At 31.2% G+C, this 72,089-nt stretch overlaps 2 protein-coding genes and 2 pseudogenes across 2 annotated transcripts; 3 read left to right on the top strand and 1 right to left on the bottom strand.

Annotated features, from left to right (window-relative positions):
• The first annotated feature begins 15,255 nt into the window (after positions 1 to 15,255).
• On the top strand, positions 15,256 to 16,278 carry LOC149886607 (uncharacterized; annotated as a pseudogene).
• Positions 16,279 to 33,140: 16,862 nt separating this feature from the next.
• On the bottom strand, positions 33,141 to 35,209 carry LOC145194754 (uncharacterized; annotated as a pseudogene).
• A 3,459-nt stretch (positions 35,210 to 38,668) lies between these two features.
• On the top strand, positions 38,669 to 64,926 carry LOC145190654 (sacsin-like). The gene is given in 12 exon segments (XM_090090825.1): positions 38,669 to 38,753; positions 39,180 to 39,240; positions 39,576 to 39,655; positions 42,412 to 42,525; positions 43,094 to 43,241; positions 46,772 to 48,274; positions 48,781 to 56,954; positions 56,996 to 57,142; positions 57,144 to 59,414; positions 59,483 to 59,753; positions 61,200 to 61,780; positions 64,832 to 64,926. Coding segments are annotated over 10 exon segments (12,741 nt in total). The 5' UTR covers positions 38,669 to 38,753; positions 39,180 to 39,227; the 3' UTR covers positions 61,220 to 61,780; positions 64,832 to 64,926.
• Positions 61,675 to 65,931, top strand: LOC149886606 (uncharacterized). The gene is made up of 4 exons (XM_090091391.1): positions 61,675 to 61,776; positions 64,710 to 64,763; positions 64,832 to 64,991; positions 65,665 to 65,931. Exons 1-4 carry the CDS (start codon positions 61,675 to 61,677, stop codon positions 65,835 to 65,837), a joined length of 489 nt encoding a protein of 162 aa, XP_089947517.1. The 3' UTR covers positions 65,838 to 65,931.
• Positions 65,932 to 72,089: the final 6,158 nt, after the last annotated feature.

Below are 72,089 nucleotides of genomic sequence, written 5' to 3'. Positions count from 1 at the left end.
GGGATCAATGTCTGCACATAAGTGTATTGAGATATTAGAACAAAAGCTTGCACCACATGGACTTGATTTGAGAAAAGATTTTGTTGGTATTATGATTGACGGAGCAAGTGTAATGAAAAAAGTTGAGAGAATATTACCTGTAAATCAACAGTTATGTTTTGCCCATCGTGTGCAACTGGCCGTTATTGAAGTACTATATTAAAAGCAGGATATTGAAGAGAAATAGATCAGCAATTCGATAAAGACGAACAATCAGATATAGAAGACGATTATTCAGAGAGTAACTCTTTCGAGGATGATGATTTTTCTGACAACGATAAATTGGTTGATCTCGATGCTTGTCGTAATAGGCATCGAGGAAACCAATGTGATGTTACTGAGGTAAATTGTGGTCTAGTGATCAAAAAGGTACGAAAATTAATAGTAATTTTCAGACGATCACCAAAAAAAACCGATATCTTGCAGAAGTATGTTGCGGTTGAATTTGGAAAACAAATAACTCTAATGAAAGACTGGAAGACAAGATTGAACAGTCTTTTGTCAATGCTTAAACGCGTCTATTTATTAAAAAATTGTTTACAAAAGGCATTAATAGACATAAGTCTACCGGAAGGTGTATCTTTGGCTTTATCTTATATTGAGATTAAAACTGTAACTGCTATCAGTAATGCGCTAGTCCCAGTAAAAGCAACAGTTGAGGCCGTTTGCCGTCAGGATGCTAGTTTGTTTACAGCCGATGTTGCCATAACTTTTATGCTAAAAAAACTTAAATATGCTAACAACGTTATAAGTCAAAAGTTGCACTCATCTCTCGTTCTTCTAATGCAACAAAGGCGTTCCGATGTAAGTGGGATCCTTCAGTATCTGCACAGCAGTAGAACTAACTAATTCAGTCCGAATCTAAAATAGAGCTAGTAACAGTTCCGACTTCAATAAAATGTCGCAAATTAATAGTTGAGTTCCTTGAAAGACTAGACGCTACAAATCCAGCTACATCATTAACAGCTTATGAGTCTGAATCAGAAGTTGAACTTTCTGTTTCAAATGAGGCACTACTCGAAATTGTTTCTTATTCTTCTGACTCTTCATCTGAATCTATTTCTTTTGCTCTTAAAAAGAGCAAAAGAAAAACAGACGAACTTAATAAAGCTATAAAAAAAGCACATTTGCCCAGTATACCAACTCGATGTGAGACGTTATCGATGAAAATTCAAAAGGAAATGGTGTTGTTTGAAAATGGAGGAACACGTGGTAATTTTTTGCAAAGAGCGTATAATTTTTTCATGGCTACTAAGCCTACCAATGTGGAATCTGATCGTGCTTTTTCTGCAGCCAGACTTTTCGCAACAAAAATAAGAAGTCGCCTGGGCGATGAAACTTTGGATGTGCTCTGCTTCCTCAAAACGTATTTTAAAAATAATCAAAAATAATGACATATATATTATATCTACAAAAACAACGAACTCTTTATAATTTAATAATTAAGTATGCATAATATTAACAAACCAAAGAATTTCCTTGTAATTTGATAATTAGTTTTTTCTAAACATACTTTAAATGTGTTATTATTTTCCTTAAAATCTTTCTAAAATAATATGTTAAAATCTTTCAAGAACAGGTATTTTAAAATCCCGGGATTGATCCCGGGAATAGGTAAATGTAATCCCGAAATCCCGGGATTTTAAATATAGCATGGGATTACAAACCCTAAATTGAAGCAATCCGCAAATCGAATTAATTCGCAAAGTAATTCCATCCCCAAAAAAAAAAAAAATCCGCGAAAATTCAGTTCGAAATATTTTTAACTTTTAAATCAAAATAATATAATAATAGCTTACCGTAAAAGATGTAAGTGAAGAATAGTAGACTTGCTGATTTGTTGAAAGAATTATTCTAGGTTAAAATTTGCAAATAGGACTGATTGAAAATAAAAAATAAATCCCCTATTTATATGACGCGCACATAATAAAAATGTAACTTTTTTGGATCGCACCATTTAATGGTGTGGCGAACGGAACGCGATTCATATAATTCGCCAAGCAAATTAAACTTAAATTGATTTGTAAAAATTTTTCGGATTGATAATCCGAATATCAAGAAGAATCCGTAAAATAAAAATCCGCTTGTGGTTCGTAAAAATTTTTTGGATTAATAATCCGAACAGCAAAGAGAAACCGCAAAAAAAAATATTCGCTAGTAGTTCGTAAATTAATTTTCGGATTATGGTTTGTAAAATATTTAACGATCGGACAGTTATAATACGCAAAAAAAGTCGGATTGACTTTTTGCGGATTTTACGAGCCGAATCGCCAGTGCCTAATTTAGAGAGTTAAGCGAGCAAGCGGAAAATTGGACATCTATGGATTTATTTTACTATATAGTCTATACATAACAACCCTGGTGTGGGAAATATTTTATTGCTACACTTACATATGGAGTAGATAAGAAAAGTACTGGTACTCTGGGCTGCATAATAATCTAATACCAATTGTATTGGAAGGTACTATTCTGATCCTAGATTAGCTTTCCCAGGCTGCTGATGCTAAAAGTTTTGATTCTTTAAAATCTCTGGCTGACCGTATATATACATCATGCTGGGAACAGCCTATCATGATATGGGCAAGTTTTCCTGAATCCAACCACACTTTTGAAGCGTCCGATTCTCTTTCTTAAAGTCTAAATTTCTAACACATGCGACGTTTCCTTTTGCATCCGCTACCGTTAAAAAACGCCAAACCATTCCGTTGATATTCGTTATATCACCAAAACCGACCAAATAACTGACGTTTAACAGCTCAAGGTTATTAAAAAGCTTTGTAAGGTTTTTTATATACTCCACATTTTTAGTGTGCTTATCGTGATGAACTTGAACAGTCCAATTATGATACAGTTTATTCGCTAACGCCTCTTTCGCCATTTCTTCGACAGCTTTACCATATCTTTCCCAGTTATTAGCAAAACGAGAAAAAAGACAAAAAATGTGATTTAGAAAAAGCGTCTTTTACTTCAACTGCATTTAAAGTTTTAACTGAGCGGAGCGGTTTTCTTGTTTGTAATCGTATTTGAAAAATGTTTATAATTTATTTTATGGTATTTCAATGACTTAATTATAGTGTTAGAAAAAAGACATAACAAGATTATAATTGCAAAAACGTTTAAACAAAGAAGCAAAATTTTATTAACATATACTTGCATTGCTAACTATCATAAACCCTACATTAAGGAACCAACTCATAGCAATGTAATAATAGCTTATTGTGAATTCAACCACAAAGTAAACCACAAAGCACAAAGTAAATATATGCCTGTTAAAGTATATCTCTTAAATGATACCTGTAAATAAAAATGTTTAGTAAAACAGAAGTTGATGCAGAAATGAGAAATAAACATTAACAAAGCTTTATTTAATTGTACAGAGTCATTATTAAAACTAATTTTTAACATGTTCAATTTTTAAAATAACTACAAGATAAATTTTAAACTTTATGTAGCAATTTTTTGTTATTAACTTTTCATCGGAAATATAAAAATGTTTGTTATAAAAATTTTTGCGACTGTCCATAGAAAGACCATAATTTGCGTGCATAGAAATTGTTCGACACTGTTATGTTTATTGTTTGCAATAAAAAAGAATGTTTTTGATATTTCAAACTTATCATGTTTCCATTTCATTGCTTAAATTTCAACGATAATTTTTTTAAAAACCAACTGCATTTTTCGGTAAAGTTAAGTAAAAAAAACCTGAAAAAAATTAAGTTGAAACTCATTAAACGAGGACGAAATCAGAAGAAACTCCAAGAATTGATAGAAATATACTGCAAAGAGTAGAAGTAAATCAACATAAGTGCATGAAAAAATTCAAATAATCAACTCAAGTGCATAAAAAAATTCAAATAATCAAAAAAATTTCGACGAATCCGACAGACTTTAATATAATTTAACTTCTATTGTTTAAAACAAAAGATTTGTAACAATGCGCAAATCTAATGATGATTATCTCCAATTACTTATCATGAGAGCTTGTGACTCAGTTGTAAACTTGATTTTCTGAAAGATAATAACTCTTTTATTTGCTCATAGAGATGAAGATTAGAAGAATGGAAAATAATAGTTACCGGACAATTTTTTAATTAGAATATTAGGTCCTTTTACTGGTTTTGATCTTCAATTTATTAAAAAGAAATTAGCTCTAAACAGTTGGTAAAATGCTTTCTCTAAAGGTCTAAAATTAAATAACAAAAATTTGTTATTAAGTAAAAACTTTATTAAAGATAAAACTATTGTACGAAATACTATGGCTGTAACTCTCCACTTTTTAAAAAAAAACACAGCATTTAGCTGAATAGTTAAACGTTAAGCTAAAAATGAGCCAAAACTTCATGAATAATTTATGTTTAATTGCAAGGTAGATCAATCAAAGTAGAGTCAAAATTAACTATCGGACTACCTTTTCTTATTTTCGTTTATAAGAAACTAAGTATTGTTGAACTTATTATTAAAATTGAATTTACTTCTAAAGTAAAAATTAAAATTATTATAAACAATAGATTTTAAAATTCAAAATTTTCAACATCTTTGTAAGACTTTATACATAAAGAAATGTGACTAAAAAGAAATGTGATTAAAAAGAAATGTGACTAAAAAGAAATGTGACTAAAAAGAAATGTGACTAAAAAGAAATGTGACTAAAACGAAATGTGACTAAAAAATATTCTGTTATACGCATTTAAAGAGCATATAAGAGTGACAAATATTCCAATAGAAACAAAAACTGTTACAAAAATGGAATATTAAATTGGTGATACAATTAAAATTAAATCAGTAGTAGCAAACAGTTAATTGGAATGATATGTTTGCTTAAATTTTAACAAAAGAGATGATAATTAATAACGACAGGGTTATTGTAAGCCCTTTAATATATATTATTACTTTAAAATGAAATCTTTATTAAATAATAGATAAAATAATAGAACTAAATAAACCATGAGCTATCATCATTACTAATGCCTATATCATTCCATTAATACAATTGGAAAGATACTTATAGTTGCTAAACTCCTATGAGAAATAGAAGAGTAAGCAATTAAGCATTAAAATCTGTTTGACGATAAGTAGTAAAAGATCCATGCAGAATAATTAATATCCTTATTAAAGGGGTTGTAAAAGTTAGAAGCTATAAGTACTAAACAATAACATAGCCTAAGAAAGCCTTACTCTCAAATTTAAAAATATCCCTGCAAATATTAAAAGCCCTATTGTAGGTGCTTCAACTCTGGCTTTGGGTAATCAATTATAAAAATGTCTTTTAGTGCTGATCCAAATAATAAATCTAGAAACAATCAAGTTTAAATTTTATTAGAAAATTTAATTAATGATAAGATTTCGTAATTATTTGACCTTGTAATGAAAGTTATTTTAATAATGCTTAAAAGCATATATTAATATATCAAATTCTTTTGTAATATTTTTTACTAATTTTGACAAGGAACCTAATAAAGAACAAAAGAAGGAACAAAAAGTTGCTTTTACTTTTTAATTATAAGTATACTATAAGGTAAAAGTATACTATAAGGTCTATACTATAGTATAAACCTTAATTCCCTTTAAAATAAATGTTGGAATTAATCTTGCCTCAATCAATATTTAAAAACTTTGTAAACTCAATACAGCTATGCACAAAAATTTAATAGAGATGGTAGTTTGAATCAAACTTATCAGGGTTTTTTTTTTCAACTAAAAAAAATCTGGAAAACGAATTTAAATAACTTTTTTTATTTTTAAAAGAACAACCAATCAGCTAAACAATTAACATTAAAAAGCTTTGGCTCGATAGCAAAGAAGAACTCGTCTCTGCATTGATTCGACTAATTTCATGCATATCTCATGTGGCACTTTTAACCAATACTCATTCAGAAGTTGCTTCAAATTCTCAGTTGATTAAATTTGATGGTTTTCAAATTGAGTATCAATATCGTAGACCAAATATTTTCTATTGGGTTGATATCTGGTGATCTAGGGCATCAAGGCAACAACTTGCTCTTTTTTTTGTTAAACCAGTGTGTTATACTATACTGTGTGTGCTGGAGCCCCGTCTGGCTGGAAGATATATTGGCTGCTTCTGCCATGCAATTGCCTTATCGATGGATCAAACATGTTTCAAGTGTGTTTTTGTAGGTATATTGGTTGATACAGCCATTATACAGCTCACAAATACCAAGGACTTTGTGGGAAAAACATCCCAATATGCCTATTGAGTCTCTACCACCTTGTTGTATTGCTTGTAAATAGCGCTCGCAATATTTCTCAGTTGCAAGTTTTTTAATATATGTTCTTCCATTACGGTTCACAACCTGAAAATATAACTCATCGCTCCAAATAACTTTTGCCCAATATAGTAATAATATAAAAACTTATTGTATTCAAGATTAAGGAGGTAAGCTTCAAAAGGCTCATAAAATATAATTGATAGCAAAAACTAATGATCGATTTAAAGGTAAGACTTTCATTGTAAATGCATTACTTAACTATATTTTAATCTTAGAAAAGAACTTCGAGTTCATATAAACTAATAGATCAAAAAGATTAACGCAAATGACATAGAAGAATATTCTACATTATAGTCTGATACTAATTCTGATTCTCCCTTGGTTGAAATAAATTGGAGCTCTGAAAGTCTTTGCTAAAAATGATATAAAAACATCAGAGGTATAGACCTTAAAAAAATGATACAAGAAATACCTTGATTTTGTGAACGCATTACAGACGAAAGATTTAGTAAGCCAATACACTATGGATAGCTGTATTCAAAAACAAGAATTTTCAGTTTGCTTATTTCATTTTCTGACAAACTATATATAATTATCAGTTTTAACATAATTTTCTTATAAGTTAACAAAATTACTTTTTGTTTATATTTTTTAATGTTTTAACTGGCAAATAAGATTCTGAAATGCTTTATTGAAAAACAAAAAACAAAAAAAAAAGGGAAAAAAAAAAAAAAAAAATTACTTAAAACTTTTCAATGGTTCAACCATATAAGAGATATTAAAATATTTGTTATTAAATATTTACTTTTTTTAGCCATCAAAAAAAAAAAAAAAATTTCTTTTATTGTTAAACCAATAAAATAAATTTGCAGGAAAAAACACATTATTTTAGCTAAGAACAATAGAAGAGAAATAACTAAAACCTAAAAAATTTAAAATCATTTCTTCAAGGATTAGGCCATTTTATTCATAGCAATTCTGTCCGTATGTCCATATTTTGAAGTTATCATAGTTTTGATATTGGTAGGGCATTAACTTTTTGGTATGCACCATTAGGCTGCATGAAGACCAAGAATTACGAGGCTAGCAGGGTATTACATGCAACAGCTATGGATTCCTGCGAAAGTGTTTGGTTCTTAAATACCTTAAAAGCTTCAACCTGTATTTGAAATTGATGGAATGAACCAAGAAAAATCTTTTCATGAATTTAATTTAACAGTGAAACTGTTAAGAATAAACTTCTACATGAAATTCAATTTTTTTGATGCTAATGCAGTGTTCTTATGACATTTTTTCAACTAAAATGAAAGTTTTAATGAGTGCTATTTAAACCATAGAATTATGTATGAGCTATGAAAAAGAGTGGAGTCCCTTTCACGAAAACTTCTAATAGTTATATTACTTATGCCTTTCTTTTTCATTAACAATATATCAAACATTTTTATATCAAATAAGATAAAGATGACAATTGCTCCGAAATGAATCTTTTTTTGTTAATAAAGATATAAAAATCTTTATTAATAATAAAGATATAAATTCTAGGTTAAAATGAGTTAATAATCCAAAAGAAAAAGTATATTTGTTCACAATCAAAATGCAAACAAATGGGTTTTAAACAAAAAATGCATATCAAACATGAAAAATAAAAATTGAAAAAATTTGAAATAACTCATTTATTTTAAGATAAAATTTTACTGAAAAATTTTCCCTTTCTTCCACTATATTACGGCTTATTCTTTCTAATGTGATTATGAAGACGGACTATTTGTATTTATGTTTCTACTTATTCGTTAAAAAATTATATCTTTAATTACTAAAAAAAATCTCTTTTAAATAAGTATTTAACAAATCTTTCATAAACAGAATTTAAAGTATTGAAGTAAATTTTTCCATTTTATTAAAAGGCCATAACACTTAAATACTTCTTAAAAAGATTGTGCTTTAATGATGAATTAAAAATGAAAAGTTCTGATTTTTTCATCTAATTGCAAATTAAATATAAAATTATTGTATATTCTACTAAATCCCAAAGGATTACTTTACTACATAGCCTTTACAACTTTTATTTATTTTTAAAAAAACTTTATTACTTAGGTATCACCGCGTCTACTGGAAATTAAACGGAATTTATTTCTTGATCTCTATGTCTCTCAGCCAAAAAATAATTCAAAGCAATAGCATTTTCTACTGTTGTGAGTTTTTATTTGTCTCATTAAAAGCAATGCGTCGTAGAGATTTAAAGTAATTAAATCTTAATACCAAACACAATGTAGGATATTTTATCTTAGCTTACTCATTTATACGATTCCATTAAAAGACATAAAAATAGTTTTCATAGTTTTACTTCTCCATTTTCGAAAGAAATACTAACTATGACAAACCAAAACAAAAAAACAAACAAACAAAAAAAAAACTCACTAAATTGAAGTTTACGAATAAATAGTGCTAACCTAAAGCTTACTTTTTACATTATTGCATAAAAAGCTGACATTGTTGTATAATAATTGTATGGACCTTTAAACTTTAAATGGTCCTTTAAACTTTAAAACTTGATTGTTATGAACCTATTGGTTATAAAATAGCATAAAGAAGAAATTGTTTAATCATAATTATTAACTAAAATAGCAAAATATGAACTTTTCAATAAAAATAGATATTAGGATCAAATATAATTTTTAAAATAAAGCTTTTATCAATAACATAACATATTTTAAAAGCAAAATATAGTTGAAAATATTATTTTTTAATAAAAAGTTATTAAAAATAGGCATTTGAAAAAAAAAAACCCTGAAATAGTTAATAATATTTGTGATGCACCGTTTATATTTATAAGTCCAATTAACTCTATTTAAAAATTCAATATTTATAAAAGAAGAAAAAGGAATAGAACATTTATACTTTAATCATGAACCAAGTGACTTTCAATTAGCTTTTCCTTTTGTCTTTTAGAATTAAAATAACCTATGTTATCGACTATTTCCTCCCGCTTTAATTTTACTTTTTAACTCTTCTTCAATAGAATAAAGAGCTGGTATCAGATGAACTGATATAGAGTTTATTTACACACAGCAAAATTTTTAACTATGGTTTTGTGAGGAAAGAAACTCAGTTTGAGGTTGCAATTATCGTGGGCGGCACCACTGTATTTTATATTAATGATGTAACAGTGGTGGCGAACATTATACGCAAAGTGCCCCTGACAACATATATGACTGGTTAGTTATCAAATGCCTCTTAATCAGCATAGTAGCCAAAATCATAATTACTTGATTCTCTAAGGCTCGAATGACTTTCAAGAAGTGCTCCACAGCGTCTTTTTTTAACCCTTTTTTGTCTAAACTTTAGTGATTTTATCAATAACTGCTCTCAGTTTGTGGCTAACATTATAATACATAAGTTATTTATACTTGTAATATTACATATTTCTTTATTAGTTCATATATAGATATTTTCCCAGTTTGGCTGATTCAATTACAAAGTGATGAACGTTCACGGTATATTAATATAAGATGCTGTACAAAAGTCATACTGCGTCTTAAAGAACTTGCATCACTAATAGGTCTATTAGAAGTCTTTTTCATTTCACAGAACAATTTTATAAAAAGAGAAATAAATGTTTTATATGATTGTTATTTTTTCAATTGCCCATTGATCTGACTGTCGGAAAAAAGCAGGTTTAAAAGTTAGTTAAGGTGGCAAGTCATCATTTCCTGGAATATGGCTTTAATGCAATAGTTTAAGCCACAAATGCACCAGGAAATATCACTAATAATTGCGCAAAAAGAAGAATGATGATTGGGAATAAAGAAAGTTTCAAGTTTGTGAGTGTGATTCTAATTGAAATCTGGTTTAATGTCTCAATCAACCAATTTCCTGTCTATATATTGTCCATAAATTTCCTGTCTATATATAGTCTAAGATAAATCAGAAATCATCTCTAATTCGTTTGAAACCAGAAATAGCAGCTGATATGCAGATCGTGTAGAAACACGTAATTTCTTCAAATCACCTAGTACAGTAGTTGGAGATACTGTAAACGACCAACATAATCCTGCTTCAAAGCTTTACCCAACCATTTTCTACAACGAGTAATCTATTTCTCATAATCTCCTTAAAGAAAACTTGAAGCTATAAATCCATCGGACTATAAAAATTACATCCTTTTTATACAAATATATCATGGAAAGTTAAAAATTTATGGCACTTTTAGACAGGTTTGCAAAAATTGCACAACATTTTCAAAGAAAAAGCCAAAAATGGTCGAATAATGTGTAATGGACGACTTCTTAACTGTCGCCACTTTCTAAATAGGTTGGATTTAAAGAGAAAAATAAACTTTTTTTGTTATGTTTTGATGGATTTTACAGTCTTAAAAGTATTTTGTAAAAAAAAAAAAAAAAAAAAAGCAAAAAGAAAAAAGTTGAAAATTTATTGGCTGTAACTTTTTTTTTATCACTATTCTTAAGTTTTCAAAAGTACTTTTAAAAAATGCTTTTGGTTAATGCAAGCATTACTAGTTGCACTCTATTACTAATGTTAAGTAAATTATTTCTAACTAAATATTCAATGTGAAAACATTAAGTATTCAAACTGTCTTCTGTAGCTTTCCATTTTATCTATTGCTGAGTTATCAAATATCTGCTTTATTAGCTCATTTGTTTTCCCCCATTGAACCTTTTCCCAAACATCCCTGTGTAATAGATGAGTATCTTCCATACATCTTGCAAAAGCGATATCTCGAAACCAATGGGCACGGTCAATACGTGCACAAGGCCTGTCGGTATTGAATTCAATTAAGTGATTTCCACTATTAAGTTGGTACAAGTAAAGAGTGTAGCTCATATATATCTGGTCCACATACCAAAGTTCATCACTGTGAGAAGCTTTTTTGTAAAATCCAGCACCAAAGTTGCTAATCTGCATATTGTAAAACTCTTGAATATCAGCTTGTCGAAAATAGTTTCTGTCGAAGCCTGTTCTTTTTTCATTTGGAAAGGAAATTCTGACTTTTGAATAAGCGGTAGTAGTTGATTTAGATATTTTTAGCGGAAACATTTTTCTCCAAAATGAAACTGGCATTCCAACATGACACATTAGATACATAGGAAACGTGATGTTTTTGAAGCTTGTTGTCCCACATCAGTTTGCATTTGTTATTAATATTTTTTTATGATTTGGGAGAACGACTCGTTCTTTACGTATTACCCACAAATCTGCATCAGAAGTTATTAAATAATCGTGAGGATGAAGTTGTTGAATAAAAGATGCGGCGTAAATGCGTATCAATTGTGAAGAGCGAATTTTTCAGCCTGATGAAATGTCTAAATAAACAACCTTGGCTTTCCATTCCAAAGCAGTTGTGATAATGTGTCTCATTAAACGTGTTGCTTTAGGCTGAATTTTATCGTAATCTATCACAAACAAAAGTACGGTCTGAAATCCTATTCTTTCCCAAGCAAGAACAGAAGTCACTGCATAAAACACATAGACCCCTTCAAAATTTACTCCTTTCACTTTGTTCGGTACGGAGACAGATATAAGAGCAATGCTCTTCGTTGGTTTTGCAATAACTGCTGCTGAATGGCTTGTGTGCCGATAATAATACTTAGATATAAATAATATTCCAAAACATGTCAAAAGTAAACCAAAAAGTTTTGAAGAAAACATTTCTTAACCATTGAAAACAGAGTTCTATTAAACTTACTTGATTTTAGTTCAAAAACTTGATTTGATTTAAAAGAAATTTTGAACCGATTAGGCCGTGATTAGAATTTAAATTATTTAAAAATATTTCTTTTTCAATGGCTTCTGCGAATCTTTTGATTATTGGGTTAGGAAGCATATTACGCATTCCTTTTTACTCTTTAATAAGATTTAATTGCACGTTTAGCTTTACAGCTTAATAAAGCAGTTACAGATTCCAGAATGCAAAAAAACAATCATATACGTAAATTAAACCCATAGCTTTAAAAATAGTGCAAAAAACGAGTAGTCAATAAATTACTTGTCAAACCTACTTAGACAATTGCCCAAAAGATGCAAAAAATCAACTGCAAAAATATACTCATACATTAATAAAATAGGTCATAGTTTTGTATAAATCAAGCGATTGAAACCATCCATCTGATAAGTTAAATTGAAAACATTTTCGTCGTAGAAATAATATGAAATGCAGTTTTTCAGTAAAATGTCATCAAGAGAGCCACATTTGTCATTCCATTAACGAAGCCTCGTCGTTAATTTGAAAAATCAAGGAAAGTAGTACCCCGTTTTTCGTTTCATAAAATTTTTTTTTGAAATTTGCAACTCCATTGACTTTATATTAAGCAGTATGACACCAAAGTACTAAATCCAAATTAAAATTGAAATCAAACAATATCTAGACCATGCTTCTTAAGTGTAAAGTTTTTACTATAGCGCAGAGACAGCAAATATTGTTACGTACAACCTACACGTAACAATAATCAATTGAATTGTTTTAAAATATGCTTAAACTCTTTAATACAACTTATTTGGGATGAATCAGAACTTTAAGTAACTATATTAATTCTTTTTTTTTAGGAACTACCTCTGATTACCCTGATAATTGATCTGGATGTTGGAAAAAAGAAATTATCCCGGAACCTTCCACCTTTTAAGAACAACAGTCAGGAACAATCTTTCAGATCGAGCTGCTTCAGCAATTTTAAATGCAACACCTTGAAGTTACTACATTCCCAAAATCATCAACAAATCCATGGTTCGGAGTGCTGTAACTAAGAAATTTGAAGAAGTAGATAAAGCACTAACAGTATTTGATGGTGGTCTCTGCTATGATAGTAGATGCCACTTGCGTTCAAAATCAAGTGGATGGGAAGTTTTATCAGTCAAGCAAAGAAAAACATGTTTCACTAGTTTCCCTACCTGATGGATATTGTTTAAGTCAAGTCACTCCTGAGAATGAAAAAGCACAAACAATATCCACCTGCATCATGAGTTTTTTTGAAAAGTAAATAATGCCCTGGACTATTGATGCTCTAGCTTGTGATGGAAAAATGCTACCGTAGGTGCTGAGGGAGGTATAAACTACCACATTGAAAGTGATCGTGCTTTACAGTGGCAAATCTGCCTTTAGCATGCAAACAAATTGCCCCTCAGACATCTCATAATTGAACTTGATGGTCCAACATCAGGTGCAGACACTTTTACAGAGATATCCATTGTACATTTTAATTTACAATGAGCATCTCTGTAAAAGTATCCGCCCCTGATGCGAATTGGTCTGAACCTTAGCAATGCCAGAGAATGTTTAGAAGGACCTGCCAAATGATCAGAGATAAATGTGGAAAGCAGTACAGCACTAATCACTAGAGAATTTCCCGAGGACAAAAAACTACTTAGACTCAGACCATGTAGTCATAAAAGTTGGCTGACCATTGCATGTCGCGTATATTGGCTGTACACTTCTACAACAGGACCTTCTGAAGTACTGACCACTTTAACTTCTTACATTGTCATTGTCTATGCTACAATCCGATTCCGAGTAAAATATCATGAACTCACCGTCAACGGTCCAAAAAATTTCTTCATTTTGATGAAAGAAAGCGAAATTATTAAGAAAGTTAGGGCAAAGATTGTTCAAAATTGCATTCAGCGAAATGCACTTTTTGCACATTCTGAGAACATTCTACATGAAGCTACAATCAAGAAAACAGTCTAAAATCAAGCAAAGTTCCCTAAACAAAAAACGAAGAAAGAGTTTCAAATAAAATAATGAGTGATTTTTAACACTAATCAACATTTCAAACAATAAATATTTTACATTAAAATTGCACTATGAGCTTTTCTTACATATTTTAATAAAGCAATTGTCTTTAACAATTGAATTAACCACTTTTAAGACCAATTTAATTGATGATTATATTTGAGTATAAGTCGTATGTAACAGCATACTATTGGTGATAAAAATAACTTTAGAAAAAAATTAGCCTGATCGGACTACTCTTGTGCCTCCCCCAGAGCTTATTTAATTAAAAAAAAAATGGTCAAAAAAACGCCAAAAACGACTATGCTCGATAGGCTAGGGGGAGGTGATAATATAAAAATTTTTAACTGATTTTTTTTTATAATACAGGTATTGATTTATATTTTTAAATAAAAAGGGTAGTTAAGGCAGAATATGAATACTTTTGCTGTTTTATTGTGTTAAATAGTGTTAAAAATCGCAAACAAAAATGAATTATTTTGCCGCGAATTATAAGAATGATGAAATACTTTGTTTTACACTTTAATTTTGTTTTTCATTAGTTATTTTCTTTTCTCTATTATATTTGCGAGACCATAACAATTTTACTCGTGTAAATTATAATAATTAAAAAAAATACTTATTACCCTATCAAGTTTTATTCGTATTATTATTGCCGAAATTTATGAATTTGCAGTTTTCTTGAATTTACTGGTACGTTAACTAATTGTCTTTCTTTCTTTTTCTTTTTTTGAACATACAGTAAAATTTATTTTTGAAAGTACTATTTATTTATACATTTATCCATGTTTTATGACTTATGGTATTTTAGGTTTTATGATGAACATTAAAGAAACTGAAAACAGAGATGAAGAAAGAGAGCTTAGGTCAAGAAAAAAGTTTTTTTCCTTATTGGAGAAGCTTATCCAGCTATATTAGGTGCTATATTATAATTATTTTGATTTATAGTTATATACTTTTTATTTTGCATTAAAATGATACATTGTATGCGTAATTTAATGCATACACGAGTACTTTATATAAAAAATGATAATGCTGTTGTTTGTATTAATATGTTTTCCAAAAAAAAAAGCTTTTAGTTTAAGTAATAAAATATTGAAGTATGCATATTATTCACATCAATAAATACATTTTTTACATTGTTAAGGTATGCAACTTTCAACAGGAATGGAAATATTGAAAATCTTTTACTACATCAAATCTACACTGGAAAAAAATGTGAAAAAGCCATTAATACTATATTGCATGCCTAATACGATGAAAAAGAATCAATGCAAAAATGACAAATGCAAGTGCATATTATCTTTGATTAAAGCTCCTTGGAATAAAGCTGGATTTCCAATAGTTTCTGACAAAATCCTTAGAAAACATCTAAGTAGCTTAGAAAAAGAATACTACAGTTTAAAAAAGCATGAAAAAAGTGGATCAACTTCAGATTTAAAAAAACAAAATTATTTTATACAAAAGACAAAGAAAGTGTTTTGGATTGGTACACCAAATCTTAGACGTACCATAATGAACGACAAGAAAAGATTTGATAAAGACAAAGCCGAAGATTTGAAGTTTTTAGATGATCAAGAAAGCGATAGAAAGTTTATTCTCGGAACCGAGGATAAGAAATATAGTGAAATGTCTAGAGAGAATATTAGAAAGAAAAAATGCAAAAGAAAGCACAACACTCTAGGAGTTATAGAAAATTTAGATCAAGAACCAATTTTAGATGAAAGCGATATAGAAATGTTGAATGATATAGACTTTGAACCTGGAGATTGGACAAGGAGAAAAGAAAAAGAAAAACTAATTACGTGCACAATTCCTAAAGATATTTACAGTAGTAGTGTTGTTCTTGCAGCATCAATTAATGATATAACTTCAGAAAGTTGTCACTTCTGTTGTTTATAAATCTTGTGTGGATGTATGCAAACTTGATTGCAGCATTTCAGCAGCCTCATCACATATGAAAAAGGTAAACTTAATAATAAGTAAACAAGCCAGAAATGACATTAAAGCTGCTTTAAAAGCCTCCAAATATCCACCTATCATTCATTTTGATGGTAAAACCTTATTTGAATTAAAAAACGCAAGCGATTCAAAAATGATAGATTAGCAGTTCTTTTAAATGTTAATGGAGAGGTTTATCTTCTCGCAGTACCTTCCCTTGCATCATCTTCAGGGGAAGATCAGTGTAAATGTATGATGAATCTCCTTAAAGAATATGAAACCGAAAGAAACATTGGAGGGTTATGTTTTGATACAAACTTCCAGTAATACTGGAACTAAAAAAGGTTCCCTGTTTAGAATTGCAAACAACCTAGATATCTATCCATTATATCTTGCTTGTAGACACCACATATCAGAGCTAATGATTGTTCACTTTTGTAATGTTGTGACACAAAGAAAGACATCTGGACCAGAGATTGTTTTATTTAAAAAACTGAAAGACATATTTGAAAGTGCTGATTTTCATTATGATACGAATGATGCTACACGATTTCATTCGGGTAAGCCAAAAGGAACTGTTATTGAATGTGCTGCAGTTGAGTCACTTAATTTTTGCAAAAAGTATATTAAAAGTAAAAAAATATTTAGAGGCAATAGAAAAGATCTAGCCGAGCTGGTTGTTGCTTACTTGTCTTTGGAACGTGTAAATATTAGGAAACCAGGAGCAGTCCACCATGCAAGGTTCCTTGGAAAAGCCATATATTATCTAAAATTGCAATTGCTTTTTAATCAGATTAAATTTGTTCAAGAAGATAAATTACTTTTAGAAGAAAATAAATACCATGGCGGAATTCATAGCATGTTTTTATGCAAAATGGTATTTGCAATCTGACAAAGCTATCAAAGCACCATATCTTGATATTTTATCAATACATAAAATGCATCTATACAAAGATGTTTGTGCCAAACCAAAGGCGATTGAAGCAGTATTGAAATCATTTTACAAACATTCTTGGTATCTTGATTCTAAAATTTTTCCTCTTCCTTTGTTGGATAAAGATGTTTCTAATGAAGAATAAAGTAAGATTGCTTTTGCTATGCTTTAATATGACATGCCAAACTCTGATTATTTTAAAATGAACAACAATTGCTCATTAAAGTGGAAAACAAGATTAGGATTGAAAAGAGAATTTATAATGATCCCCCAAGTTTATCATTACTAGTTAATCATTTCTCCTACTTGATTTTTGATAAAATTGGATTGGATAAACAAAGGATTAGAGACTGGCTCACCCTCCCACCTCAGTATTGGTGCACACAATCAAGTTTTAGAATCTTCAAAGATTTTGCTAAATCTCTAGTTGTCGTAAATGATCCTGCTGAAAGAGCAGTAGGAATGATGTGCACGTTCATCAAGGAATGATGAACAGTTTGTGCACAGATACAATAAAGAAGAGGAAATTTAGAACAGACTACTAACTGTTGATAAAGCTAGATTTGCTACAAAAAGGCCAGGAAAAAAGTTTTTAAGTTTGTCTTAAAAGAGGTTGATTGACTTACTTTCTAGAATGGCAAAAATGATTGAAAAATGAAAATAATTTATACAACAAACTTTAACATTATTTTAAATAACTATTATTTAATTAAAGATAAATCGTCATTCTTAAAATTTTTTTAATTGTAATATTTAATTATACTTATAATTCGCAGCAAAATAATTCATTTTTTTGCGATTTTTTTGCGAACATAGTCGTTTTTGGCGTATTTTGACCATTTTTTTTTTAATTAAATGGGCTCTGGGGGAGGCATAAAAGTTGTCCGATCAGGCTAATTTTTTTCAAAAGTTGTTTTTATCACCAATGTCCCATATTTCACGGGGTAGTTTATTGAAACTCAAAAATTTCCTTAAAAGCAAGTACCCTAATACATACATACATACATACATACATACATACATACATACATACATACATACATACATACATACATACATACATACATACATACATACATACATACATACATACATACATACATACATACATACATACATACATACATACATACATACATACATACATACATACATACATACATACATACATACATACATACATACATACATACATACATACATACATACATACATACATACATACATACATACATACATACATACATACATACATACATACATACATACATACATACATACATACATACATACATACATACATACATACATACATACATACATACATACATACATACATACATACATACATACATACATACATACATACATACATACATATATACATACATACATACATAAATGACGGATTAACAAATCGCGAACTTGGTAGAAGATTTGGAGTCCCATAAAACAGTCGATAGGGTTCAACAAAGGTTTGTAAAGACCAATAATCACGCTAGAGGACTTTGCCAAGGCAGCTCACAATTGTTCGATGTCTTCAAATACATCTTGCTGAGGTTCATGGAACTGCTGTTAGTCAAGATACCTTAAGAAAAAGACTTCGTGCTTAAATGTATGGCCTCAGGCAGCAGCTACTGGTCCCAGATTGTCTCTAGACCACCAAAGAAACAAACTGACTTTTGCAAGGAGGTATATGAATTGGGAAATACATGATTGAGGACAGGTTTTATATACAGATAACTCAAGGTTTTTGTCTTGCAAGTTCTGATGGCCGCCCAAGAGTGTACAGAAGACCAAATAAAAGATATTTTGCTTGTAACATTCGAGAAGCCACTTTATATGGAGGCGGCTATGTGAAGGTATGGGGCGGAGTACCTTTAACAGCTCGTACAAAACTTTTTATTGTTGATGGTGAACGTCTGACTTCTCAACAATACATAGCAGGCATTTTAGATCCTTTTATGGTACCTTTTGCACTGTACATTGGAGATGGATTTCTTTTTATGCAGTTTAATGCTAGACCACACACGGCACGGGCTATTACTAAAAACTTAACGTTAATATTCAAGTTTTGGAATCGCCAGCTTGCAGTCCAGATATGAACCCAAAAGAGCATCTTCGGGACATAATTGGACGCCGTTTTAGAAGCCGACATCCACTACCTAACAGCCTGAACGAGCTGCGACAAAGTCTTATTCACGTGTGGGAAGATATCCCACAAGAAACGATAAGATCTCTAATTGAAAGTATGCCACGGCACAGTCTGGCTGTAATAACATAAAGAGGTGGTAACACTAGTTTTTGATAAGTCAAGAATTTTTCAATTTAAGCAGTATTTGTGTGCAAAATAATAATAATCATTTTACTTTATTTTGTTTAAAGAACCAGTTTTTGGTTTTAGTATTTTTTTTTACCATCCTCAAAGTAAATTTTATTATTATGAAATAATTGTGCTCCCGTGTTCTATTCTTAACATATTTATTAAAATTTATGATAATGTTGACGACAATTAAAATTAATCGAAATATATAAGTGGTGCCACACGTGTCAAAAATTGGAAATAATTACTCCGAAGCTTCCCAAAAAAACCCTTTGGGATTAATCTACATATATTCCTCTTAAGAAAAGTCAAAAAATTGAAAAAATGAGCAAAGGGCAAAAAAAACTCCGCTTTGTCTAACTTAATAAAACTGCTTTTGGATGTATTAAACTATGAATTTTATCTTTAGAAATAATCAATAATGAATGGTAAAGCCAGTACAATGTTTTAAAAGGATCAAATTAAAGGGAATAAATAATGATTTAAAAAGATAAAGCAAGAACTTTTCTTGAATACTAAAAATATACACACTTTTCTGTGGATTGGTATATTTCTATTTATTCTTTGAACACGTAACAAATATAGTATCATAAAACAAAACAATTTCTTTAAATTTTCAGTAATGAAAGATTTCTTTATTTGGCTTGTATTACATGCGCTTGCTGTTGAAATCTACAATGCAACTAAGCAGCTGTTTTGAATAGTCTGGATGACACCACAATCGCTTTGTGCGATTCTTGAAGAAATGACTCCTGAAGCAATCTGTTCACTGACTTTGGAATCTTTTGAAGCTAGTGTCTTAATATTTGTCTGAATGTAAACTAATTGCATTGATGAGATAACCCCTTCCAATTAAGGAGAGGCAACTTTAGCATCTTCTTTGCTCCTGGGATGGCAAAGGCTGTTTTGGAAAATCAAGTGGATGCTTATGCAATACTTTCAGGTCTCCAATTAAAAAGATGAGGTAGTCACAGTGCTGCCCTCTTGCCTCTGCCCAAGGCCTGACGGTTGAGAAATCAAAAAGTGAAGGGACAGAGTCTTTATTGCCATTTTTCTATTTTCTCAGTAGTAGTCTAGATTAATCCCTCCAAAGGGCTTTTTCAGGAAGCTTCGGAGTAATTATTTCCTATGTTTGACTTGTGTGGTGCATGGTCTTCCTAACTCTGTTAAAAAGCGACAGATTATAATGAAAAAGCGCAGTTGGATTATGAAAATATTAGAACTTTTAAAATGGCTACGGACCTTCGTTACAAAATGAATTTTTACTTAACGACCAATTTCTCATTACTTATCGCGTTTTTTAACATTGTCTACGTTGATAACCTGTTTTTAGGCTATTAGCAGTGTTTTGGTAACTTAATTTAATTAGGAAGTCAATATTAGTAAGTAAAATGAAAGGGGAATATTATTTTATGATTCAAGAGAATCTACTTAAAAAAAACTTTTTCTTTGATTTGTCTACAGATTTGTCTTTTTACTTTTTTTTGAGCGGTAAAACTTAAAACTTTTTTTACTTTTATATGAATCTTTTAACTTTTTATTACTTAAAAACAATCTTAGAACTCAATTTTTTTTCTTGTTCGAAATTTACATCAGTTCGAAATTTACATGCGAGTATCAGCACGTCTGAAACGTTGTACAGCTCGTGATAGCCTTTAAACGTTATACATTCAAATTTGTTCCAAACGTTTTGAGCATGAGCATAGTCTTCAACTTCTATACCTTTGTCATTGAGTTTGGAGAAAAACTCTTCTATTGGAGGTAATTTTGTTTCTGAAAACTTTTCAATCGAGTTCACCCGATCGTAGGGGTAAACACCTTTTCCTAGTAACAAATCTCGTTTTGTTCCACTATACATTTAATTTAGATTCTTACACATTTCATCTCCTTATTTAGATTTTCTATAAGCGCAATCTTTACAATTTGTTTTACATTTACATTTATTCCCTTTTTTATCTTGACAGTTTTACTTGCATGTCTCTGCATCTAACCTAGCACATTCAGCGCACAAATCTTTAACAAGGTTGTCAGCCAAATCTTTTAATGAACTTCCCATGAATCTGAAGCTGTCAATAAATCGCAATTCTCGCTATACCTCACGTGGTTTACCATCTTTGTCAATAAATTCTCTTACTTTGATTTCTTTTGAGAAGCTGATGTATTTTTCTTCGTTGTTGGGGTTGCATTTTAATTTTCGACCAGTCAATTTCTTGATGAACAAGTGGCAGTCGTAACCGGACAAATTGTGGAAAATGATGAGTATGAATTTTGGAATTTGATAATTCAAGTTGCATTTTTTGTGAGCAGCTCTTCGGTATTTTCCGTTGATGAGACAGTGATCACGTACTTTATCGTTTTGGAGATCTTCACCGCAAATGTGACATTGTGTTGCAGCTTCAAAATTCTTTTTATCCTCATCCGTCAAAACCATCTTATTTTTAAAATCAATCTTGTTGAAAATCTCTGTAAGGTCTTTTTCGAGACTGTTAATAAATTTTTGTGCAACGTCATCATCATCGCTTTCTGCTGTGTGTGACAGGTTTTCCTTTATAACCTTTTGGACCTTTGATGGAATAGCAGAACGAGCTTGGAACGTGCTTTTGATACTGTTTGGTGTAAGATTGATTTGAGCTTGCAAGTGTTAACAGGTTGGATGAAACTTTCAAAGTCTGCATACACCACAAACGGAACCCTTATTGACCTGTTGTAGTTTTGGAACTGAACGGTTGTTCCTTCTTTAGGAAGTTCGATTCGGACAGAGCTGTGCTTATAACAGTCGACTTGATGATTTTGAAGCTTTTCTTCCTGGTCATAAGATTGTAAGCAATTTCTACAAAAATATTGTTTTCTTTTACCTTTCGATACTGAAGAGGCAGCTAATCGGCTTAGACTTTTAATCACGCAATAATGATCAGTGTCTTCGTTTGAAATGAGCAGCAAATAAATAGTATGCCTTCGATCCAAAAATTTGGATATTTGTAAAGAGTAAGGTTTTTTGTTTTCATACCCAAAAACGTTGATGCTAATTTCTTCATTGTTATCTTCAAACTTGTCGATTTTATTAATCTTAACAGGAAATTCCATTCCTTCCCATTTTAACTCTTGCGATTTTAGAATCAAGTCTTCGCTAATTCTTTCATTATCTCTATTTTCCAGATTTAACGCTCTAGTGACAGACCATCTAAAGCATTGGTTGTCATCGTTTTTCATGTTGATAATTGCCTTTTTGTTTTTCAAGTCATCAGGCAGCTCGATGTATGACGAACCGATGAGAGGGATGTAATCAATCATGTTAATGCCTATTTTTAAAATTTTGGAAACTTTCCAATTGGATCCCCCATTGCTGTAATTGATCATGTTTTCAAGAACTCTTTCTTCCCATGTTTTATAGCTTTCTCTTTTATCTGTCGATTCAAGAACAACTTCGTATTTAGACGGGAAGGACACAGTGCGAAGAGTTTCTTGTCCAGTAGCAATGTTCACACGCGTCATTTCGCATGTTAAAACAAGGTTCGTTTTTGTGTTTACTTTTATGACTTTGATCACAGCATCTTTAACCATGTTTAAAAAGGCTGCAGGGTCTTGATAATTTCCAGAAGGGCTATAAGAAAATTGTTTGGTGATATAATTTAACGCATGATCACTCAATTCAAACTTTATTTTAACGGGTCGAGGAGCAGGAACCGGTCTTTGAACAATTGGACGCGGTGCTGGAACAGATCTGTTGAATACGATCGATTTTATTTTTTTTCAGTCGCATCTCTAACCTTTTTCTTTACAGCCTCTGGAACGTACTGATCAATTGATTCAAGAACACTGTTGATAATGACATTTTTTTCAGCTGTTGACAACCTTGAAAACTTGATCGCTGTGCACATGAAGAAAACAAAGTTGGTTTACAACAACCCATTTATGTAGGAATGTGCATTCTGGACATAAGCAAAATTTTAATGTTTAAACACCATTACGACTACATCAAACCAAAAAAGAATGATCGTGCAAAACCTCTCATGACCAACACAGATTCTCTCATTTACGAAATCGAAACAGAAGATTTTTACAAAGACATTTCTGGTGACGTCGAAAGCAGATTTGACACGAGCGAATTTGACAAAAAACATCCAGCCATTAAAAACGTCGGGTTCAAAGTTGGCGCTAACAAAAAGGTCATCGGAATGTTTAAAGACGAATCCAAAGGAAAACATATTGAAGAATTTGTTGGGCTTCGACCAAAACTCTACTATACAAGATCCACAAAAAAGAAGAACACAAAAAATGCAAAGGTGTCAAGAAAAACGTAGTCGATAAAAAAATCAAGCATGAACATTACAAAGAATGCTTAATGAATAATAAAGAAAAGTTTGCAACCATGAACGTCATCCGATCTCATCTTCACGACATTTGCACTGAAGAAATCAACAAAGTCGCACTCAGCGCTAACGATGATAAAAGAAAAATTTCAGAGGATGGAATTCACACGTTGGCTATTGGTCATTATAAAAACAGATTAAATTCGATCGATAAACCATGTTTTAACTTGATCGATTATGATAAGTTTTTCGGTCCACAAACGGATTTAAAATACCAAAGCAAGAGGCAGATCAAACCCTAGAGTTCAAAAGGTTAATCACAGAGTGCAGAAGGCTATTCGCAGAGAACAAAGAAATTGATAATTCGTCAAAAAAGTTAATCGCAGAGTGCAGAGAAATAATCGCAGAATCAAAAGGAACTTAATTACGATAAGAAAATAAATTTATATCATTGCGACAAGAAAATTTAATTACGGAAAGAAAAGAAAATTTTATTATTACGGAAAGAAACATTTTATTGCATCGATAAGGAAACAAAATAAATATCATTACAGACGCATGAAATTTATTGCGCTTAAGTATGGAAAAGTATCAATGCGCCAGAACCCGCGTATCCCTACCACTGCTGATTTATACATATTTCTGCATTAGGTAAATAGGCTAAATTTGCAATGTTAGACTTCCAGGTACAGCTGTTAAGAAATATCAGGTGGCACCCCTCATTACTTAGAATGGTAAAAATAGACAACTTAAAAGCCTTATAACTTTTTTCTGACTTTTTCTAAGTGAATAGTTTTTCTAAAACTGTTTTCTGGTTTTTTTTTGTCTTAAAAAAGATCTTTTATCAACTTCTATCATTTAAGAAAAAAATCTCAAAAATTAAATCACTATAATATTTTAATATGATGGTAAAACTTTAAAAGAAATTTGACCAAGCACATGGAACGAGTGCATCGCTAGAATGCACAAAGAACTAACCAGAGAAAGTAACTCTGAGAAAAACACACCACAGTAGCATGTATAAAAAAACCGAAACAATCCACGCTCGCATCCAAAACAGAGACTAGATACTGGGAGCTGAGTGTTCAAATATAGTAAGAGGACTCAGTTATAGAATGAATTGGAAGTTATAGAATATACAGAAACAGTTTGATAACAAAGTATGTTTTTATAAAATGTTCAGAAATGCTGAAGAACTTCAAACTCCCTGGTTACAAGTAAAACAAGTTCAAATTGAAAAACTTATTGATTCTATGCCATAATTGATGTTCTGAGATTATAAAGAACAATACCGTCAAGTACTGATCTAAATTGCTTGTAATGATATATTCTTAAAACTTCTTTTAGTTTTGGAGTTGAAACGATAATATATTTTTTTCTTTCTGCTTTTTTTTTTGTTAAACTGCTGCATGAGTTATGTATCTATCATAAAATTGAATCTAGATTTTATTTAATCCAAATCAATATTTTGTGGCATTGAAATTACAGCAGTAGGTAACGCACTATAATGTTTTCTGAAAGAATTGGACTGAACCTAGCGTCATCATAGCATCGTTATTCTAAATTTAATCAACAAATTAGAAGATTAACTGTAAAACATCTTCATCTTTAATACGCTGTTCCCCGATAAGAACAAGTTGTGATCATGACTTGGCTTCAAGTGATTCACCTGGTTCTATGTATTTCTGGTACAACGTAATCCTCAGTCAAATAGCTCGCGTAATTCTCTTTTTGTACCGAATGCAGTTCTTGGTAATCGCGGTCTTCATTATTTTTTTCCGTCACTTTCGTTTCCACTTTTTTTGCTCTTCTTCTAAAAGAAGTTAAAAATACTATGTTTATGTTTTGTTTTTTTTCTTTTTTTCTTTTGTAATTCTTTATCTAGTGATAAAATAAAGATTTACATAGCTTACCTGCAAATTACTATGCGGTATATAACTAAAGCCACTAAGATAATTACAATACCGGATACAGCAGCTCCGACAGCTGCACCAACACCAAATAAATTACTCTTTGGAACTAAATCAATTCAAAAAGTATATGATAGCTTAACAAAAACATTTTTTTTATTTCACACCCTGATCATTCACAAAATTCAGTTATGCTAATAACTAGCCCCCATATGGTTCCAGGTATTTCGTATCTGAGAATGAGGAAAAGATCAGCAACCAAAGGCCAACTAAAGCCAAAATGTTTTTGATCAACTCTAATTTGCCTAATGTTCTAAAAACTACATGTGATGTCTTAAAAAACGTTACTTTATTCATCAATTGGTATACATATTGGGGCAGGCCACACTGTCATAAAAATTTATTAAAAAAGATATTTTGATGATGGCTGCAAAAAATATAGTTCCTTTTATCATTAAAAGCGTTTTTTTATATAAAAAGATTTTTGTGGGATCTGTCTGAGTACTGCAGAAATTTCTCTAAAGACGATGAAAAGAACGTCACCTCTTAAACAGAAGAAAAAAGATATAAAATAAGAAAAATTAAGAAAATCTCTAAAAAAGAAATACAGGAAAGTTTTAAAGTCAGAGTCTGAAGAGTATTCTAAAGTTAGGGAGGCATTGCATGCTCAAAGCAACATTTCAAAATCTAAATTAGCTGCAATGCTTACTATGAAGTCAGTCAAACTATTCTGGGATAAAGCCGATATTCCCTATAAGCAAGACAAGTACTGTATCAAAAATATTCTAAAGCTACATGAAAAATGGAGGTTGCTTACAAAATCTATCAGATACTATCACTCTGATTTTACCAAGAAACTTTAATTCTCATCAAATGATTGCGGCTTCTGCAGACAGAAAGATATTAAACCCTCAGCTAATGATAAATACTGTGAGGGTGGCGTTTTTAATTATTATTATGTTTCTTCTTTTATCTATTTAACTTAATTTTAATGTTTGTTTAACGTTTAGTTTATTATTTAGTTTAGCTAATGAAGGTAAGGGGAAGGGGAAGGTTTAGGTTTAGTGTTATGTGGATTAGGTATATGGAGGTTGGGAACGAGGTTGATGGTCTGGGGAGTACTTGGTTAGGTAAGGGCGAGGTTTGGGAATAGTTTGGTTAGGAATGAGCTAGGTTTAATCTAAAAGAGTTAAACTTATAATCGCCGTCCTCAGTATATTCTATAATATAATAAACTCAACAAATGTTCTATTAATGTGTGATGTTAGCACTCTTACTCATAACTTTTATATAAAACAAATAATATTCTCTTACGCTTCTTGCAGTGTTCAATACTGTTTATTTCAAATACTCCTCTTTCTTTTATGTCTTCTCTTATTACAAATATCTCTTCTTTAAGTAAATCTTTTGGTTATTCTCCAGCTATCAATGTTAAAATCTTCTTCTTTTCTTCTTTTATTCAACTGCTTATTAAACTGCTTATTCATCAAAATACTCTTCTTATCACAAAATTCTTTCTCTTCTTAAAAACTCTTTTCTCTTAAATTTCTCTTTTAAATCTCTTCTTCTAAAGAGACGACCGTACTCATCAGTCACTCTAATCTCTATCTCTCCAAATCTCTACTCTTAACTTCACTTAACTCCACTTAACTATTATCCTTCTCCAATAATCTCTCTCTCTTAACTGTAAGGCTCTCTTTTTTTGAGCTTTTATAGTTTTTGCTTGTTTTCCTGTTGCGATATCTTTTCATTTATTTATATGGTAAGTTGATGAGTCTTCGTGTTTACGTCTTTTCTCAGTTGTTTTTAACTTTTCTTCTTTCCGTTTTATCGTCAACTTACGTGATAGATCGGTCGTGTATAAGTCTTTTCTGATCGTTGTTTCATCGTGTATAAGTCTTTTCTGATCGTTGTTTTTGACTTTTCTAATTGTTGCTTTATCGTTTAAGAGTCTCAACGTTTACGTCTTTTCTCAGTTGATGTTTTTAACTTAATTCTTTTTGCTTTATCATTTATTTATGTGAAGAGTGGACAAGTCATCTTGTATGTGTCTTTTCCGATCGTTGTTTTTAGCTTTTCTTATTATCGTATTATCATTTACGCGTCTTTGTGTTTACCTTTTTCCACAGTTGTATTTAACTTTTCTTCTAACGCTTTATCACTTATTTATGTGAAGAGTTGGTGAATCATCTTGTGTATAGTTTTATCGATCGTCGTTTTTATTTTTGTTCTCCCTCCTCACAATACTTCTGCTATTCTAGTTCTAGGATGGTTTTGTATTAATAAAAAAAAATTATTATTGACCAATCTTTAAACTTTTATTTTCATTTTATGCAGGGGGTGTTAAACCTGAGGATGTGAACATTTCAATAAATACCATAAGAAGATCAAGAAAGCTAAATAGGCAAGTGATGGCAAGGAAAGTATTAACAGAATTTAAAAATAAGGTTAAATCAAATTATTTGACACTTCACTGGGATGGGAAACTTTTGAAACAAATCTCTGGCCAAAAGTTTGAGTATTTAACTGTTTTGGTGAGTGGTTTTCCTAATAGTGTTGAAGCAAAGTATTATCAATAAAACCTTTACAGTCTGATACAGGACTTGCTATCTGCAAGAGAGTCTTAGAAGACTTAGAGGAATGAAATCTTAAAGCTAACATTGTTGCCCCGGTATTTGATACGACTGCTTGTAATACAGGGGTTAAGAAAGGAGCTGCAACTCTTCTAGAGGAATGCAAATCAATGAAAACTCTTCTATGGCTTGCTTGTTGCCATCATATTTTAGTATTGATCTTAGGAGCATTTTGGAACTCTTTATTTAAAAAAGAAACAAAAGCTGATGTTAATATAGATTTAAAAGATTTTCAGAAAGAATAGATTAGCTCAGAGAAGGTTACGCTCAAAAACTTAAATAGGTCCCTAGATCTTGAAAATTCTTTCCTCAAAAAGAAAGCAGACAAAACTCAAGTGTTCTTAGAGAAAAAAGTAAAATCTAAACGTCTACGAAATGATTGTAAGGAAGCAGCGGAATTAGCATTTTATCTATTCAGCGGACCAGAACCTAAAATATGGAAAATTTGTGGAGCAAATCATATTGCCAGATGGATGTCACATTTATTGTATGCACCAAAGATGTTTATCTTTAAAGTAGATTTACATAATTCTGATGTAGTATTATTAAAGATTTTTTCGACTTTCAGCCCAGTTCTGTACGTTAAAGCTTGGCTAGAAGCAACAAAGGGTGCTGATGCACCAGTTAATGATATTCAGTTATACAAAGATCTAGGAGCTCTGGGAAAGATCTCAGGCTTCTCTGTCGCAGCACAAGAAGTTCTTAACAGGCACTCTTGGTATCTAAATGTGGAGGTGTCGGTCTTCAGTCTCTTTTCTAATTGTATTAAAGTTTAAAGATGTGGGAAGCCACTTGCTATCCATTCTGGAAAAGCTACTCTTCCATCCATTCTAATGAACTAAGAGCTTTCGTCATATATTGGGAAACGATCTTGGTTGCTTTTCCATAATTTGAACTATAATGGCAAATGGCAAAAACTTCCTCCTTCAGAATGGGAGGAAGATGAAAACTATTTGAAGATGAAATTTTTCATTAAAACAGTCAAGGTTACCAACGATGCTGCTGAGCAATGAATCAAGTTATGCTCGGATTATCTTGAGATCCTTACAAAGGTAAAACTTCGGTATTTATAAAACATATTGAAAAATTCTATTACATTTTATATTTAAAATGTCTGGTTAATTTTAGGATGAAGCAGTACGAAACGAAATTTTTGAAGTGGTTGAAACTCATAGAAAACTTGTTGGTAATTTGAATAAGAAGCAACTATTCTCTGACATGGTTCAATACAAAGATGAATTTTTTTTTTTTCCATTACCACAACACCGCAAATTAAGGAAGCTTGATTATATGTAATATTTGATTTATATAATAAAAGTAAAACATATTTTTCGTTATAAGAAATGGATTTTGAACATTTGGAATTGAAATGTTCCTTACCCCCCTCTCACTTCTTTATCTTCGCCTTTGGTATCTTTTTTGGGAGATGTTTTAGCATAAAAACGCGACTCTTTAAAGCAAAATCGGCAGTACTCAGAACTATCTTATAATATGTTTTTTTTTTGAATAATAGTTTTTATATCTTAAGAAACAATTTTTCATGCAGCCAGGGATAATTTTCAAATGTTTTTTATTTTGGCCAGCCCTAATATATATCTATAGACTTTTTGAGTTTGTTTTTGTTAATGAAAATGAAGACTAAAGCAGGCCAAAACACAATTTTAAAATCTATTAAGCTTTCTACTCGCTTTTTAAAACCTCTTTAAAAGTGCTTTATCGAATGTTTAATGGGCGTTTTTTAATGTTTTGTAAATGGCGGAGAACCGCATCGATTCAGCGCGGTGAATGCGGTTAGTTCGGTGAGGCTCCTATTTGTGGTTAACTTCAAGAAATAGCGAAACAAGTCTTACCGACAATACTGTTACAATATATTTTTTATCTCTTTAAAATAAACTAAGCTTTAAATGATTAGGTATCTTTCGGCGAAAAACATTTCAAATTGATAAACTTTGAAATAATTCCAGGCATCATTTCAACAGAAAAAGTGACTTCATCAGTAATTATAAAGAAAATGGCTGCTAAATTGAATATGGTTATGGTTATTGCTCCTATGGTTTAATGGCGAAATAGTAACTTTACGCTGGATTCCATTATAAAGCTTCGGTTAACTTTGAAAGTCATTTGAGACTAACTATATATCTTGGACGGTAAGGCTATTCATAAAATTAACTTTTAAAGGCGGATAAGTTTAAATTAAAATCAATTTAAAGAGTGAATTGGTCACTTGTTTCAGAAAACATCAGAAAAAACCTGGAAATCCGAAGAAAGTTATCTTAACCGAAGCCGACTTTGACATGTTTGATGCCAACCTTATTGTTTTGACTGAAACTGTTTCTCATCATGACCGAACTTGAAGCAGACTTTACTCAAGCTGTTCACCTTGCCTGTTAAAGGCTGGACAAAATTCAGAAACTGCTTTTTTTTGACATTAGCCTATGTGTATTAAAGAATCTGGCGGGATACCTTTAATGAGGGATGATTTCTTATTGCATCAAAAGTTAAGGAGCCATGATTAATTCTGGTTACTGAGAAAAAACTCTACAACTGTACAAACTTATGACCAACAGTTACAAAGAGAACATTCTGAAGCATCCTTCACACATTGAATTGTTTACTGAAGTTGATTAATTAATTTTGTTTTATATGTAAAAACGACAGGTTTTGTAAAAAAGTCATGAGTTTTTTTTGCTGAAATCTGACGTCAGCTTTCAGCAATAACCAACTCATTTTTTAATTAAAACTTTAGCAACATTTTTTCTTTAAGGTGCTTGAAGCAAACAATAGCTTTCTAGTAATGTCGCAAATGTATCCTTCTTGGATATTGAGAATTTGAAAGTGTCTTAAGGATTCAAGTTGAAGTCAAGAGAATGGTTCTCAAAACTTAAAATCCAGAGTAAACGCCAATAGCTCATTTGGGCTTGTGGAATTTATAAACGAAACAGAAAGAAAAACACCAGCAAGAAGCTTTCCACGTCCCTATCAATAACATATGATAAACATACACAGGAAAACATTGAAGTCGTCTTCAACATCCATCCGTCTCAACAAACACGACACTAATTCCTAGAAAAAAGTTGAAATATTGAAAATAAAGAATGGTTAACAAATGTTGTGTTGTTGGCTGTTTATCTAATTATTCCAGACATGATGTGGTGTCAGTGTTTTTATTTCCTGTAAATGAAGAATTAAGAACGAAATGGTTAAAATTTGTAAATTGACTAAACTGGATAACAACTAAGTCATTAGTTATTTGTTCAAAACATTTTCACGAAAAATATTTAAAACATAGAAAACAAGAAAAAAGATTTCGTTTAATAAAAAGTTAAAACCAATACCGACTATACATCCAAATGTTTGTCACCAAAATCATCTCTACCGACAATAAGTTTGGAAAGAAAATCTCCAACAAAACGTATTTAACAGAATGATCAAAGCAGCGAATTTTTTAAAAATGATTTAATAAAAAATTTAAATTGCATTGCTGATGTTCCATGCCCAAGTGGCTACAAAATGCTTAGACATAATGATCATATTGTATTTTACAAAATGTTATTGAATGAGCTTTCTATACCAGAAGTTATTGAGTGTATACGAGTTGACGAGAGTTTACTCGTAAAACTATTTTATAAGGGTTGTTTAGTACCATTACCAAAATGGTTTCGTAGTGGTCATAATTGTATATTAACTCGTAAAAGTATGTTTGAAAACATTCCTGCCTATTTAAGAATTAAAGCAGAAAAAAACTTTCTCAACCTTCAAAGAACTTGAAAAAATAAAATATCTAAAAAAACCAATGTACTCTGGGAACTAATTCGAAATGCATTATTATTGCGCTATACATCTAAAGTACTTTTGGAAGAATTTCGATTACCATCACTTTCTTTATTAAATAAAATTTGTTCTGGTAACTTGATGCACTAAAAGCTGCAAAATTATTACTTGGAGATGGCAAAATGTCACAAGATGTCTGCATAATATTTGATGAAATGTATTTCCAAAAATTTACCGAATACTCTAGTGGAACTATAGCAGGCGTAAACAATGTTGGTGAACTCTAAAAAAGTGTTACTTGTTTTATGATAAGCAGTTTTAAGGAAAACATCCCTTACATTATAAAAGCTATTCCAGTTGTAAAAATTGAAAGTGATTGGTTAAAAAATGAGATTCTTGAAACTATGAATCTTTTGCTTAACAGTGGGTTTGTAGTGCAAGCTATTGCGTGCGATAATCATGCAAGCAATGTTTCTGCATTTGATAAATTGTTATCAGAATACGAAAATGACTTTGATAGCTTCTCAATTTTGTATAACTGCAGAAAAGTTTATTTATTCTATGATGCAGTACATTTAATTAAAAATGTGAGAAACAACTTGTTAAATCGAAAGAGGTTTTTGTTTCCCCCATTTGAGTTTATTGGGTTTAAAGATGATATTACAGTTAAAGGTGGAGAAGTATCTTGGAAACTGTTTCATGACGTCCATGAAAAAGATCTTGCTTTAGAAACAGATTTACGTAAAGCTCCAAAACTAACAAATAAAGTGCTACACTCAGGAAAATATAAACAAAATGTTCAAGTAGCTCTAGACTTGTTTAATGAAAGTTAAATAGCTGGTTTGAAATCATAATTTCCTTTACGTGAGGATGCTGTTGGGTTTATACGATTGTTTAGTAAATGGTGAATTATTGCTAATAGTAAAAACCAGTTTTGTTCCAATAACTATTTAGGAAATGTTGCTATCTTGCATGATAAAAAAACAGAATTTTTACGAGCATTATGGATTGGCATTGTGGATTGATAATTGTACTCGTCATTTCGAAATGGACACAAGTCCGTTAATTAAAACTTTTCAGGATCAACAAAAATATGTTTCTTATCAAAAAAGTCTACGGTGCTTATAAAACTAAATATAGGAGTAGATAAATAAAAAACATTTATAATTTTTGTGAACTTTGTTTATTAAAAAATTATTTAAATCATACAGATGTTTTTAACTTAAACTTCTGGACAAATGCCCTTTTCAAAATGAATTCTTTTTTGTACATACAAATCCAAAGATTTTAAGAAAAATCTTTAGTTAATTATCTTTTATTTTTTTGATATTCATTGTTTGTTGAAATTGTTGGCCATGCAAAAACTTCTGTATAGAAGTTTTGATACTCTGCTATTAAATATGGAATATATTTTTCTATTTTTTTCAAATCTGATATTTTTTTTTCATTGATTTGCTCTTTGCCAGCATAGGCAGGAGTATTACTTGATGATAAGGACGGCTTGGTACCCATCCTTTGTAAGAGCTGGAAATCATGACTGACAAAGCAATCTATTGATTCACGTGTTGTCGCTAGACCAGGTGTGGTTTTAGAGAAGGTAAAATGTGACACTTTAGAAATACCAAAAGTTACTTTTTTGTCCTTGGGTATTCCTTTGCCATAGGAATCCACAGATAGCACTAGTTTCTTATAATGGTTCGGCCACCATTTTTTTTATGTCAATAGTATCTTCAGTTTTAGGCCTTCTTATTTCAAAGTTTTCGTTAGCCCCAGCTATAAGATTTTCATACTCAGTTGGTGTGTAAATCCTGTCATTTTTTCGAATATGTCTTTTCGCTGTCCCAAACATTCTATAGTTTGGCAGGAATGAGTGACCTCGTTTGGGTATATAATACTGTATCTCATTTATATTGCTACATAGTTCAGCTACCAGTGATAAAAGAACCCGGACCATGGCATGATTCCAATTTTGGCTAGCACAACCATCTGAATATAGGTGCAGTTTTTGGCACCATTGCCGATATATTTTTAAATATAATCCAGCACAAAAGTACATACTTCATTGGGACCTTTGTTAGCAACTCCTTCACAATAAGAATAAAATACTGATTTACCTGTTTTAAGATCATATATGCAAAACTCAAATAGCCATAATTGACGTAGATAAAAAATCTCCTGGACAGGGATATGTGGAAGTGGCAAATCTTGCATAAAATCAAATGCAATCCCATACACATTCGGATCATTCTTGCACTTAGTTTCTACTTCCTGTATTTTTTTGTAAAACTTATTTGCTTGTCTTTTATGCATCTCAATATCTGCTTGATAGATTCTTTTTGCATTTTTATTAACATGTGGATTTTTTAGTTTAATCTTAAACTCTTCACACAGTCCACAGACATCAATTTGCTTTCTACCTAATGATAAATTAAATTTTCCTGGAAATATTTTAAGTAAAATTTGCATTTAACAGCCCAGCAAGCACACAACGTTGAAACAACGTTGAAATAGCGTTGATCAACGTTATTTCAACGTTGTGTGCTTGCTGGGAGGATAATCTGGATATTTTTGTTTGTATAATGTGTGCATAATTTTCACGTTCAGTTTTTCATCTAAGTAATAAGATGATGCATCTTTATTATAGTAGTGCACATGTTTAACAGGAAATGACTCAATATGCTCTTGTATTTTAATTAATGTATCACCAGATAATGGATTGCTTCGTGATCCCTCAGATTTACCTCTGTGATCAATGGGCTGCTCATTTCTTTTTAAGAAAACACAGAAACATCTAACTTGTTTCATAGAAATTCCATGAATACTGCAAAAAGCTTTCTTGCACACTTTTTTTCTAACACCATTTATCTTAATGTGATAAATAAAGGTAAATTCTTTTTTCTTAGGTTCTTCAGATCTAGGACGTTTTCTCTGTATATCCTTCTTTTCAATTAATGACTGCAAGTATGTGTCTAGGGCGTTTTTGCTATCAAATTTGTTAACAAACTGTATAGTACTTTTTATAGCATCTTCAGATATAAGCTCCATACATTTTCAATTGCATCTATAAACAAAGAAAATAATAAACATTATCTTGAGGTAATAATATAAGAACTATACTATTACCTTAAGGTATTCATTTACTGCTAATTATTGGTGGTAAAAAATCATGAGTAAATAAACAAAATAACAAGATGGAAAAACCTGGAAGAAGCTCCTGTATGTCTTGGTGCCACATCATTCCCTTTGTGGCTTTTATGAGCTTCTCCAGCAATTTTAGCTTTTATTATTTTAGCATGTTTATATTTTTCACTGTTTGTTATACCAGACACTCTTTTTCTAGATTTATAAGCATATTTGGCAAGCTCGCGATTCTCCATTTTAGTGATGTTAAACCTTATCCATATAATCTCCATAAAGTGATGTTACATTTGCCAGTTGCGCTTCGTTTCACGTGAAAGCGGCATAAGTCCAGGACTGGTGCCATTTTCAAATTGACTTTAATTTTCAGTTGGCTTAAAAGTTGACTTGTGGTATATGGCAATGTTCCTTTTTCAAATGAAATATGTAAAACATTTCAATAAATAAAATGGCTCAAAAAAGTGAAATTTGAAAAAAGTGTGACTTGTGCCCTTTTCGAAATGACAGGTTCAATTGGGAAAAACAAAAAATCTTGAACTGTGAGAAATTTGTTTTGTCTACTCAAACTATTTCAGCATTTAAACAAATACTTAATTATTATGCTTCTTTAATTGAAGATCCTTTAAACGATGATTATAAATTTGTCATGACTGCTAGATTTCAAAGTGATCCAATAGAGAGAAGGTTTGGACAGTACAGGCAGTTGAGTGGTGGAAGGTTTTTGGTTAGCATAAAAGATGTTTATTTGCTTTGCTTTTTATAGCGCAGTAATTCTTTTTTAATAGCCTTCTATTTTTTCGGCAAATATGCGGAATATAAGGCCGTATACTTTAAGTAGGCCATGGATGTTTCTTAGTTGCAATTTTACTTTGAACTCAATAAAGTTTAGTAACGGAGTATAAGATAATAAGCGGGGGTATCATTCAGATTGGGATCAAAATTACCTTGCATTTAGTGGTAACATCGACCCATAATATAGTGACATGTATGTATGTATGTATGCATGTATGTATGTATGTATGTATGTATGTATGTATGTATGTATGTATGTATGTATGTATGTATGTATGTATGTATGTATGTATGTATGTATGTATGTATGTATGTATGTATGTATGTATGTATGTATGTATGTATGTATGTATGTATGTATGTATGTATGTATGTATGTATGTATGTATGTATGTATGTATGTATGTATGTATGTATGTATGTATGTATGTATGTATGTATGTATGTATGTATGTATGTATGTATGTATGTATGTATGTATGTATGTATGTATGTATGTATGTATGTATGTATGTATGTATGTATGTATGTATGTATGTATGTATGTATGTATGTATGTATGTATGTATGTATGTATGTATGTATGTATGTATGTATGTATGTATGTATGTATGTATGTATGTATCTATGTATGTATGTATGTATCTATGTGTGTGTTTGTATGTGTATTTACAAGAAGAAAAAATTGAGTGCTAAGATCTGATAAAAGTGTTAAGTACTGTAAAATCTCATATAAATTTAAAAAAAAATTAAATAACTTCTACGCTCAGATAATTAAATTATTTTCAAAAGTGTAAACAAATAAGCATATTCAAGAATGTTATTTTACTTGGAAAAACGCAACTTTAAACTTTTTGATATAATCTTTATCTTATTTGAATCATTTTCTTATGCAGCTAAGATATAATTATCATGGTTTCAGTTTTAGAAAGAGTTTAAAATGTTGAATTATATGGAAACATTTGTAAATTATCAGTCAGCAAACTAAAAAAATTCAATGCTTTGGACCTTAGCCATTATTAAAATTTGGATTCTTTTTAAGTTACTACTGCGCTTACGTATTATTGGGCATGCAATATTAGAAAAAATGTGCATCGTTGTCTTAATTCCTATGGTGATTACTAAGTGTTTACAATGTGTAACTTACACAAGCTCAACAGGCTCTTCCCTCTAGCATCCAGAAGGATAGGATCCATTTCTTCCATTGGCATTTGTTAACTTGTTGGAGATTGAAGCTATGCCAGTTATGAGTATAAACACAAGTGCTCACAGTTCAAGACTGTACGCTCTCGCAAATTTGTTCCGAGCGTAGGTTTGGAAACCACTGGATGCTTTGCCTTACCCTTTAGATGGATAGGCCGCCACCGCTTTTTAAACCATGACTATACGAAGACAGATTAGATCTTAGATGAAAGTATCGCTCACTCTTCGCTGAAGTATGCGCTCTCTGACGTTTGGCAAACAATCAGTTTGCTGTCTTCAATTTAACGAGAGTTGACTTTACATTAAATGGCGTTCCTTGGAAAATAAATTCAAAGGAAATGTTTCCCAGAAACTTTTTTGAAGAGATATACCGACTGCCATCCACTAATGATAGAGAAGCCAATGCTTAGATAAAAGAAATACTCCTTAAATCTGGTGGTCCTATCACCTTCACTACCAATTATTGGTTAGCTGGTAGTTGGCAAAACCTGGTCGTGAATTGTTGAAGCGTCTCCAACGGGGATTTCCATATGCGGGCACATTGTAACCGACTACAACATTTGTGCGCTCACCAGCGCAAGCAGAATTGCCAATAAGCGAAAACAAATATGTGGGAAGAGCAGACAGTTGTAGTTTTAAGATGAGAGTTTAGATAGTGAGTAAATTTGAACTACTCGTGGTGAGCCCCTTTGGGCCCAGCATTTATAGTATAAGTTTGCTCATCTCGAGACAACCATTACTTCACAGTAGTCACTGGAATCAGCTGTAGTCACAATTGCTATCTACCACTACAACTCAGTCATAAAAGTTTGGTGATTATAAACCGCTGTTTTACTTCTACTTAAAAATACTAGTTTTTTGACTCTGTTTTGCTTTAAAGAATTCTAAACGGCTTGCTATCGTTCTGGGGGTATATGGATGATTTCAAACTTCATCAAAATGTCGCATGGCATTTAATGTTATAAAAAGGTTAATCAATCGTAACTTTTAAACACTAAAAGAATTCTACATGACAATTGAAATTCATCTGTCAGTGAATTTTGAAAAAAAGATAAAAAAACTAAAAAAGATAACAAATCCAAAAGGTTTTTAGGAAAAGTTTTTTTTGAGTGTAAAAATTTAGGGGTTATTTTGTTCAAAAGTTTCTGATTATAAAGATTTTTTTGCTAAAGACCATTCTTTGACCACAGTATGAACATAAAATAGTTTGAGTTTTGATCTCGAACGCATTAAAGTTTTAATGCTACAAATCAAAATATATGTTTTTTGGGTTACGGAATTAAATTTTGGTATAAAAAATGAGTTTTTAAATTTTCAATGAGATTTAACTAACTGCATTATAAAATTTTTAATCCCTCAATAGAATACATGCATTTTTCAAGAGATCAAGTCTTACCCGAGGATCTAATAAAACCATCAATAACATATATAAACTTTTTTAAAATTTATAATCTTACCTGAGGATCTGATAAAACGACTTAGCTATTTCTTAGAATTCAACCACGCCACCTGAGAAACTTTTAAACTCTAAGCTTTAAGAATTCATTTTTATTTAATGTTTAACTGAGTAACCATCAATAGCATACATAAATTTTTTTAAAGATTTTTAATCTTACTATCTGGTCTAATGAAAGGGCTTAATTATTTCTAAGAATTCAGCCTCGCCACCTGAGAAACTTTTAAACTTTAAGCTTTAAGAATTCATTTTTATATAGTTGTTACTGAGTAACCTGATCTCTTTTCCATCTTCTATAAAATAGTTTTAACCTACCTACTTGGTTTACCAAAGTAAGATATTCTCTTTTACTATTTCTTTTAGATGTAATAAAATGAATTTTTTGCACTATTTAACCTATAAAGCTAATAAGCTAATCTTATTTTACGTTTTCATTCTTATTCATTTCATCCTAATTATTGCAATTTGACTTGTCACAATAAAGATGTTTTAAGTATTTTGTATATGATTCGTTTTTTAGTTTAATATTTTGTATATGATTTGTTTAAAAGTTAAAGCAAAGAAAGGTTTAATCAAGTTCAGCATTTTTTTGAGTTGGAAGTTTTGATTATGCATATCCGAAAATTTAATATAAATAAAATTTTATTTTTTGGAGACTTTTCTTTAATTACAATTACAATCATAAAGTAATAGAGTTATTACATTTGCCGTTAAAATACATTTATTACTAAAATTGGTTAGTTTGACTTAATTCCTAGGTGACCACTTATTAAATGCATGATTGGGAAACATTGTTGACTTGAAACATGCCAAATCCAGGTACAATTTATGTTGTTTTTTGTTTTTAAATACATGAAAATATCCAGGTAAAAGATTTAGAAAGAGTCTCAAAAATATTATCTAAAGCTTTTAAAATATCGATAAAAAATAAATAAAATGCGATAATAACCGAGAACTATTCACTAAAGTGATTATAGAAGTTTGAGTTAAGTTACTAAAATATTTTATTATACTTTTGTTTACTTAAAAAACAAGGTTGTTTGTATAACCTTATTTTGTTGATAAACAAATAAACTGAACTTCTTATATGAATTTTTTTTTTTAATTAACAATATAAACAAATATTAATTAAATTAAGTCTTTATAAACCTTAGGTAAGTTTATCAGGCGTACTTTGGTGGAGGATATTCGTGATATTTTGAGGAAGTACCCATGAGATGCACAGATATTTAAGGTAATATTTTTTATAGTTTTGAGCGTATTAAAGGTTTAGAACTTTTTTGGTATATTAATAAGGATAAGCTTTTGTCAATATTTACATTAATAGTTTTAATATATGAATGGATAATATATTTTAAGTATGAATAGTATATAAGTGCGCGATTTTAACAAATAAAATAGAAAAATAAAAAAAAAAAGGCTCAGAATTTCTTTCCATTGATTGATTTTAAACCAAAAAGTAGCTACACAGGCCTACACAAAAAAGCATGTCTTTAGTGATAAGTAAATACATTTTAAAATTATACAAGCATAATCTCAACCATATCATTTTACAAGCTTAGTGTTAATACATATTGAGATTTTTTGATATCTGAGCTTAGATAAAGTATGACAAGACAACTTATGCGTATATCTAATGCCAGCTGGTTTTTAAATCACGCGGATTCTCTAATCAAATACTGACCATTTTTAAGACTTTATCTTAACAATAAATTTAAGATTTTAAGATGATATAAATTGATGATAAGGTATCGAGGTAACATCTCAAGTTATTAGGATTTTATCTTAAGGTATTGCAAAAATAATATCTTTAGGTAATGAGTAACAATCCTAATATTGGGCAGTATTTAACTTTTTTTTGAAAATGGATTGTTTTTTAACCCTATATAACTTTTTTTTCAGCAAAATATTGGGCCTGTAATTCCTCAAAAAATTAGAAAAACCCTCTTTTTTTCTAACATATTATTGCGATTTGACTTGTCACAGTAAAGATATTTTTAAGTATTTTGTATATGATTTGTTTTATAGTTTTATATTTTGTATATGATTTGTTTAAAAGTTAAAGCAAAGAAAAGTTTAATCAAGTTCAATTTATAATTACCCTTTAAAAATAAAATCTATAGCAGTTTTGTACCATTATAAAACTTATACTTAGCTAAAATAAAAGTGTATTTCTAATTTAACTTAATAAGATGGATATGCACAGCAATACATATTTTACATGTTTTCCTTGGAAATCCAGTTCATGATTTAAACAGTCTATGTCTGTTTAAACCATGAATTGGATTAAAATGGGTTTGTGTGAAAATTATTGTTTGCTTCTTTTTTATTTATTTCAACAACAATTTTTGAAGTTTCCTTAAGCGTTTCATAATTTGCAGCACATTGAAAAACTAGAACCTAATTTAAAATATATTTGCAGAACTTTATTAAAGTTTATAATTGTATTACTAGTAACTTAAAAATTATGGTGATAAAAATTTACTTTAATCATATCATCATTGTTCATGCTTAACTCGACCCTTCTACAGATTTTGAGTTTCTCAAACTATTCAGGAGTCCAAGAAATGATGCCATGAATATGAACTATTATGATTGATTTATCATGCAAATAATATATTAACACAAGTTTTTGAGTAGCATACTCCACTGAACGTGATATATAAACAATTACTCTAAAATTTGTCCATGAAAGAGAAAAAAAAATGTCCATGACACCTGCACAGATAATAATTTTCTTAATTTTTAAAATTTTATGTTAACATAAGAAAATAACAATTAAAATTAACCAAACTGTTTAATGCCCAATGTTAAAACTATAGATTTTAAAATTTTCACTATAAAAGCCCAATGTTAAAACTAAAATTATACATTTTAGTCATTCAGCTTTAAAATCTTTCCAAATATTTTATAAAACAAAAGAAGTTAGCAATCTTATTTGATTTTTAGTATCTTCAACCAAGTATTATAAACAAACATATATTGGCTAGGAGCATTTAAAATCTACATTAAATTAGAGCTGTTATTATACATCATGCAAAAAAAAAAAAAAAAAAAAAAAAAAACGAAAACAAAAAAATGTAAAGCTACTTTTTTTTTTGTAAATTCAAACTACAAATTATTGTTAATAAATTTTTAACATAAAATCAACTATCTAGTATAGAGATAAAAAATCAATTAAGACAAAATGATAGGCTCAGTACATAATCTTTGAGTGTCATCACTTGAAAACCTTATTATCAAATGGTATGATAATATATTCATTACCATCAATAAAACAAATACATTTATACATTCATACTCAACAGAATATACCTACCTATACCAATTGAACTGGTAGGATAAGAATAAACATAAAAATCTGATTTAAATGTTGATAAGAATCCAGAGGCAACATACAAGTCACTAACAGAAGTTATAATGATAGAAATGACACTATATTTAAGTTTTGATAAAAAAATTGTTAGAGAAAATTCGCCCTTAGAATACCCTGAACCACTAAGGAACTCCTAAGGGGCTCTTAAGTCATTTTAAAGCGGGTTGACTCATACTTTAATACAGTACATGAAGCTCCTGTCGAAATTTTTGATTCTCTCCATATATATTGCAGGTTACTACCTTAGTATATCATAACCTGCAATATATATGGAGAGAATCAATGACAAGAACCTAATGTTCATACTAATATTTTTTTGTTTTCCATTACATTGTAGTAGTCATGTTCAATAAAAGTATTTGCAATTAGTAACTTTATATATCAACATAAAAAATAACCATATTCATTAAATAACAATTTACCGTCTATATTTGTATCCTGTAGTTTTATCCTTCAGAGAGGATGTCAAATACAATCTTTTTTCAACTTTGTGCAATTTCTAAGTGATTATTTTTTCCTCAAAAACCCTCGAACTAATGAAATAAAAAAAAATTACAGATGCTTAATTACTTGTTTGGGGCTCCTTGAGTGCTAATTTTTTTTTACGTTTTTAGGAGATAATTCAAAATGGAGAAGATGCAGGTGCAACAAAAGTTATTTTTGTTTACGATGAAAACAGCTATTCAGAACAAGACAATTTTAAGATTCGTGGTCTTAAAGAATATCAAGTATCATATGTTTTAACATTCATATTCACAGTTTATATTTATTTATTTGTATATATTTATCATGTCTAAATTATATGTGTATATAAGTTATATATATATATATATATATATATATATATATATATATATATATATATATATATATATATATATATATATATATATATATATATGTATATATATATATAAAATTTATATACACATTTATAAAATTTAAATCTTATAATTTATAAATAGTTTTATTTCAAAGCTTTGTAAAAAATACTTTCAACAAAAGCAATTTAGTAAAAACCCAAATAAAAGTAAGTTCTTGATTGCTTGAGATGTACTTGATTTTATGCAAAAAATACTCCCTGTTCACAATCAAATATTTTTGACATATTCAAAACTTTTAAAGATGCTTTTTCATTGTATTCTCTGTTTGGTAAATGTAAAGTTTGATAAACAAACTTCACTTGCTGTTTTAGATTAATTTCTGCATGAAATGTGGTCAGCGTTTTTTTGTTATTGTTGTTGTTTTTGTTTTACTTTTCTTTATGTTTAATAAATACTTAGAGTAACCTTTTAGGGACCAACATTGTATGCATACAACAATGCAAAGTTTTCAGAAAAAGATTGGGAAGGTATTAGCTCATTGGGAATAAGTAATAAAGAAAAAGAATCTTTGAAAGTTGGAAAATTTGGATTAGGCTTCAAGTCTGTTTTCCATTTGACAGGTCAATAATTTCTTTGATTTTTAAATATCAATTTTAAAAATAGTGACTGTTAGAAGATAGATAACCATAATATCTGCTCTGGTTTTGTCAGTCAGGCCAATTCTTACAGTTCTCGTATTTAATTTCTCTTGGTTTGGTCTTGACTGTTTTTCACCTTAAAAGTAAAAATAATTTGTCTGTGCGACATGATTCTAAACATGTTACTGTCCAATGTCGAGTTACCAAATGAATTTATTTAAATAAGCAGGTATGGCATCATAGGCGTCGAGTCCACGGGGGCAACAAGGGTAGTTTCCCCGCTCCCCAGAAATTTATGCACGGGGGCGAGAGTATGTATTCGCCCCGTGATAAACAGTGATAACATATTATCAGTTTAATCCTGTAGCTGGTAGAAGCACTAACAAGTGTGAATTGCACACTTTGACAGCCTTTTTAAGTAACAAATCAAGTTTTCATAAAATCTGTCATGAATGTTTTGAATTTCTTCAAAAATTTTGCGTTGACGGTTTCTTCTAGCAAACAACTTTTTTGTTTTGTTTATTACTTAAATTTAGCGTTGTGTAAAATTCGGACAACCCTAAAAAAAAACTAGTTCGAAAATTCGATTTTGAAAGAATACTGGAATTTCAAGGTTCATTTGCACGTGTCAAGCTAGGAATTTCAAAATTTCCTGGCTTGACACATACAAATGGCTTAACTAAGACGAAAACAAAAATAAAATTTTCTGTTCAATATGTCAAAGAAACGAAACTAACATTTATTCGAAGTTTACCACAGAAGGATTTAATAATTGGAAAAAAGCCATTGAAAGATTTAATATGCATGAAAAATCAGCAAATCACCGACAAAATATTTCCGAAGAGTCGTATAAAGGTAAAGGTATAAATATATATCTTCGCAAATGTCATCCTCGCACCAAAAATGTATGAATGATACAAGAGAAGCTCTCGATAAAGTTATTTCCACTGCTGCCTTACTCGGAAGACAAGGACTAGCCATTTGAGGTCATAGGTATGAAGCTTCAAAGTTTGAGTCAGTTTTTAAAATCTAGAGCTACAGATGTTTTCCAATTGAGTTTTTGGTTACAGAGAACGAAATATAAATGGATTTCGCATGAAATAATTAACGAAATGGTTCAAATGATAGCATTCAAATAAATCAGAGTTATTATTACCTAAATTACGAAAATTAAATATTTTTCAATAATACTTTACTAGACTTCAGACATATCTGTAATGAAACAGTTTTGTTTTGGGTCGATCAGTTGACCGTGACACATTTCAAGTTGAAGAATATTTTTTAGATTTTTACGGAACAGACAAAGCTGGTTGTAAAACCTTTTTCAAACTAGTTAGTTATATGTTAACCACATTAGATTTACCCATAAATGATTTAAGAGGGAAATGCTTTGATTGTGCGAATAATACTTCGGGAATTTATAATCACTTGCAAGCAAAAATAAGGGCCATCGAATTTAGAGCATTATTTGTACATTGTCAAGCGCATTCACTAAATCTTGTAAGCCAAGATTTTTTAGTGCTCGTAAGCCAAGATTTTTTTATGAAGAATGTTATCGAGGTAAGAGATATTCCTCAGCTTACTATGGAGTTAATTACGTTAGTTCGGGAATCACCGAAGAGACTTGTTTGGTTCAAGACATTTCAGCAAGAAAGTGACAGTTTGTTCTTGAGAACATTTTGTCCTACACGATAGACATTGCAATACCAATTGCCCGGGCTGTGGAGTCGGTAAGCTGCTGTTCCGACTCCGACTCCGACTCCGACTCCCAACTCCGACTCCTTCATAAGTAACCAATTTGTAACAACAAAGTTGCTGTAGTAAAATGTTAACATTGGCTGTTTGATGACTATAATACAAATAATCCAACCACTTAATGTTTAAAATAATATTTATTAGAAAACAATTTCTGAACAAACAACTTTTCTGAGCTCTTGTTATGCAATAAACTCTTATGAGCCGCTAATAACAATATGAATTTGTCAAAATCATGTTTGAAATATTGTCAGTTGGACAGAAAGAACTTGTTCGTCTTTAAGTTCATATTCTTTAAGAATCTTTTCTACTAAGACCTGGAGAAGTTTGTTGGTGCGATTAGCTTTGGTATCTTTTACTGCCAATATCTTGGAAACTATTTCATTTTTTTTAAAAAAAAAATTAGATATTGATTGCAAAATAGTTCACTCTGTTAAGAAACACAAAGAGTTTCTTGAGAGATTTTTTAAGTTCTTCTTTTTGTTTAACAGCTTCTTCAATCACTAATTTTCTAATACTCTCTCTCTCTCTCTCCAGAGAAATAAAGTTAATTGAATACTTACAGTCTTTCTGTTTGTGGAACAGCTCTTTGCTGCTTGGTGGTGGCATGCCTAGCTTTCTACTAAGAATATGCAGCACAGTGTCAGACAATTTTAGTCGGTAGTTGGAGCATCATGAAGTTATCTAGTTTAAAGGGTAGTAGAGGAGAGCTCAAGGGAGATGATTTTATAAGCCTTAAAATAACATGTCAAACTCCTTGTCCTCCTTGTCCTCCAGTTGAGCATCCTGGGACTTGTAATTTTTCCGACTCAGACTCCAGCCAAAATGAGCTCCAACTCTGACTCCAACTCCACGACTCCGACTCCGTCTTCACAGCCCTGCCCATCGCTTGCATCAACACTGAATAATTATGAGGAATTATGAAACTTCTTTTCAGAACTGCCAAATACTGAAAAAAATGAGGTGGGGGCAGCAGCAAACGGATTCATAAAGCAACTTGATGAGGCAGATACATTTGTTGTGTTGAAAATTACAAGAAGCATCCTAAAATATATAGAAGGAGCTAATCCCATTACTCTGGATTGACATAGCCACAACTTTTCACTGCAAAAAAGCGTTACAATAGCCTAGTAAAAAGTTGTTGATTTGATTCTTGGTGGCCTAGCATTAAGATTTTTCTCATACTCCCAATTGCTGTTTTCTTACTCTTAATTTCTGAATACACAGTTTTTTCTAATTAATTTAGAAGTCTCTCCAAAAACAATTTGTGGCTTTTACAAAGATAATCTAAATATTGATTAACTTAGATTGCATAGGGACATATTTCATGACTTAACTGAAAACAAACAATTTAAAAGTAGCATCTTTTATGGACGTTTTAAATGTTTTGAATTATCATGAAAATAGCATGATTTATCTAACAGAGCTAAAACTTTCGTGCATTTAATTATGATAGTTTCAATATCAGCACGTACTTCAGCAAACTTTTGCCTCCTAGCATTTCCATTTGGCCCTTTGGTCAAAATAAAAAGTTGGCGCCTATGTATGGCGTAATGGTATAGAAGTTTTAAAGTTATGATTGTAATTCCAATGTTACTTTTAGATTTTTTCTCTACCTATGATTATATAAATCTTCTATTAAATACAAGTTTCACTAAGTAATGGTGCAGTAATAAAACTATAATAGATTTTGTGAATGTTGTCGTTTCTAATAATACTATATATTCAAATACATTTTTCTTTACCTTTTGTCATAGATTTACCTATGGTGCTAAGTGGCTCACAATTCATGTATCTTGATCCCATGGTCCACACGTTGAGCAGTGAAGTTCTCATGTTTGATTTTCAAAACAAAGAAGACCTATCTGACTTCCTAAATTTTTCTGATTTTAATTTGTTCAAAAGTATATTCAAAGTCAATGAAAGAGGTTATGATGGAACATTATTTCGGTTTCCATTAAGACAAATAAAATCAGAATTATCAGAATTTTGTTATAACAATGATCAACTTAGCAAATTAATTCAGTTGTTTAAAAAAGATGGCTACTTAAACTTGTTGTTTTTGAAAAACATTAAAAGTATAGAGGTGAGGCGTATCAAAAAAGGTAGAAGCATGATTGAATTTGAGTATTCTGCTGCACTTACAGAGGGTTGTAACCAAAAGCATTGTAAAACGAAACTGCAGTTTCTTGAAAACATGAGATTCCTGGTTCATTCACAAAACTATTCAGATATAACTGCAAATTATGAAGTAGAAGTTCTAGAAAAACAGACAGACATACCTGATGTTTATTATAGCTATTTTATAAGTGAATACTACGGATCATCTTCATCAAATTACAAAAAGCATCAAAGTCTGAATCTTCTCCCATTGGTTGCAGTGGCTTACCCTAAAGAAAAAACCAAAGCAAGAGATGTCGGTGGACATATCTTTTGCGGTTTACCCTTACCTTTAATGGTCCAAAAAGATATGACTGGGTTGCCTATTCATGTGAACGGGTTTTTTGCACTGAGCGAAGATCGCTATGATTTAAAATGGACTACAGACCCAAAAAATACTAATAATGAACAAGCTTCGTGGAATTGTTTTCTTATAACTGAATTACTTCCTATTGCATACAATAACTTGTTGAAATATTTAATGCAAGAGCGCGCAAGCTCAGATATAGTTTATGACTGCTGGCCAAATAAAGATATAGTTGACAAGAAATGGCAACAACTTTTGAATCCTTTTATCAAAAATGTCTCTCAAACAAAATGCATATGTTGGAACTTTCGTAAAGAATGGGTATATCCGACAGAATGCTATATTCTTCAGCCATCTTTGTTTTTTTCTGAAGAGCAGTCCTTAGTTGTAAAAGACTATCTAGAAAGATGTGGTGAAAAAGTTGCAGCAGTTCCATCTCATGTTCAATCATACTTCAGTACTCTTAAACCGGTGTCTAAATCATCAGTTCAAGATGCAGTTAAAAAGTGCACAAATCTTTATAAATCATGCAAAAAAGCTGATAAGTTGCACATTTTAAAATTTATATTGGTTGATTTGTCAGATTTTCATAAACTACAGTTGCTACCTATATTGCCAATGAATGATGGAACATTTGGTTCAATTAATCCCAAGAACAAGGGCAATCCAATATATATTATTACTGATAGCCATGAACTTGATATTTTTCCTTACCATCAAAATTTTCTTGAGATGAATCATTTTAGGGGAAATCATGAATTGTTAAAGACATTTAAATCAGCAGCAGGAACAGGTTTTAATTATTTAGTTATTTCTTAAAATGCAGTTTTTCAATCAAACTCACAAAAACACCAACTACAACTAAAATCTTTCTCAAACATTTTCTTTTTAACTTGCAACAGTAAGAATATATTGAGAAAACCTAACAAACTGATTTTTTCTTAAGCTAAGATTAGTTTTTAAGTTTTTTTGATAATAAAAACCATGATAAGAATAATAATAATAATAACAACCACAACAACAACAACAATAGCAACAGCAACAGCAGCAACAACAGCAATAATAACAACAACAGCAAAAACTATGATGATGAAAATTATAATAATAATGATGACAATAATGATAATGATAACAATAATGATAAAAATATTCTGTAATAATAATCATAGTACTTATCAAATAAAATAATTGTATTATAATTATAAAGAATAATTATATTGCAAAAAAGTTTCAAAAACTGAATTTACTATATTAGCATATTGAATAATTAAGTTATTTTTACAAATAATTTAAATGTAGGAAACTTCAACATCACTGTTATTGACAGTTGTGAACTGGCATTGAGAGTTGTACGAGTATTGTGTGAACAAATCAAAGAAAGTTTTCTTAATGTTAGACATGGTGATTTATTTTTCAACTGGTATAGAGCAATGTGGTCGCACAAACAATCTCATCGTATTTCTTTAAAAGATCTTGAAGGTATTCCAATGATATTTACAATAAAAAATAGAATTACGTCCTTGAATAACTTAGTTCAGAAAGAAGCAAATGTTATAGTAGAGAGATTTGAGAAAAGTTCATTACCACTGGCTGTAAAACAATTTTTGGAAGACTGTCAGGTGCCATTCTTATGTGCTGAGGATTTGCATGCAAATGACTTATTTGAACTTTGTTCAAACGGGTATGTAATGAAGCCAAATGGAGTAGGAGTTTTGGTTTGTCTAATCAATCATAGCAAACTAACCAACTGGGATGTCTTAAAATGTGTTTCAAAAGCAACAATGGATGTGCGAAAATATATCAAAACAGGTTTAGAAAAGTTTGTTGAATCACTTCCTATAAATAGTGAAAGCACAATGTTTTTAAAGCAATTGGAAGTGTTTGAAGTATTAAACCAACCAAACAAGTTTGTGAGTATTCAGAATGCATATGTCGTTGATAAAAGGCATTTTCGTATGCAAATGTCTTGTCTTGGATATTTTGTTGACTCAGCAGCTATATCAAAGTTATTGCTATCTAGGTTGAATATTAAGGAGCTCTCATTTGATGACATTGTTAAAATGGTAATAGAAAAGATAAAAATGTTCTCCACTAATGATCAGCATCATCTTTATGACTTCCTCTTAGAATGTCTTGAAAATTTTAAATTGACGGATGATGTTTTAAACCAATTAAAAAAGCACCTTCAAGTGGCAAGTGATAGTAAATGGCTGATGCCATGTCATTTGTTTGAAAGAACGAGTGGTTTGGAGAAGCTGTTTTACAGAGAACCAAACCGCTTTCCTGACAAAAAATACAATACATCAATACTAAAGAAGCTGAACTTAAAACTGTGTTCTGATATAACACTCATTGATATTGTTCAAAGCATTATTTCTGTGGCAGAAAGTGGTTTTGATGAGAAGGAGTTCTTAAATATTGTCAACAAAGCAAAAGCCATTATGCAAACAGTAGTCTCAAAACGTTTTAATACAACAGAGTTTTCCAAATACAATTGGATACCAGTAAAACAAAAGTATTCAGGGTGTTACTACCCTTTATCTCTGCCTTGGTTTGGTGCTAATTGTTATTTGTCCGAATGTAGTCATGTCTACTTACCTTCACAAGAGCTTTTGGTTGGCAGTGTAGCATATATTATCCATCCAAACTTATCTGATGCATACGCTAACCTTCTGCTCTGCAAAGATCCACCTCATCTGCATTTGATAATGCAGCATCTGAAGAATATCGAAAAATTTTATAATGACGAAGAAAAGGGTTTGTACAAACAAATAATAAAAGTTGTGTATGACAGCTTATGCAAATATAATGTTGATGATGTAGCGCGTTATTTTAAAACTCATGGTTTAAAGATTTGGCTGGGCTCGTTTTTTTTAGATATTCAAAAAGTGCTAGGTAAAAACATGACTCTTCAGTGTAATGTAGCACCTTACTATTATCAAATAACTACAACTGAGGTCCCATGTGCAATGGAAAAGGTATTGATGGCATTGGATGCTTCGCCAAAAAATGAGATTGATGTTTATTTGAGTGTTCTTGAACAAATAAAAGAGAAGCACAAATGTTCAGATAGAGAATCCTACAGCGATCTTCAACTGTCATTAAATTTGGTCAGATTTATTGCGAAGCACTTTGCTTCACTGCCAAGAGATAGCAAAGTATATGTACCAACTCAATCTAAAAAACTCAACCTTCAATTGCTGTCTACATGCTATTATAAAAGTATTGACAGAGATGCTTCTAACGAAACTGTGCATTCATACAATCTTTTGCATGAAGATCTGACTGAAGAAGATGCTGAGATGTTGAAAGTTCCAAATATAGTCAGCAAATTATTGTCTTCAGGTCCTCCAGTTATTTTTCAGTCCTGGGGACAGCAGGAACCATTAACTACCAAGCTCAATCGAATTTTGAAAGACTACAATGATGGATTTGCCATAGCTAAAGAAATCATTCAAAATGCTGATGATGCAGGGGCAAAAGAAGTAAAGTTTCTATATGACAAGCGACAAAATAATAGTTTAAAAAGCGGGTTGTTTGATAATGGCATGAAGTTTTGGCAGGGTCCGGCACTTTGGGTATATAATAGTGCAGAATTCTCTGAAGAAGACTTTAAGAACATTACCAAGTTAAATGCTGGTACCAAAGAGTTAGACACCTCAAAGATAGGCAGATTTGGGCTTGGCTTTAATTCAGTGTACAATATCACTGATGTGCCAAGCATCCTTAGCGGAAATACATTAATTGTGTTTGATCCACACACAGAATATCTTGGAAGATCGCTTAATGATAAAACAAATCCAGGAACAAGAATATCATTGAACGGTCAGTCTGATCTCACTCCATTCAACAATCAGTTTAAAGTGTTTGATGGAATATTTGGCTGCCATCTTGATTTTGTAAATGGCGATGTCCAGTCGTTCAAGGGAACTCTGCTCAGGTTACCTTTGCGTAGTAAAGAAACGGCAGATCGTAGTAAAATTAGCAAATTAATATATTCAGACAATGAGATGAAGTTGCTATTTAAAAAAGTAGAAGAAAAACTTGAGCATCTCTTATTGTTCACAGAAAACGTTTCAGAAGTTGTCTTATACGAACTAGCAGATGGCACAAATCAGATGTCAGTATTATCTTCAGTAAGAAAAAGCATTCAGGTGATGCATCAAAAAGGCGTTAAAAATGAAATATCTGTTATGAAAATAGGCACAAAGATGCTTCGAGATAATCTGAACTTTGTAAACGTTGATGTTCAGTTAAAAGTTACGGTTGACTCTGTTGTTAATAACGAAGCAGTACATAAAACCTATCTTGTAAGTTCTTGTGTTGGCGGAGAGAAATCATACGAATATGCCAGAGCACATCCAGGATACAATCCATGTGGATCAATAGCTGTTGAAATTAACGATCAAAGTGAAAATATGTTTGTTGAAAATGCTGAAGGAGATCTGTTTTGCTTCCTTCCTCTTCCGATTAAAAGTGGATTGCCTGTTCATGTCAATGGCTATTTTTTGCTATCAAGTGACAGAAAGCATCTTCTCAAGTCAACTCAAGACGAGAAGACATATGGGTTATCTAGAGACTGGAACGACATTTTGGCAGAAGATTTTTCTACAGCTTATGTTAATCTCCTCCTTCAATTGAAAAGGTTAAGTTCACACTACAATTTGACAAAATGGTCAAAACTTTTCCCTTGTGCTGCAACAAGTTATGCTATGAGCAGTTTGGTAAAATCGTTTGCTCGGAAATTGATAGAAAGTGATGATGAGGTGTTTCCTTCAGAAGTTGAAAGACAATGGGTTCCATGGAAGAAATTGCGATTCTTGTCTGAAGAATTTCCTCCTTCAATTAAGCACGAAGTCTTAGCTTATCTAAGCTGGCACAATTCAACGATGCAGAACGGACTGTTCACTATTGATTTACCTCATAGTTTTCAGTCCATGTTTTCGGAAAATGGACTCAAAAGCGAACTTAGGAAGTCAGCAATTCGATGGAATGAGTTTGTCAAATTGTTCTTAGGTACCTTTAGTTCACCGCAACTTAATGTTGATCTAAGAAACAAAATCACGATCCAACTGATCAAGAGCAATATTGACATTCTTTATAATTATCCTTGCTTGCCTACAAAACCCAATAGGAAGTTAAAAATGTCATCAGAGTGTGTAGTGGAAGACAGTAAAGTGGCTGTTTTGTTTGGTGTTGATGACGAGGTATTTGCTATTGAACAGTTTAAACCTTATCTATTGAACTTTAAAGACATAAATCAGCATCATCTTTCTTGGAAAATGATACTGGTTTGTGCAAAATCTATTTCTAGCATGTCACAAATACACTATGAGAAAGCTGTAGAGAGAAGTAGTGCCTTACTGAAATTGATGGAATCTGCAGACACTGACGAATGTGCTGAAGACATAAAAAATGAGCTTTTGGGGACTAAATTTCTTCCGTCTCAACCCAGACCTGATGAATGGCCTTTTCATGCTCACTGTGGTGATATCATAAAGATTGAGGCGCCTAATAAATGTTTCAACAAGCAGCATCTTAGCCTAGCCAGTGTGACAAAACCTATATGTAAATTTACCATGGACAAAACTTTACTGAGATTCTTGGGCTTAGACGAACTACCTCCCTTTGAAGTTGTAAAACAGCAGCTAGTGGATTTAAATTCAAATTCAAAAGCCATTATTGTTAATGAGAAGCTTCAGTCAGTTTTACATGATATTTATGACTATTTAAATAAAAGTTCGTTATCAATAAAGTTAAGTGAATTGTATCAAATGTGCTTAGTTTATTCAGTGAACTTTGAGCTGGTAATTCCCGAATTGGTATACATCAACCTTTCACAAGATATCTCTCCATATATGTTTCAGTTATCAAAATGCATCGCAAGTAATCAAGAAAGAATGAAGTTGATGATGAATTTAGGAGTAAAGGAGGTGCCGTCACATGCAGATATTTTAAAAGTTCTTTCTAGAATGCAGATTGATTATTCATCAAAACCTATCACTGACCAGCTGCTAAAATCAATACTTCATTGTATATTGCCTTTTTTGTTGCAGTTTGAAGCCTTGAATATAAGCACGGGAGAAGTTCTCTATCTTCCTGATAATAAAGGTGTCCTAAGAAGATCCACAGATTTATGTTTTAAAGATGCTTTTTGGCTACAAGAGGAACCAGGCATCAACTACTGCCATAGTGATATTCCGCCAAGTTATTGCATTGCTCTTGGAGTTCTTCCTGTTAGAAACAAAGTTTTCACTTCAATGTCAAAAGGAATAGTTTACAAGCCATTTGGTCAACATGAAAAACTAACTGTCAGAATAAAAAACCTGTTAAAAGGTTATAGAAATGATGAAGATATCTTGAATGAGTTGTTGCAAAATGCAGATGATGCAGGAGCTACGGAGGTAATTTTTATATTAGATACCAGATACCATGGAGATGAAAAAGTTTTTTCTGATGAGTGGAAAGATCTTCAGGGTCCTGCTTTGTTAGTATGCAACAATGCACCATTTAAAGCGAGAGATTTAGAAGGAATTCAGCTGCTGGGAGAAGGTACCAAAAGCACAAACGCATTGCAGACTGGGAAATATGGGGTAGGATTCAATGCAGTATACCAAATTACAGACTGTCCAATGTTACTAGCAACAGTTGCAGAGGGTGGAGATGTGTTTTGTGTTTTTGATCCAAACTTGAAGTATGTTGTTGCAGCAACTGAAGAAAAACCTGGTGCGATGATTGAAAATGCTAGACAGTTTATTGAACCATATACTCATTTAAAAAATGCCTTACTCATTGATGAGTTTGATTCTAACGGAAAGACTCTATTCAGGTTTCCACTGAGAAATGAGAAAATGGCAAAGGTATCGCATTTATCGACTAATGTTGTAAATGTTGATGGAATTAAAAAAATGTTTGAAATGTTTGAAAATCATTTTTCATCCATATTGCTTTTTTTGAAAAATGTGTGTAAGTTGACTCTGAAAACAATTGCTGATGGTGTTGAAAGTGTTGTAAGTGTTATTGCTCAGTCATATGATACAAGTTTGAAAAAAATTAAAAATTTTCAAAAGTCTGAGCATCATTTAGCTGATAAACTGGGAAATGTGACTGCATTAATGAATTTTGAAGAAAGATTGAATAAATTTGTTTGCATCAAGTGTTTTAGTGACAACAAATTACTTCAATCATTTCATTGGAACATAATTGAGCAAGTTGGATTTTCAGGCATGGATCAAGTATCTTCTAAAATAACTGAGTTGATTGAAAAGAATAGTCTGCATTTATTACCAAGAGGTGGAGTTGCAGTAAAGCTTAACAAGAAATGTGAACCCTGTGAAAAAATTGATATCCCTAATTTTAAATGGAAATTTGAAATTCTTAAAAGCTCAGTATTTTGTTCTCTGCCTTTACCGATGTTCCTCTCCTTGCCTGTTATCATTAATGGCAATTTTGTTTTAGAATATGAAACTCGTCGAAGCCTGTCACTAAGTTCAACAAATTCTGTGGAAGTGATTTGGAATGAAACCATTATTCAGAATTGTATTATTCCGTGTTACCTATATTATTTAACAAATCAAGCAACAAAGCTTTCAAAGTGGATTAAAAATGTTGACAAGCATAAATATGAAATTAAAAGATATTATGAAAAGTTTCCTCAAAACGTTGAGGGAAATACATATGGTCTCTTTTTAAAAAAATCTTTTTTTCAAGCTATTTCAAAAGGCGATCATCAAGTGCTACTAGTATTAAATGAAAATCCTGACCAGCTGAAGGTGGATAAGTTTTCTTGCAATGATTTTCTGATATATAATATCAAGGAGGAAACACATAAACAAAAAAAACCTCCTCTTCTTTTAATGCTGCAAAGACTTTTTATTCCATGTGATACTTTACCAGAGCATGTAAAACAGGCTTTTGATGAGTATGAGGTCCCACTGAAGCAAATCTCTCCAGATATTGTAAGAGAAAAGTTACGTGAACTGACATATAAAATCTTGCCTAAGCATTCGTTGCACTGGGATGTAAAGAAGACAGTATTTCTCGAAAAAAAAAATGTCATAATTGTTTTAAAATACTGTCTGGGTGAAACAGAAAGAAAACAGCAAGAAAGAAATGAGGAAACAGAAAACAGAGTGTCAGCTATTGAACTAAAGGATCTGCCTCTTTGTTTATGTGCAGATGGTGGTGTTACTCGTTTTTCTGAAGAAAACCAAAAGTTTTTGTCTGAATATAGTGATTTGTTTGTAAAGATGTCAAACAAATTTTTAGATAAAGAGATTATATCTGCGTTTTCTGATTTTAAAGGTTCAAAGTACTTCAAAGACTTAAACGTTTGTGAATTTGTTAAGTTTCTTCCAACAGTTTTACCAAAGAAGCAGCTCAGCGGTGTCATTTTGAATGCAAGTTTAGAAGAATATAAAATCATTTGTGTTGAGGATTCCTTTCCGTTGAAATGGTATAAAAGGTTGTGGAAATTTCTCGCTGAATGTAATGATGAAAAAATTGAAAACTGGTTGCATGATGATGTCAAACAATGTTCTGTGTTAGTCGCAAAATCTGGTTCTGAATATTTTATTTTGCCTGTAGAGAAAAGTAAACAAGTTTTATTGCTAAATAGTATTCACAGCAGTCTTGATGAGTTATCTAAGACACTGCAAGAAAGATTTGGCGTATTTGTAAGTGCTTTTGTTAAAACTCAATCTTCAAAGTTTGGTATTACTAAACTGTTTTCTCGAAAAGCCGAAAACTTTATTTATCCTTTTGAATTCGCCATAAATTTATTTGGTAAAATTGAAAATCCTTCTCACTTGGTAAATGCTTTGGGTCTTTCATTCAACACCAGCAAATGGAAAGATATAAAAAAAGAAGACGCAGAGATAGTTTTAAAACATTTCCAAAAATTTGTTAAAGATATCCAACCAGACGTTAAAGATAGTTTGAAAGCTTTACCGCTCTTCTTAACCATTGATGAAAAATTAGTGTGTTTAAAATCTGAAAATGTTGTTCTTGTTACTGAAAGAGTTATATTTAATGGTCTGAAAGATCTTCTCAAAGAAACTATTTTTTTGAAATTTATTTATAATGATATTGAATTGTTGTACAAATTTCTAGGCTCTCGTTCCATAGATATGTTCCAGTTCTACCAATTACATGTTTTCCCCAATTTTGATTTAATTGATGATGATTCCATAGATAAACATATAGATTTTATTACGAGATCAATAAGTTTTAAGTTAAAATCAGACCAGTGGATTGAATTATTAAAGGTTATCAAGTTTGTAAAAACTCAAGGTGGAGAAAGATCTATTTGTTCAGAGCTCTATGATCCAACAAATGATCTGTTCACAAAAATGTTGCCTAAAGAAAAATTTCCTAATCTTAAAGTTGGTGATGAAAGTTGGTGTGATGATAAAAACAATGATTGGCTTAATTTTTTGAAAGAAATTGGCTTGATTACTCACCTCAATAATGACCTTTTCATCATGTTTGCCAGATTACTCACCTCAATAATGACCTTTTCATCATGTTTGCCAGATATATTGAGAAGTCAGAAAACTTATCATTCGTTAAAGATATATCAAAGCAACTGCTTATCTATATGGATGAAAATTTGGATAAAGATTTATATCAAAAAATCAAAAAAATAAAATTTATATCACCTCCCCAAAATTGATGCATCTAAAGAGAGTATTTATCAGAGTGTTAATTCCACTTGCCAAAAAATTTGCCTAGAAGGTTCTGCTTCAAACGAGTTTTCTAATTTAATCTGGACAACAATGCCAGTTTTGCCACGTTTATCTATGCTTCACAATTCTCATAATTTAGATATTAATATGGTTGTAGAGCATATAAGAAACGTTACAAATTCTAAATTATTGTCACCAAAAAGCAAAACATCTAAAATAATACCCTCAAATTTGTTAGAAACATTTGAGAAGATTTTTAAAAAATTTTATGATTACTTGAAATCTACAAATAACTTAACTATCACGCAGCAATTGCAACAGATGAGTGTAGTTCTTGTTTTGAAAAAAAGTTGTTTGGAAATCCCTAGCAGAGCGTCTCTATTTGAAGAAAGGAGTATTTCACCATATTTAAACCCTGTCGATGTTTCTCTTGGTCAGTTTTTTGATTTTTTTGAGAAAATTGGATGTCACTGCAAGCCATCAGCACTAGTGTATATACAGGTTTTAAACAGCCTAGCAGAAGACACGAAAGGAAATGTTTTGCACCCTAACGATGTAAAAATTGCATCAAGTGCAATGCATTATTTATCTGAAATGCTTTCAAAAGAGTCATTGTTGTCAACAGTTGGTACACTCTATTTACCAACATACTCTTTCAATGATAAAGAGAAGAATAGCATATATTTGACTCTCTCGGTAAACATTATTGCGATGACTGATTTTTGTCTTGCAGAGAGGCTGAAACGTTTTCAAGAGCCTATTTTGTTTAACGATCAAAAGCAACTGGGGACAAGTGAAATTTTAATGAAGTATTTACCAGTGGAAATTCGTCCAAAATCAATAAGAGAAACGATAGAAGAAGTAATTTTATCTGAGATAAGTCCCGTAAATGTTCCATCGTATCATATTAGTGAAGACATCAACAAACGCTTAAAAGCACCACAATTTTTATCTGCATTGCAACGCTTAGTACAGCATGAGTTTATATCAAGAGCTGTTGATGTAGATGTGAAAAAAGCAATGGAAAAAATTAAAAAAGATCTACAACATGTTAATGTGACCGTCTTATCTCACATTGAAACCAAGCTAAAATATCTCCCCAAAAACATTTTAATTGAAGATAGCTATGCAACTTGCAATCTTTTCTTGTGTAGATCAGAAAATCGAGTCAACTTGTACTTGTCTTCAGTATTAAAGAAGAGCGATCTACCTCAAGTTTTTGTAAATCTAGCTGATGCAATAATGCAGCATTTGAGTTTGACCTTTAAAGACAGCATTTTGATAAATATCCTTCTATTGTTGTTTCAAATTCCTCTTGAAAGTTTGTCTTCCACTTTAGATGGGTTTAAAATATATCGAGATTCTTTAAATGTGCCTTTCCTAAATCACGGTCAGTTGCCATTACCTGGTGACAAAGTGCCATTAGAGTTCTATCCATTGCTTAGTAACGAATACATCGATTTTAAAATTGATGATTATGCAGCTTTAGATGTTGGCAACGGCGATGAGAGAGAATTTATTTATGTAATTATAAAAGGCAAACTTAATGGAGTATTTACAGATTTGAACAGTTTATATAGAGTACAAGAGGGTCCTGAGGAGGTACTGACTGAAAGAAAGTCTTTTGAGCTGTATGGATTTAACAGGAATGTCAAATCTTGTATGAGCGACAGTGTTGAAGGTTTGGTAATGATGAGTTCGCTTACTGAAGTGGAAGGAGAAATAGATAAATTGAAAGAATTTATAGATAAATTGGAAGAAGATATTGGGGAAGTTGAAGAAATATGCAATCAAATACTTGAAGAGCTTAAGAAATGTATTTCTTTTTCCTCAGATGAGAAAAAGAAAGTCATTCGGAGGCTCTGTTTTAGATGGCATCCAGATAAGCATTCACCTAAAAACAAAGAAAAAGCCACAAAAATTTTTCAATTCTTGCAAATGAATATTCAGAAAATGGAGGATGGAATATTTAGCAACTTCGGTAAATGGAACTCGCAAGCTTCTCAGGATCGAAAGGACTATGAGAATTACTTTAAAAGATTTTCTAAAAGTGAGTACAATCGTCGGGGTTCTTCTAATTCTGGAAACCAAAGCAAGAATGAAAACCGAAGCTGGGTTCCCCCTTCGTTTGAGGAAAAAAATCCTCAACCTGGTGAGGCTAAAAGATGGCTTCGACAGGCGATGTTTGATTTGGAAAGCGCAGAAAAAGATGACACCTTTGAATGGAAATGCTTCAAGTCACATCAGGTATGAAACGTTTTTAGTATGAGATTAAAAAACTAGAAATAGTTGATTGTTTTTCAATCTTTTTACAGGCTGCCGAGAAATCACTGAAATCTGCACAATATTTGATAGATTTTAAGCACATCAAATCAAGTTCCTTGAAAGAAAATGCAGTTGGTTTGGACACTGAGTTAAGACAATGGGCAAGCGAATTAGAGAATCTTGTTGGCTCCTCAAATAAACTGAGATATCCAAGTCAGTGGCGCTTTCCACTAATACCACATGAAAGTTACAATCTTGATCAAGCAGATAAAACATTAAAACTTGCTAGATGTATTTACGAAAAAGTGAAACGAAAGCTTGGTGTGTGATTTCGTATATTAGTTTAGTTTTTTTAATTCCACTTTTTAATTTTAAAACATTCCAAAAGTTGCAAATCCACTAAATAAACAACAAAGCATAGAAAAATTTTTTGAAACTTTGTTTTAAGTTAAAAGTCGTTTTTAAAAAAACCGAGGCTTTTTTGAAGTTTCAACTTTTAAATAACATTTTCGACTTTTTTAAAACCTCATAACTTTTCTTTTAAAAAGCTTTAGCTCTTTATTTGCTTCGTTTTTCAAAATTCTTTTATTACGTGCTAATTAGGAAAAAAAGAAACTCAAAGTTTTCAATCGAATGATAAGCATCAACGTTTGGCTTTTTGCTTTTGAACGAATAATAAGTGAGTCAAACAGCAATATCAGTCATTTAAGAAAAAATCTAAATTTCTCAAGTTTACTAAATTAGAACTCTTTATGTACTTAAAGCAGCAAATCATTTGGTGAGGCAAGTTTATTTTCATAATGTTTCAATTTGCTTTTAAAACTTGTAAAAAATAAGTTAAAAGGTTTTCATAAGTTAGCAAATTCTGCTCAATGTCCTGAAAGGTTAAAACAAAATAACATAAGGTTTCGAGGTATCAACATAAAATGATATAAAATTCCAGTAACTTTTTTCCTGGAATATTATATCATTTTATGTCTAAATACTTAAAAGTCTAAAAAAATTTTTTAAATGCATTTATTAGCAATTAAACTATATGTCAATCTTTTGAAAAGATAGCATTTGATTCATCATCATATTGGACTTTTTTAAAAAGACAGCATTTTAGAAAAATAAAGCTTAGCATATGCTAAATTTTTTCAAAGAAAACTACATTAAGACTTTTTAAAACGCGGAGCTTCACAAAAGCTCAGTTTTTTTTTTCAAAAAAGACGCTTGTACTTTTTAAAAAGTCCAACTTTTTGAAAGTCAAAACTATGAAAAAATAGTTGCCATTTTCTAAAACTTTTCTAAAAATTCAGAAATGAGTTGAGTTTTTTGAATGGTATGCCTCTTCAGAAATAAAATTGGCTTTGGGGCTTTCCTAATTCTGCACATATTTTATAAAAAAACTCAACCAATCAATATCAAGTCAAAACTATATCCAAATACAAATTCAACATAAAGTTGTTTTAAAAACAGAAAGAAGTAAGAATTTAAGATTTTGCTCATATAGAAGCAAAATCTCTAATAATTTTTTTCCTGACCTTGTGTAAAATGTTTTGAAAAGAAAAAATTTATTCTTTAACAAAAATTTGAAAGAAAACCGTTGATGAGTGTTTCGTTTATATGCAATATGACTTCTTGTTGTTTCCAATACCAATCAAAACTATACAAAAATTGTTTCAGTACAAAACCCTGTAAAAATTCTGAAATTGATTTTGGAGTAAAGTTTTTGTTCTAACTTCTTTCTAATGTTTAGTATAACTTTGTTCTTTTTCATTTCAGATGAACAGACTGGTTGCTAAGAACACATAAAACTGTTTGACAAACTTTGAAGATTGATGTTCAATGGTCCTCATGGTCCTCATAGTAAAAATGGAGCATAAGTGTGAGTTATGTTGTAATGAAATGTGACAGCTTCCAAGGTTACTGTAACTCATCGCGTTTGGTTATAACAAGTTATACAATAAAAACAGCACCAAGTATCTCATTCAGGTGATCACAATTGACGCACGGGTATATGTTTTGATGTTTCTTACCTCTTATAGAGTCACTGTACGTTTACTGCTTAAACATTCAAAGGTGATACAAATGTTTGAGACAACCACAATCAATTTTCTTTATTGTTAACTTTGAGTTGTTTAAGTTGGGATGTGGCAACAAGTCAGAACGGAAAATTAATGAACAGCTAGACAACTGGTTTTGCTTAAGGAGGTGTAGAATGCTGTAGAAACTTCCGAAAATAAATAAAACTTGCTTAATGCTAGCAATATCAGGTTGTTTGCTAATATCAGTGACAGATCCATCAAGTTTCTCCCAGAAACTTATAAAATTTGATTCATCCAAGTATCCAACAACACAAGTTTGTAAATCATTTTTGAAAATAAGATGTATTGGTAAATTTTGTACTAGCAATGCACTTAGCAATGTGTTTTTAATAATAATTGTAAGATGTTTTTTCTATTTCTTACTGTTTTATGTTTAATTAAATCATTATTAGTTTTGTTTGTAATATATGTTTAAAAGCGAAGTTTTTTAAACTTAATGTCTTTCATATTTTTAAGAAAAAATAAAAAATAGTTGTATAATTATGGCGGAGGAATGAAAAATGTTACATTTGCAACATTATTTCATGAATCGTTATCATGTAAATAATTCATATGCTTATTGCCTTATTGAAATCAATAGTTGTTGTTATAATCAGGACAAAGCTAATTCAACACCTACCAGCAAACCCAGGTACCGGCCTTACATTCTGAACTTTAGTCATTAGAAGCCTATTTAAATCGCTTTAACTAAAAAAGATTTTTAAAAGTTTCATCTACATGGTAAGTCCCAAAACCAGCCTAAAAGTTTTAATGGCAGCACCTAAAACAAAGTATGTTTCGTTTACACACATAGGGTTAGGGGTTGATGGTTCTGTTTCAAATTTTAATGCTTGAAGAAAAAAGAGTTGCATTTTTATTTGAGAAGATAAATATGGTTCATGGTATTTATATTGAAAGATGAATAAAAATTGTTTGAATTTTGCAGAATAACAAAATCACCAAAATCTTAATCTCGTATGCAAAAAAAAAAGATGCTGACAATGATCAAGAAAAAATATTTTATAACTCTGACTCATGTTATATAATTATCATTTATATAATAGAAATTGTGAATGAAAGATTTTGGTAAAATCTTTTTTCCTCAAAATACAAATTTGTGATTTCTCGGCCATCTTAAAAATCACGTGTCCAATTCGTATTAAATGTTTATTGAACCAAGATTTGCAATTTAATCTAAAATGTTTTCAATATTCCAATCTATTTCTTATAAGAGATTGCTCTTATAAGAAATAGATTTTTATAAGCCGCTTTGACAAAGTAAAATACATAGTTTTTGATAATGTCCTGAGTACAATCTATTGATCAATATATTGTCAATGATGTGGTAAAAATTTAAATCTTGTATGCTTTCCATTTTTGAGATAAAGTGACTGGGGTGGCATAAATATTTTTAGATGCCTGCCATTTAATATTGTTAACTGTGGCAACTAAGAAAATTTTTTGATAACTTTAAAACTATTTTATACAAGCCTAGTTGATTTTTTGTTTAAATGTTTATTTTAGAAATGAAAACATGAGGTATCTTATTACCTTAACTTTAATATTCTCTCATAAACTCTGCGTTTTATTCTACACTTTGTCTCCAATACATAGTTCACTCTTTCTCTCCATTGGCTTCTATACAAAAGTTTTATATGTGTAGCATAATGTGGTAATTACACTATTGTTGGTAGTTGCCCAGTTTACCTATTTATATACGTTTATATTGTCTTAACTCAGTGTCCAAACCAACTGCATTGACTCGTATATACTCACCATTCTTGAGTATGTATCTTGAGTATAAATTTTCTTTTAACTTCACTGAGTGTCCAATAGGAGTAGCAACAAACAAGATGCCATAACGGAGTGATATACATTTTAGATTTGTCATTGAGCTATTACATTTAAATGATAACATATGGACGTCGGCCCGATGTCTTGCCAACATGTTTTATATCGGCTTTAGATCGACATTGTTTTTCTTCATCAGCCCAATGTCGGTCTGACAACAAAAATAAATTAACTTATGTTCCATCGAAAAACATCATTGGCTTGATATCTGCAAACGCACCATGAACTGACTTGTTCTGTGAATGTTTACAATGGGCAAGCGTAATCATACTAAGCGTGCGCAAATTAACGGATTACTTAAGTAATGCGTCAACATGCAAAAATAGTCTTACAGTTTTCATTATCTATATCTTGAAAATTTTAGCTGAAGTAAACTTTAGACTTTAGTAAACTTAGTATTTGAGACTTGAGTTCAGTATCAAAGTTTATCTTTATAAAATTTTTTTTTAACTTTAAATTTATTTATAAACTTTTTAATACCAAAAATGAAATAAAACTTATGCTATAAATTTACAAAACGTTTATTATATATACATAAACATATATATCTATATATCTATATATATATATATATATATATATATATATATATATATATACATATATATATATATATATATATATATATATATATATATATATATATATATATATATATATATATATATATATTATGTATATATTTATTTTCCATGACTGATGAAGCCACATCAATTTACAATTACATTTTCGTTTATACAATTTGCTTAAGCAATTTTGCCTTATTAAATTTATTTAAATAAAAACTTAATTTTAAACTAATATATTTATAAAATATAGAGTAGAAAAAGAAAGATTATATTGATTGAAAAATGTAGGCATTAGTTTTTTATTTTACAATGAAATTGAAAGTTTGAGAAGGGCAATTGAAAATTGTTACTTGAGTGTATAAAAAATTATATAATAAATGCCGCTATGTAATAAAATTATGAGACAACTTGTATACAAATATTGTATGCAATGTTGATTAGGTTTTTATTCTGGTTTTGTCAACAGATTTTAGTTTATTATTAAATTAAAACAGTAAATTTAAAAATGTTGACGTTTTAGCGCTGAATGAAACATAAAAAATTACAAAAAAATCTATTCAAACATTTAATTTAGATTTGATTCAATATAAAATGGAAAACAAATTACATTTAGATGATATAGTTAAGTAGCTGGTGGAAGTCAATAACAGAATGATATCATAATGCCTCAATTTAAATGTATTTCACAACAACAAAATGATATTTAAAAGCATTTTCATATGCAGATTGCAACAGTTTATTCCAAATTGCATGAAAATTTAATTTTTCAATTGCAAACATTTAAACAGGAGCAAAATTTTGAAAAGAAATTGCGACAGTCAACGCTGGACAAGTTGCAGACGGTGAGTTTTTTGTTCTAATGACAGACTTAAACTTTTTTTTCTTTAAGTTTGTTATACATTATGTTTAGACACAATATCTTGGTCTTCAAGGAGGTGTTACTTTGAAAGAGACTGTCAGACAAATTATAAAAATGGTCATTACTGATGATTTGGTAAACAGTTTTAATTTCATGGGCCATGTAAATAAACATGCTTTATCTGTCCTCCAGCTAAAGGACATCGTTTGCGGTTAGTAAATAATTGTATGTGTATTATTTGAGTAAATTGAGAAAAGTTACTTTTACAGTTTGAAAAAGAGTGTTTTTGTGAAAGAAGACTTTAGTTTTATGTAGTCAAGTGACATTTGTCTTGCAAAACTAGTATCTTGTGATCAAGTATTCCGTCAAAATGCTTATCAGTGTTTATGTTCTTTTTTAATAACATTTATTAAAAATTATCCAATAAAAATCTTAATTCATGTGCAAGCATAGAATCAACAAAACTTATTTTAGAGTGCTCGCACCACTGACTTGTGGTCTTTTCAGATATACAAACCATTGCATTACAGCTATATAAATGCTATTGTAAAAATACAATGGTAACAAGTTGGTAATGAGCACTAAAGATTCCACTTTCACAAAATTTGTTAATTTTAGGGTTAAATTTTATGGAATTTATTTATGGTCTTTTGGTTGCAGTTTGTGTTTTACGCAGTATTGATATAAAAAGTAATAGAATAATTGATAGTGAAAAAATTCCTCAGTATAAGTTGTATAGCAGTGGCATATTTAATTTCAGATGCTGATTTGTGATAGGTTAATAATCTTTTAAGTATTTTTTGAAATGAAATTAGTATTGATATAGAATATTTCAACTGATTTGCAAACATAAAGGGTTTATAGTATATTTATATATTATGCAGATTCTGTGCGTGCAAATCCCATGACAAAGGAAGCCAAAAACGCTGAAATTCAGTTATTTATAAAAACATGTATCATGCGTATATCATCTGATAAAGGTGGAGGTCGTAAAAGGCGAGAGGAGACCAAGAAAGAGTTGTCTGGGATAAACGCAGAGGATTTTTTTAAGCAATAATTATAAAGCTTCGTTAAAATCCCCATTTTTTATGTTTTAGGTGTTATTTTTGTTTATTCTTCTAGGGATGCAAAGCGTGCAAAACCTGCGACAAATGAAGCGAAAAATGTATGATACGAAATATCTAAAAATTGCGCAGTTTGATATATATGTAAATAGTCATTTTTACATTTTTATTTACGTCCTGCCGATGAGCAGCCGTCCATCAAAAATACATAAAAATTACATCTGTAGTGTGTTATCTGGGAATATTGCGTTACCGTAGTGAGACCTACTTTTCTGCAAAAACAAAACTTCGCGAGAAAAAATATTGTGAATCACATTATAAAAAATTCCACAAATAAAAATTTAATTTTTTTTAATGTTAATAATTTCTAGAAAAAGTTTCACTAATTAGTTCCCTACTTTCTAATTACTTAAAAATCTGCATATAGCTGTATATCCTTTAAATTATGATTCTTCTGATGGATAATAATATCCTTATATTTTTATCCACCAGATATTTAGTATGAAAGTATTTAAAGATATTCTAAAACAATCCATTTGCCCAAAACGGAGACCAGTTAATCGACGCTTTTAATCCTTTTCTTTTCTAGTATTTAAAGAAATGTTAAGAAGTTGTTTCCCTACACGGAGCAAGGTTGAACAATGAGCAATTAGGGAGCGCAGCTGAATATATATGTGCATGAAAATATTTTTTGAGCACAATATGATTTAAGTTATTTTATCCAAGCAGTAGTGTGCAGTTGGGTATCCGAAAACAAACACTTTTTCAATTTCATAGTTTTTTATACTTTTTTAAATAAATTGATTCTTCCTGAAATCTTATTTTTTATATAATATTTAATGTACCTGGTGGAAAGCAGGCTGCTATAAAGAGTAATTACAAGTACTCGGCTGCTGCTGCTACAATTTTGTCATTTACTCTAGACTGCTATATAATTTCTGATTAATTTTCTGATTGAAAATGGGTAGAAAAGCTAAAAAAACTAAGATGATGCGATATAGGAAGAAAATACAAAGCGTTACTCAATAGTTTTGATATATTTAGCAGTTGAAGTTCCCACTGAGGAATTTCCCCAGAAAACAACTTCAATGCAGTGGTGATCTCTTAAAATACTAGTAGTAGAGAAAATGGCCGATTCTGGGCCATTTTCATTTTTGATATATTTTCATATATTTTGATATACGTGCAGGGTTCTGGGCCATTTTCATTTTGATATACGTGCAGGATTTCTGCTGAAATATAATGTTACTTACCTTTTCATACGAACTTCCAATAATGGATCAAGTTAAATTTGTTTTTGTAATGTCCGTGAGCGAGTGAGTTGATTCCATTTTCTAAAATGAATCTTTTATCGTCATCAGCGCTGAGTGCCACTTTGTTAATTTTTTCAGTGTAAATTTTGTGCAGATGGGTTCGGATAACGTTCATTTTCATGAGCTGTTCTTTTTTAGTCATTAAGTAGTTTTTGTAATCATCATTAGTGATGTATTTTTGGACGACATTTCTTTTTACCCCTTTGCATTTTTTGTGTTCTTTTTCGTGAAGCTTGTAAAAGTATAATATCAACCGGAGTCCAACAAATTCTTCAATCTGCTTACCTGCGGCTTTGTCTTTGAACATTCCAAAAATTTGAAACCGACGCTTTGAATGACAGGTTGGTTTTTATCAAATTCGCTCGGTGTCTGTCATGAGCAGCTTTGCACGATCAGAGTACTTATTCCTGATGTAATCGTAATGGAATTCAAACATTAACGATTTGCTTAAATTCAAGATGCACATTCCCAAAAAAATGGGTTTGTTGTAAAGGACCTTTGTTTTTTTCATGTGCACGGTGATTAATTTTTCATCGAAAATGGTGCGACTTTCGTAATTGGGCTTGGAGGCTAATTTATTGGGTTCTTCCTCTTTTGTAACCAGTCTTACGTCCACATGGTTTTCAATGTTTTCCGTGGTTTTTCCAAATACTGAATTGTTCATCAGTTTGAAAAAGTCCTCTTCAAAGTCGTTGGTGACTTGTGTTCTTAAATGGGTGTTGAGATCGATGCATTTTTTCAGCCAATCTTTTTCATCAAATTTGATGCCTCTGTGCACCTTTGAAATTTTCAGCCCTAATCGCTCATACCATTTCATTTTCTCATAATAGATGACGCAATTCTTTTTGTCGTTCAAGTTTGGAACGAACTTTTCCACTTTGTTGATGGTCATTCTTTCAGGAGCCAAAGGGTAATCGTTGTGCTCGTCAAGAAGACTTTCATGGTAATCCAAATTGACTTCTAAAATACACGGCAAAGATTTCCAATCGGAAAGCTCGTCTTCGTTCATCCAGTTAAACCCGTGAGTAGGAAGAGGTTTGCTCATGGCCCATCCGTACAAGTTGTTGGCGTCCAAGTACTGGATGAACAACGACTCTTTGTTGGGGTCAAACGAATTACCCATGTATTTATTGTTTGAGGTTCCTAATCGGTTCGAAATCATGCTGATTCCTCCACGTATTCCTTTCTTAATCATCATCAGCATGTCAAAATTGCTCAGAAGCTCCAAATTTGTTTTTGTCAATTTTAGAGTGGCGTCCAATGTCAATCCCGGAGAGATGTAATACCAGGCAGGGTCGAGCTTGTAATGGTTCATACAAACGTCTCTGAAATTTTCGAAGACATCAGCCAGCATCAGCACGTCAGAGACGTTGTACAAGTCGTTGTAATCTCTGAACGCTTTGCAACGAAATTCGTCCTATACCGTTTTGGCGTGTGAATAATTTTTGTCGCTTATTTCTTCGTCGTTGAGTTTGGAGAAGAACGACTCTTTAGGAGGCAATTGCGTTTCGGAAAACTTTTCAATCGAGTCCATCCAATCGTAAGGGTAAACGCCTTTTCTAAGCAACAAATCAAACTGCTTTCCGGAATAATATCTGGCAATGTTTTTGCATTGGTCTTTGGTCAGATTTTTGGACAAGCTTTCTAAACTGGAAGCCATGAATCTGAAACTGTCAATAAATCTTAATTCTCGTTTCACTTCAAAGACCTTTCCCTCTTTATCAAGTTCTCTCACTTTAATTTCATTTGAAAAGCTGATATACTTTTCCTCGTTGTTGGCGATGCAGCTTAATTTTCCACCGGATGATTTCTTGATGAATGAGTGGCTGTTGTAACCGGATAAATTGTGAAATACGACAGGGAAGAATTTGGGAATTTCGTATTTCAAGTTGCAACTGCTGTGTGTAGCTTCTCGGTACTTTCCAGCCAAATGGCAGTAGTTTCACACTTTGTCATTTTCTAGATTTTCTTCGCAAATGTGACACACGGTTGCATCGTTGAAATTCTTTTTATCCTTAGGGGTCATAACCATCCTTTTTTTAAATCTAATTATCTCGCAAATTTTATTGATGTCTTTTTCAAGCATTTCCACAAATATTTTGGCGACGTCGTCCGTTTCGCTTGTTGCCGTGAACGTCACCGGCTTTCCTTCATTAACGGCTTCGTCAAAGCATTTGATGAAGTAACAGAACGAGCTCGGAGTGTGCTTTTGGAACTACTTTGTGTAAGATTGATCAGGATAGCACTTATCGCGCGTGCTGAGCGGAGTGATGAAACTTTCAAAGTCCGCATATACCACAAACGGATCTCTAATCGATCTTTCTTTGTGACAAAACTGCATGAACGAATTCTTTTCAGGAAGTTCGATTCTGACAGAGCTGTGATCTTGACAGTAAGTCCAATGCTTGGAAAGAGCTTCTTCAGAGTTATATCCATGTAAGTAATTTCTGCAATAATAAGTTTTGTGCTGATGAGACGATATTTGCGAGGAAGCAAGTCCACTGAAGCCGTTGATCAAGCAAAAATGATTGGTCTCATCGTTTGAAATAAAAAGCAAGTCGATGTGGTGCTTTCGATCCAAACATTTCGATATTCGTAAAGGATAAGGGGATTTGTTTTCGCATCCAAATACATTGACGCTTATGTCTGGATTGTTTTTTTCAAACTTTTCAATTTGAGGGGCTTGACTGGGAATTCAATTCCTTCCCAATTCAACTCTTTCGATTTTTCAATGAGCTCTTTGTCAACCCTGTAACAGTGATCTTCTTTCATGTCCAGCGTCCTGGTGACGCACCATTTAAAGCATTCATTGTCTGTATTTTCCATGTTAATAATTGCCATTTTGTTCGCTAGAAACGGGTCAAGATCAAAGTGTGAAGAAGCGCTGAGGGGATTGTAGTTAATCATGTTAATGTCCATCCTCAAAATGGCGGAAACTTTCCAATTCTATCCTTCATTGCTGTAATTGACCATGTTGTTAAGGATTTCTTCTTTCGCTCTGTCATAAAACTCTCTTAAATCCGTAGCCTCCAGCACAATTCCATATTTGGATGGAATTGGGACATTTCGAATTGTTTCCTCTCCAGTGGCATTTCTAACACGTGTCATCTCGCACGTCAAAACAATATTAACTTTTTTATTTCTGTTTTCGCTCATGACTTTCACAGCTCCATATTTCCCAAAGTCTAAAAAGGCGGAGGCGTCATGATGATTTCCTTCGACTTGATACAAAAATTGCTGGGTGACTAGTCTCAACGCATGATTGGTCAATGCAAAAAGAATGGGAGGTTTATAAACTGCTGCGCGCGCGATTGATTTGAGAGCGAGTGATTTGAGAGAGTCCACTTTCTTTTCACTTCGTTCCCCACATCGCTCACTTTTTTCTTCACAGCCTCTGGAACGTATGGATCAATGGATGCAAGCACATGGTTGAAACTGTTGACGACAACATTTCTTACAGCCGTCGTCAACCTTGAAAATAAACCGGAGCCAACACAGGCGACGAATCTGGAACAGGCTTGTCAAGTATGTGACGTGTCGATCGCGGAGCAGGCACCGGTTTTTGGGCAACTGGTCGCGGAGCAGACACAGGTCTCAGAGCTCTCAGACAGGTCCTAGAGCTCTCACGAGATCGTCCTTTGATATCTTGTAATAATATTTTATTTTTTGGACTTTGGCGATTTCTCGCAATTCTTTCACTGTTTTGTTTTCCATTTTTATTACGGAAGAAATTTTTTTTAAGTCATTTTCAATTTTTCGAAAAGAATTGAAAATTTATATTTGTTCTTCCTGTTTGAATTTTTTAATAATTTCAACTTTATATCCATTGTCCACCTTTCCATCTCGTTCAGCAAAGTAATCCCACCCATGTGTCGTCGCTTTTCTCGCTTTGAAAATGGATTTGTCCTCAATCACCTCGCCAGTTTCAACATGTGTCAGTTTTAAAGAGACGGGGTTTTTTCTGATGAATTTTAATTTGGCGTACTTTGGGTCAATTTCTTTTTTTTCATTTATTTCATATATTCTTGGGCGTTCCACAGTTCTCTTTTCTTTTGAGTCTTCCAAAATTGAAACTTTACTGATCAGATTGTTTTCAATCGCAATTATCATTAACGGGATCAAAGTGTCTGACGTTTTTGAAATACCATTTTCAATCAGCAATTTTTTCAAATACGTTATCGTGTATCTCATTTTTTATTTGACAAAATTTTTATTTAACTCAATTCAATTTTTTTCAATTCTCTTGTGAAGAATTGAAAAGATTCTTCGAATTTTCCTGGATCCTTTGGATCTCGTGAAGATTTTCAAATTTTCCTGGATCTTTTGGATCTCGTGAAGGTACCAAACTGTGAGAAGTTTACTTTAAGTGCTCAAACAGCTGCAGCATTGATAAGAACACTTAATTGTCATGCTTCATTAATTGAGGACTTACTTAATAACGGATATAACTTTGTTTTAACTGGGAGGTTTCAAAGTAACTCATTAGAAAGGAGATTTGGACAATATAAACAAATGAGTGGTGGAAGATTTTTGGTTGGTTTAAAAGATGTCACTATTTCTGGAAAAATATTAAAAATCAAAAGTGTAGTTAAAGAAGTTAAGTTTTTACTTTGATGATAGTTTGAAAGTACCACTCGAGTCAGAAAATAATTTAACAGATTTGAAAAACTTTCTTCTTGATATCGATACAACTCAGTGTACTCCACAAATCATGAATCTAGCACCAGAGAGTAGAGAAGTAGGTGCTCTTAATGCTGTATATATAGCAAAAAAACTAAAAAAACGCTTTGGTACATGTTGCCAAGAATTTTTATATTGTGCTAATATTGTTGAAAGCAATCCTGAGCACACTTACAAATAATTATTTCTAGGGACGGTCTCACTATTCCTTCACCATCTTTTTTGGATTATGTTTGCTCATCGTTTGCTTTG

Source organism: Hydra viridissima, unplaced genomic scaffold, assembly GCF_058129835.1.
Source record: "Hydra viridissima isolate aposymbiotic clone 2 unplaced genomic scaffold, HvirCarnegie_v1 scaffold_6, whole genome shotgun sequence".
In the NCBI taxonomy this organism is placed as follows: Eukaryota; Metazoa; Cnidaria; class Hydrozoa; order Anthoathecata; family Hydridae; genus Hydra; species Hydra viridissima.
Note: the sequence above shows the minus strand (reverse complement) of the source record. Positions and strands in the feature narration are given on the sequence as shown.

Coding starts and splice junctions, on each gene's coding strand:
- LOC149886606 (XM_090091391.1), top strand. CDS start 61,675: ATGCTAGCAATATCAGGTTGTTTGCTAATATCAGTGACAGATCCATCA. Junction 64,764..64,831: donor CGCTGGACAAGTTGCAGACG/GTGAGTTTTTTG, acceptor CATTATGTTTAG/ACACAATATCTTGGTCTTCA. Junction 64,992..65,664: donor GCTAAAGGACATCGTTTGCG/GTTAGTAAATAA, acceptor TATATTATGCAG/ATTCTGTGCGTGCAAATCCC.